The 60,948-nt window shown below is 34.6% G+C and overlaps 3 protein-coding genes across 5 annotated transcripts; 1 reads left to right on the top strand and 2 right to left on the bottom strand.

The window, feature by feature from the left end:
• Window positions 1-710: 710 nt before the first annotated feature.
• LOC132558652 (galactocerebrosidase-like) lies at window positions 711-18,556 on the bottom strand. 3 transcript variants are annotated; one of them, XM_060223249.1, is made up of 18 exons: window positions 18,360-18,556; window positions 17,214-17,282; window positions 16,756-16,819; window positions 15,849-15,937; window positions 15,415-15,579; window positions 14,986-15,024; window positions 14,752-14,879; window positions 13,987-14,104; window positions 13,033-13,070; window positions 12,622-12,746; window positions 10,968-11,107; window positions 10,609-10,698; window positions 10,062-10,154; window positions 9,497-9,638; window positions 8,572-8,737; window positions 5,110-5,279; window positions 4,738-4,814; window positions 711-4,035 (listed from the first exon to the last, which is right to left on the bottom strand). In XM_060223249.1, the coding sequence occupies exons 1-18, from the start codon at window positions 18,498-18,500 to the stop codon at window positions 3,865-3,867; spliced, it is 2,025 nt and encodes a 674-aa protein (XP_060079232.1). In that variant the 5' UTR covers window positions 18,501-18,556; the 3' UTR covers window positions 711-3,864. The 3 variants fall into 3 exon arrangements, 2 of the variants coding, with proteins under 2 accessions (XP_060079232.1, XP_060079231.1); XM_060223248.1 differs by lacking the exon at window positions 8,572-8,737 and adding an exon at window positions 7,392-7,566; XR_009554561.1 differs by lacking the exons at window positions 711-4,035; window positions 4,738-4,814 and having other exon boundaries at window positions 5,224-5,279; window positions 7,787-8,737.
• Window positions 18,557-18,693: 137 nt separating this feature from the next.
• Window positions 18,694-20,646, top strand: LOC132558654 (mediator of RNA polymerase II transcription subunit 28-like). The gene is made up of 4 exons (XM_060223251.1): window positions 18,694-18,968; window positions 19,381-19,447; window positions 19,741-19,853; window positions 20,180-20,646. The coding sequence occupies exons 1-4, from the start codon at window positions 18,891-18,893 to the stop codon at window positions 20,603-20,605; spliced, it is 684 nt and encodes a 227-aa protein (XP_060079234.1). The 5' UTR covers window positions 18,694-18,890; the 3' UTR covers window positions 20,606-20,646.
• Window positions 20,647-22,839: 2,193 nt separating this feature from the next.
• LOC132558653 (palmitoyltransferase ZDHHC16B-like) lies at window positions 22,840-28,303 on the bottom strand. The gene is made up of 9 exons (XM_060223250.1): window positions 28,236-28,303; window positions 27,314-27,646; window positions 26,470-26,661; window positions 26,011-26,122; window positions 25,643-25,782; window positions 25,438-25,509; window positions 24,832-25,050; window positions 24,484-24,560; window positions 22,840-23,536 (listed from the first exon to the last, which is right to left on the bottom strand). Exons 2-9 carry the CDS (start codon window positions 27,506-27,508, stop codon window positions 23,416-23,418), a joined length of 1,128 nt encoding a protein of 375 aa, XP_060079233.1. The 5' UTR covers window positions 27,509-27,646; window positions 28,236-28,303; the 3' UTR covers window positions 22,840-23,415.
• Between the last annotated feature and the right edge of the window lie 32,645 nt (window positions 28,304-60,948).

Below are 60,948 nucleotides of genomic sequence, written 5' to 3'. Positions count from 1 at the left end.
AAAGGGGAACCTATAAATGAAATGTAAGAAAGACCCATCCGTTACTTCTCAAGAAATAGCAATAACAAACTTCATTGAAAAAATCCAAGATGGCCGCCTGTCAGCCATTTGTTTTTCTGGTCAGTCCCAAAATCAAGCAGGCACAACTAGAGATCAAAGAGAACCTACATATTCTGAAATTTGAGGAAGATCCATCTACTACTTGTCAAGAAAGAGATATAACAAAAAATTGTCTATGGACAGACAGATGGAGGAACAGACGGACAGATGGCCATGGATGAAGGGCGATGTGAAAAGCCAACCATCTGATGATGGTAGGCTAAATTTGTTTATGGACAGATGGACTATGGATTAGAGACGTAGGACGATTTGAATAGCACACCATCGTCATAATAGCCCACCATCATCATAATCTACTTTATCATTTTCTGACATTTTTTTCACAGGTTAATTCTTATAGACTTATGATCATTAGCAGAAAACACAACTGCTAAATATTTCACTTTAATAACAAGTTTTTAACAACTTTAACAATGAGATTTGTACCTGAAGGTATTAAGAACATGGTCTGATATAGGAGAGTAAAACTCCTGCCTCATTCATGTGGCTGTATTGATAACATACTTTCATTACGTGATTAATGTACATGTATGTCAAGCATATTATTATTGGCACCACAAACAATTAGAAACAATGATAATAAACAAACATTTGAATTCAGCATTCATTTAATAGGAATGTAGAGTATTTAAAAAACAAACAGATAGAAATAATTTAGTACCTAGATAATCAATTACATCACACTCACACCAAATCAGATTTTATAACATTATCATTTAAGTACAAAAATATAGATACCATCAGAAATGACATCCACTCAGGAGAAATATTGCAAAAATTGCAAACCGACTTAAATTGAACAATGATTTTGTTTACACTTTACTATAGGTCGTGTTTAGCAACCAGTAAACTAAGTCATTCATCAGTTTTAATAAGTCTACAAATAATTAAGTTTTAACACATGTCTCATCCATCATAGAATGTACATTTCCAAAATTATGTAAATTTTACCAGATCCAGGTTGTTACGCAGAAGTATAAGTCAGGATCATAGATACATGTAGGATGGAAGATTTATATAAGTAACAGCTGTACAGTAGATCTATTTATCAGCTGTTGTTCATCATATATACATCAGCCATGTTATGTATTCAGTAGATCAGTTACCACTATCATTGATTATGTCTATCATACGTCTACCTGTAATCAGTGAATCATATGTACCAAGCTATTGTAGATAATATATATTTACTATACAGAATGTAAAACACTTGACTACCATTATACAATATATCAATCCTTCAGTTACATGTAGCAGCTCAGTGGATTGTCAAATGTTGAACCCTAAAATCTTGAAGTCAAGCCAACTGCAAAAATTAGGCCTGACCTAAAATATAATAGTGTCTTACATAAATAAATCTGCATTTGTTTACTTTTACAGAAAATATACCTGTTTTATTTTTTTTAGGATATTTAGGAGATCTTTAGTTATAACCGGAGAGTATCTAAGAGACTGACAAAGTATTGCTGATTGAAGTCTCAGATTCATACAGTAGCCACTTATACAAAATAGTAAAATAAAAAGAAAAACATCTTAATTAGTCAGACAAGAAATATCTCCAGCTGAAGAAATTTCTGAAGCACCAACATGCTGCTAAGTTGTGTGTTGAGGATCATTTTCTAGGCCTCAGGAGAGTACCTATTGGTATTCAGAGGTTTCTTAACAAGTAGATAACAACTAAAAGACAAAAAAAGGAGAGCACCAATTGCTTAAGTCCTGATGACAGCCTGCCTTTGAAGCTGAAACATGTCGGAAATCAGCTAGAGAAGAAAGTAGTATATACTATTGATCTATCTGGCTTCAGGACTTGGTGCTCTTCTTTTTTAGTTATTTTTCAAATGCATGTTAAGTAAAATCTATTAAAATACCTCTTTAAATCATCGTAAGATAAGAAAAAAAAAAAAAAAAAAGCTTTATCGTGTAAAATGTATCAGGTGTGTACTAGAATTGTTCACCCACTGGAGATTGAGATGAGAGTAATCTCAACCTGTAGGGTAAGATTTTTTAGTGGCCAAACATATCACATTGCTGTGTGTTTTCTCCCAAGTTTTTTTTATATATATAAGGCACACAACAAGTGGATCATTAACATGTTTAGCTATAAGACCTCTCAAATGAAGGCTGTATAGTCAGCATCAGGGAGATTATCACAGTCAATATGGAACATCATTGGTCAATCTTACACATATTTACATCCTAAATCATCTAGGCAGTCTATCTTATATAAATGAAATAACATATAGCACATACAAGTATCTATTGAAATATCAACATTATAAAGCAAGTATATATATTCCTAGCATCAGAACATCATACTGAAATGATATTAAACAGAACATTTTATAGATGACCGGAAATAGTTAAAGTTTTGTCACAGAAATTTCTGTAAGATAGTGATAAAAGACTGATAAAGTTAAAATAACAGTATCAGTCCAATAGAAATTTTTTGAGTTAGATCATTTCTTTGTAAAGTCCCTCTTTAACAGTTGATGTCCTGATGTTCAGTAGAAGTTTTACAAACTTGTCTTGAGATCTTGTCTGTGACCAAGCTCTTTAGAAAACATTATCAGATTTTTCCAGGTTTGTGCTATCACAAACTCACAAAAACTCATTAGTGATAGTTGTATACAAAATAAAAACAAATAGAAAAAAAGTTCAACTAGACGAAGACAATTGCTCTGAAATTGTAAACTTGACATGTAAAGAGAATAAGTACAGGGGAAATGAAATTTCAGATCTGGGCAATTTCAAAAGTACCATAAACACTATGATATCAGCTGTTTGGAAAATAAATAGTCCAATGTAAACATGGAAATAATGATACAAATATTGGAAAAATATCACTTTCATACAATTAAGAACATAGAGGATACAATTTTAAGATTGACTGAATAATCTGGTATAAAAAGCTATGAAAAAACGATGTTTCTTTTAAGTAAAACAAATACCAAGTAAAATAGGACATTTAGCAAAACTTAATTAAGGAAATTAAGAAATAAATACATGTTTATATTAAACATAACTGACATCAAGATCTATCAAATGTGTACTTAAGCACATACTCTTTATAGAGATGACTTTGTTTTAGTGAGAACTTCATTTTAGTGGTAACCTTATTTTCAAGGTGACATTATTTTGATAGTAACGCTATTTTGATGGTAATATCATTTTGAAGGTAATGGTAACCTTACTTTAATGGTAATGTTATTTCAATGGTAATGCTATTTTAGCACTTTACTCCTGATATAAATGAACTAAGTACAGCATTTCCTTTAGTTATTTGTATAATATAAAAAATATATACATACATCACAACATAACTGAAACACCGCATTTTGAGACCAGATAGAGAGAAATAAAGTATTTGTGGCAGTAGAAATCAACAATGATTAGCAGTACAAAAATAACATGTGACTCTTCCATAACAAAAATAACCGTTCCATTTACACAAGTACCAAAAAATAAATCAATGACTATTCCTGACATCAACAGGTGTCTAACTTGTAAAACAGCCGAAAAACTCCTTAAATGTGATGATATCTTGATTGTGTGAACACATGATAATTATACATTTTGCCAAAACAACTGATTGTGCTTAAAATAATTTCCTGTATATTCTACAGGTAAAATACCAAGGTATGTTAAAACTTTCAAAATTACATCTAAACCTTTTACAAATGTATATATATTAACATTGGCAATTCTGGTAACAATTCAGGATATTGAGACAGGATTCAGTTCCAGTCAATGTTTGATGTATGGTCCTTTCCTACTGGTACTTTTAATATGGACATTATCAAAATCTGCAATTCCAAATGAATCAGTTCCTATGGCAACAAATCCATGGGCTGGTGTACTAGGCACAGTGATATTAAACAGTGTCTGTTTATTAAGTCTGCCAAATGCACGATTCCCCTGCAATATAAGTATATAACAATGAACATCATATCAACAGCATTTAGCAACACATCTTGTGATAAGTTTATCAGTTTTTTTTCAAGTTCACAGAATTGAACATCTTAAACTACCCAGCTCTTTGTTAAATAAAGAAGGCTGGAACATCTGACTGTCTTCTTAAAACTCACTGTATGATCTGAAAATTGATTTATAAAAATGGGGCAAAGCCACAATTGGCCGAGTTGTGGGATGAGTGCAGTGTTATTTGGTATATATAGGACAGTTAAGGGTGTTTCATATATATAAACATCCTACAAACTTTCAAGCTTCTACGTCAAAAACTCTACTGGTACCCCTTTTCCCGGCCAAACTGCTGAAAACAACTAAGTTCCAAAGCCCGGAAAATCCAGAAAAATGTCCGGAATGAATCCGTAGTACATGGTGCATATATATAAACATCCTACAAAGTTTTAAGCTTCTACATCAAAAACTCTAGGAGGAGTTAATTCTACAAAACTGGTACCCCTTTTCCCTGCCCACTTTGTGCAACCCGGCCAAAAATGACCGAAACAAATTAATAGAAAATATTTTCATATGATTTCCTTAGTAGCAATAAGGGCTTCCTGGTGAGAAATGTGTATTTTTCATAAACCAAACTATTACTATTCTATTTCCTTTTCACTGGTCTACAGTTAAGTGACTGTTGTAACAAAAACATACCTCCAGAGCCAGTTCTAGAGTGTTCCAACCCAGTACAGCTTCAGTTGCCTCCCCTTCCTTCAACGGAATCGTTCTGGCTGCAACATCAATGTCATACACCATATAACATGTCCTGTTACACATGAATTCAGAGCAGTGAAGACCTAGGAGGCCTGACCAACAATGTGATTGATATAAATACCATAGACTATAATGCAGAATGCACACCAGAATCAGACAGCTAGTTATTTAACAACTGATGTACATTATTCTATCTATATAAAGAAGATGAAGTAATGAAATGAAGTTTTGAAGGCTAAATAATAAGGTTACTGTTGTATTCTGGGTTTTAGTTTAGTTTTAAACACCAGCTCCTGACACACAGATAATTACCTAAATCATTGGTCAGTATGAATTTCTTCTCACTAGGAAACAGAAAGAAAAAGATCCCCTTCGCATGCCACGACTGACATCCACCCTGATCCACACGGGCTGCCACAAATACTCCAGTCGTACCGTTAACAGGACCAATGGCCACATCTGTACTCACATACACGTCAGACCTGTGTCATGTAAATCAAGGGAGGTAATCATCACAGTTACACAGATAATTCTCTGACTTTCTACATGTTATGGCTAACTGTTACATATAGATTAGGAAGCTTGAAGGACAACAGAATTACACTGATTTAGGAATTACATACAATCTAGTGTATATTTTAACAAGGATACCCCAGGATCTGCCTCTATCTTTAACAATTCCTCTTAAAGAGATATGCTACACTAGAGAGACAAGCAAAAGAGTTCCATGCTATATTCTAAGAAATAGTATTTCGTAAATGCATTATGGGGTTAATGGTAGACGATAATTTGAAACCATGCAAATATGAACAAGATAACACCCATCTTTTTAATCTATAATATTTGACAACTCTTAGTAAAATCAGAGATATCAATATAAACATAACACAGTAAATCAGATCTAACCCAATGGTACTGTGAAGGAATCTAAATACAAATCAATCCTAAAAAGGACAGAACAATGGCTGAACTGTTGTATTGATTTGTTAATCAACATTTCATATGTAGGCAGTTTTTGCATATTGAAATTTATAACAAATTTATATGATAATATGAATAAGCAGAAATTTAAACACAGAAATTTGATTTTCAATTTTGTGCAATTTGTATGAAACAAGAATAATAGATAACTTGATATATACTAATATAAAATTATACTTCTACAGAAACAATGCATTTGTATATAGGAGAGAACATCATTAATGGTGGTGGAGATATGTTAACAGATCAATAGCAGGCTTTAAGCACACAAGATAAAGTTGACATTCAACATTATAAAGAAAACAAGGAACTTGAGGACACCACGTAGTAGGACAGGAGATTAGATGTTATTGATAACCAAAGTCATGGTTACCACACAGCAAGAATTGAAATCACTCCACACAAAAATATTTAATTTTTTTACTTTTTAACTAAAAATATTTAATCATGCGTCATGGTGCAATGGTGCTGTAAAGACAACACGTGTATTGTCTAGAGGCTGTGACTGGTGACATTTGTGGACAACATATCACTATCCCCAAAACATCTTAACAGAATATGACAATTTAAATATTTAAAATTCAAAAAATGTGTTCAAATGGAGAAACCCATCAACAATACGTTTTTAGATTTTTTTTATCAATTACAAAATATCATTGTATCATACACCAATAAAACACTAATCCACTTTGTAATCATGAATTCTGATATGTATTATTATCTGTTTGACTGATTAAAAGGCATGCAATGGATCTTAAAAGTGACAGAAAACCAAGAAAAATCTGTGACAGTAGGTAGGTTATCTATGAATACTACCTAACAACATATACAAAAAAGCATGATTCTGTTAAATGCTGCTCTTGATAAATTTATGCTGCCATGCTACCTTGCCACAATAACCTTTCTTTATTTTGAGAGAATAATAAGTGTATAAAAAGAATATAAAGGATAAATTTCCAACTTTTTAAAAATATTTCCCTAATTTTTTAATGATTTCAACAGATAAGTCTATCCTATTAATTACCTTACTGACTTTGTACTCACAACAGACCTTGTCAAAAGCGTTACCAGCAGTCTGTCTAAATAGGTACTGATCAGAGACATGATAAGAAAAGAGGCCATTTTGTACATCATAACTGATGCCATCTATATTTAGCAATTGTGCTTTCCTGAAGTAGAAAACTAAATACATCCGAGATATTGTCTATGTACCTTCTCTATCACAGTACATACTGGCATGAGTATCCTACAAACATTTTCCCTACCAAATTACCCATATATTGCCCAGGAAAGTGTTGTTTAAATAGCAGATACATATCTGTTTTCTTTATCAGGCTAGGATTAGCTCACAAAGAGAAATCAGCACAACAAAGACCATAGAAAATGGAGGTCAAAACAAGGATAAAACCTATTTCATTACCAATCAGGTAGATATCTTATTAAACTCTTAAACTATTACATCCTACAAACCCTCAACAAATAAACATTCTAATATTTCCCTGAAGAATTATTTTTTAAAGAGAAAATAAGTGTTTATTAAAATGAGGTTCTATACATGTACAGTGATTTTTCGGAGAAAGGAGAAACAAACATTTAAATGGTGAGCAACATACCATGGTCTACCTATGAGGTTTAGGGGCATGATGAGAGGGAAAGGACACCAGTGGATTGGAGGTTTCAGCACAACCTGTCGAAGCACCTGGCCGTGACTTGCGTCATTTGACCTTATAACCTCAAAAGAACCAACTTGCTGAGCAAAGTTGAAAGGCTCGGAAAAATCAGGAAAAGCTGTGAAAATAATAGACAATGTCTTGTGGAAAAACCTTTGATAAGTCAAATAAAGGATGGTTCTGTAATTTGATAGGGGCAGTAGTGTTGATATACTGATGGATGATATGAAATGTTATAGTTCACACTTGTCATATCAGTTACCAGGCAATCTTTATCAGACATGAAGGATCTAAGCTTATATACTGGGACTACATGAAGCTTGAACATGTATGCTTACCATTCTGCATAAATTCTTCTTTAAGGTCATGTTATAGATGTAAATAAAATGTTCAATAACAATAATCACGAGTCTGCATCACTAAAGTGCTTGCTTCTTATGATCACATATTGTTTAAGGGTAGAAACATTAAAATAACTCTGCAATGTAAAAAAATTATCTAGTAGAATCTGTAAAAGAATTTGAAGTAAGGACCAATTACAACAAATAACACTTTACTTTTCCAGTATAAAAACTTGTACAGAAGAATATCAATACAAGAGTTAGATAACCAAATGTGATCGTCAGACCCAAGATTAACTCTGCCTCAGCAAAACCATGGTAAGTGATTTAAAATGGATTTAAACTCAACACACCAAGACAGAGTTTACCATAAAGATAATGATATCAGAGTGCCACTCTACCAGACAAGAGATTACCAGGTAAATATACCCCATACTGTTATGGAAAAATAACAGGGAATAAATACCTAGTAGGCCTTGATCTATTGTCTGTGCAACTTCTGATTAAGACCATGATTGAAATAAACCATTAGGTTTCCGGCAAGCTCAGATCAGCTCAGATAAGCTCAGAGATTGTGATCTGATATTCATATCCTGACTTGTTCATTAAAGAAATGTATTGCTGTATATAACAACCTCTTATATTTCATGTGTGATTTGTTTCTACTTCAAAAGTCATATGAAAATTTTTTTAATAATTTGGAGCAATTTCAGTTGAATTTTGTGTCTGGGTAAATGTTGTCCACAATAATCGACCAATCAGATCCTCAGACAGATTCTGACCATTTGGAGTTGCCGATGAGGTTAAGTGACTTGTTGATGGTGTCAGCCTTGCACCAGATCACAGGAGTCTGAAGAACAACTTGACGGAGGACGTTGCCATGGGACTGATCTCCAGATACAATCTCATAAGACCCAGTTTGTTCAGTAAAATCCACGGGCTTGGATCCTGTTTATAGGGGTATGTACATACATTTACACCAATCAAGGCTGTGTATATGTAAACTGAAACCTCAGACATGTGGGGGGATAAGGAGAAAACTGACAACTTGGACATGTACCTGTAATGACATCTATTCCTTTATACAGTTTTTTCTTTATTCCAGAATTGAGGCTTCCAAAACATTTATCATACCTATTTCTCAGTCCAGACAAAAATAATATGTTATAAATCTTACAAAAATCAGAAAAACCTTCAAACAAATCTTATCAAATACTTCATATTAATTTTTTTTTTGTTTCATTAAAAAAATATTGAGATAAACAAATAATCAATTACGAATATTGAGTTAAACAAATAATCAATTACGAATATTGAGTTAAACAAATAATCAATTATGAATATTGAGTTAAACAAATAATCAATTACGAAAATTGAGTTAAACAAATAATCAATTACGAATATTGAGTTAAACAAATAATCAATTACGAATATTGAGTTAAACAAATAATCAATTATGAATATTGAGTTAAACAAATAATCAATTACGAATATTGAGTTAAACAAATAATCTACGAATATTGAGTTAAACAAATAATCAATTATGAATATTGAGTTAAACAAATAATCAATTACGAATATTGAGTTAAACAAATAATCAATTACAATGTTGAGTTAAACAATGTCCTAAATGACCATTGATTTTAAATGAAAAAATACAAAGTTTTGGTATATAATCTAATATTGTGTTGCTATGGTAATTTTTACCTTCAAAATCCTCTGAGTAGGTGTCTGGGAATGGCTGTCTAGCAGGTGGGTCTGGATATATGCCTTTTTTTCCCCTTAGGAGGGACGTTAATGTATACACTTCATCAACACCCACAGAAAGTGTCACTTTCCCATTCAGGACCTGTTGTTTCCGAAATATATGTTTTTACCACATTTGAGCTCAATATAGAATAAATTATATCTGAAGCCTGATATGGTATTAAGTTAAGTCTGCTTATATAACAGAAAGTAGTCTTACAGTAATCAAAGACATCTCGTTTACAGTAAACTTAAAGGTGACCAGAATTACTGATGGTCATTAAATAACAGATTAAGTGAGAATGGTTTATATCAATTAATCGTTGTTAGATTTCTACAGGTGATTTCAGAATATCACTTCCAAACTTTTGATTAGTTGCATTACTTAGAGATATAAAGGTCCTTTTGAGTGAATCCCACATGAAAACCATGAGTCCAGGACTGAAGCATCTGAGTCTAAAACATCAGTGATGTCTGAGATACAAATATATTCCTTATTTCTATTCTACATACACTGTATACTCACCTTTACAGGAGAGAGTCGTTTAAACAAAACAGAAGTCTCATTGTTCCCAAAGGCTAACTTACTGTACCACACATTCAGCTGCAGCAACTTTGCCTGAAAGTGATAAGTTTTGGCTATGTCAGAGGGTTTAAAACAAATGCTGTTCACTTAGCTACTATCAGTTATGATCCACATACATCAACATTAGAACTACGAGACATATTGGGTGCACAGCTACCAACAAATACATTTTTATTGCCATGTTGACTGGTATCATATTTAAAACAACTCAACATTATTATTCTATTTTTTTTTTTCAAATGACCTGTGACAATAATTGCCACACAATATATAACATGTAGTAGTATTTCTCTGACCAGTCATCTCTGACTAGATTTCATAAGCTTCTCTGTTCTTATCAACCAAACAAATCAATGTAGTTAGAGAACTACTTTACAAGCTTTATCATCACGATGCCTTATTCCCCCTCCCAAACGACTGATCTAACCTGATTTGTCATTGGTTTACCTCCTAAAGGATCATTTATGCATGACCCTATGTCACTTACCAAGTCCCCACTAAGTTGTAGGGAAACATTCTGTGGAATAACTTTGTAAGCAGGAAGTGCAGGTCGGATACAGAGGGAGTGGTCATGGCTCTGTCAGACACAAACACAAATATTAGATCTATATTAATGATGTGAAGCTATCATGATTTTTATGTCAATGTTTAAATTTCATTTGCAGTTTAGTATGGTTTCCAATCACAATGTTTAAATTTATGAAGTTACAATGGTTTCTATAATCATGTTTAAGTTTACACATTTACTATGGTTTCTACAATCATGTTAAATGTTGTAAAAGTTATGTAAGTTTCTATGATCATATTAAAATTACAATGGTTTCTATGACAACAATGGGATATTACCATAGTTTCTATAATGATGGTGAGGTCTTTGTTGTCTGGACTAACCAGTGACACATAACTACCACCATGAGTCAGCTTTCCAACTCCAGAGCCATGTGGAAGGTATTTCCATCCCGGGGAAGTAAACTGAGTTGTATGAGCTAGAAAATACAACAGTATACATGGTTACTGTTTCATAATGAAGCTTTTCATGATAAGTAAGGAAAATATAATAACTGAACCTACAAAACAAGCTTACATAAAATGCATGTTTCTATATCAACTTTGTTTATTTTACAACAAAACGAGATATCAGCTTTTATTTATCACTTTTCTTGGCCTGGATGGAAGAACAAGGGGAAAGGCAGGAAACCAGAGTACCAGGAGAAAACCCACTTGGTCAGGCAGGTGACCCCATACTTTTTCACATCCGTTCATGGAATCTAACCACAAAAAGCTAGGCGAAAGGTGACTGCAATATCACTGAGCCATCCAACCACATACAAATACACTGTGCCACCCAACCACATATAAAACCATATTTATAATGATACATTATCACTGAGCCACACAGCCACATATAAAAACATATTTATAATGATACATTATCACTGTGCCACCCAACCACATATAAAAACATATTTATAATGATACATTATCACTGAGCCACACAGCCACATATAAAAACATATTTATAATGATACATTATCACTGAGCCACACAGCCACATATAAAAACAAATTTATAATGATACATTATCACTGAGCCACATAGCCACATATAAATACACTGAACCACCGAACCACATCTAAATTCATATTCATAGTGATATGTTAACACTGAGCCACCGAACCACATATAAATACATATTTATAGTGATATGTTAACAACGAGCCACCGAACCACATATAAATACATAATCATAGTGATATGTTAACATTGAGCCACCGAACCACATATAAATACATATTTATAGTGATATGTTAACACTGAGCCACCCAACCACATCTAAACACACTGAGCCATCCAACCACATATAAATACATATTTATAGTGATATGTTAACATTGAGCCACCGAACCACATATAAATACATATTTATAGTGATATGTTAACACCGAGCCACCGAACCACATATAAATACATATTTATAGTGATATGTTAACATTGAGCCACCGAACCACATATAAATACATATTTATAGTGATATGTTAACATTGAGCCACCGAACCACATATAAATACATATTTATAGTGATATGTTAACACTGAGCCACCCAACCACATATAAACACACTGAGCCACCGAACCACATATAAATACATATTTATAGTGATATGTTAACACCGAGCTACCGAACCACATATAAATACATATTCATAGTGATATGTTAACATTGAGCCACCGAACCACATATAAATACATATTTATTGTGATATGTTAACACCGAGCCACCGAACCACATATAAATACATATTTATAGTGATATGTTAACACCGAGCCACCGAACCAAATATAAATACATATTCATTGTGATATGTTAATATTGAGCTACCAAACCACATATAAATACATATTCATTGTGATACATTTACTAGTAACTTCAAAATACTTTTCTCTAAAACCATTAAAAATTTCACTGAATCACTGATTATGCATTCAAACCTATTTTTCACCTGTCATCCATATAGGGTTGGAGACATCATAATGTCCACTCCAGGGGTTGTCAGCAGTCATCAGTCCACAGCCTGGGTAGGGTAGGGCATTGTAGTAGCTGGCTATAAGGTTCCATGATATTGTACTGTAACCATCCAAATTCAAACTCAAACTTAGCAGGTAATGAATGTTTCAACAACATCGTAAACTATTGTCAGTCAAATTGTTTGTATATTTATCAAACATGAAAAATCACCATAGGCTTCATTGTTTCCAAGATTTCTTTTGATATTTGAATAAAACAAATATCGATTTGTTATATTAAACCAGTCTCCTAACTTGAGGCAAGAGTGGGTGTTTTATATAAACAATATTTACCAGTACACCGAATTCATCGTATCAATCTTTGACTATGTATAATATATACCAACCTTGTCATGAAGCCATTTACAAAGTTTTGGTTCAGTATCTGAAATTAAAGAACATGTTTCAAACAGTATACAATAATGTATTATAATATCTCAGTATACATGTACATAGAATAAGAAAAAAATCCCTGTAACTCAACATTCCTGTGTTATGGTAGATTGTCCTTCTGACACTATACATATTGTATTAATAAACTACAAAGGAAAATCTATTACGAAATCCATGAGATATTTTGAACACAAGCTTTTTATTTCAAAAGTGTTCAAATGTGATCTTTGATCCTGAATTTTGACCGTGAATATCAAATCTAATCAGATACTGAACTAAATGATTTAAGGTTATGAAGTTCACATCTAATACAGATATACAGCAAAATGCACGCTGTACCCTTGCCCCGCAGCCTGCCCCTGTATTGATCTACATACCCTTGCCCAGCAGATTACCCCTGTATTGTTCTACATATCCTTGCCCAGCAGCCTGCCCCTGTATTGCTCTATGTACCCTTGCCCAGCAGCCTACCCCTGTATTGTTCTACATACCCTCTCCCAGCAGCCTGCCTCTGTATTGTTCTACGTACCCTTGCCCAGCAGCCTGCCCCTGTATTGTTCTACATACCCTTGCCCAGTAGCCTGCCTCTGTATTGTTCTATAACTCTTGCCCAGCAGCCTGCCCCTGTGTTGCTCTACATATCCTTGCCCAGCAGCCTGCCCCTGTATTGCTCTACGTACCCTTGCCCAGCAGCCTGCCCCTGTATTGTTCTACGTACCCTTGCCCAGCAGCCTGCCCATGTCTTGTTCTACGTACCCTTGTCCAGCAGCCTGCCCATGTCTTGTTCTACGTACCCTTGCCCAGCAGCCTGCCCCTGTATTGTTCTACGTACCCTTGCCCAGCAGCCTGCCCCTGTATTGTTCTACATACCCTTGCCCAGCAGCCTGCCCCTGTATTGTTCTACATACCCTTGCCCAGCAGCCTGCCCCTGTGTTGTCGTTGTAGGTACTGTAGTCCTCTGATGACCAAAGCTGCTTGCCTGTTTTTAATGCTTCTGAGGTTGTTGTTGTACCAGGATAGTGGACACTGGTAATTAAACCAAATAAACACTAATCATTATTCCTGACAAAAGAACAAATTCATTGCATCTGTCTCTCTATAAGCTTATCGTAGGTTATGCTCAAGCCTTATTGATGTATATCAGTAGACAAGCTAATAAATGATCCTGTTTTCTTCCACCTGTATCTTCTACCTTTGTGGGCTATTTATATCCCATGTGGAACACCAATGTGGAATAATAGATACATTATCTTGGGTATAGAATTTGGTCCATACCTTAACTTTATACCCTGGATTAGAACATCCATACCTCAGACAGTACTTACATATCATGGTTGACTCTTAATTGACTTATCATTCCTCATCTGTGTACCTACTTCTTGGAGTCAGAGATTACCAATTAACCCCTGGTAGCATTAGAATAATCTTAACTTTTATCCATTGCTCAGCTCTTTCTTTCAGAATGCACTTTTCATGTTAAGCCTCCCCTTTGTCATTTGAGATTACTCAAAAAAAGCATATATTTGAATATTTTCTGCTCTGCTTCAGAATGACCTTTAACCTTTAAATTATGTTTTGTTTTGGGCAAGGTATACCTGCAGTAAAATAACAGTGATATAAAATGATTTGTAAATACTAAAACAGTGACTGAAGACAGGTACTAGTAATCTCACCCAATAAAATCAACAGCAGCAGCAAGCTCTTTGTCCAGTTCTATGGTCTTTGCAATCTCCCATCCACCATCTGCTGCCACGATCTTCACATGGCCCAGCTGATGCGTGTCCAGGCTCTCTCTCAGCATCTAAGTAGAAAGAAATCTCAGTATCACATGTTTAGGTCTATCAGATTGTGTGATGACAAATAAACCCATGTGAATTCATGTAATAAAATCTTTATTTGATACTCACCTTGATATAAGAAACGTCAAATGGTTTCTCATTCCAAATCTACAACAGAAAAAAAATCATATAGATTGTCATACTGACAATGAATGCACTTTCAGTCACTGTGTTCTATCTCTTTCTCAAGGTCACTACTGAATCAATGTCTTCTTTCTAGGAGATAATCTTTCTATCACACAATTACTCCCCTAGTCTGGTGATACCCATCCATACAGCTATGTACTCAAAAATAAGTTCTGTAGAATGTTCAAAAACAAAGCACAATGAAAAAAACTACATACTTTCATGACGATATAAATAGAGTCCTGCGGTAAGTAAGCTGACAAACAACACACAATATACCAAAATTATAACATACCAGTTCGGGCCTGAATTGGTGATTTTAATACTATGATACATGAAGTGATACTTAACCAGAAATGTCTCAGTACCTACCCCTACATAGTCGATGGTGAGGTTGTAAAATTTCTTAGCCCCGACAAGCCACCGTGTCACATATTCCGCTGTGCGTGTCACATTAGTGTAGGGATTGTCATGACCATCACCAAGCCATCCAGGGAATGCCCAAGGCAGACCATACAGTAGAATGTCAGGATTTCTCTGGAAAATACATATGATAATATGTATATCATACACCACTGAAGGATTGCGTATCTGCACAAAACACATGATGTTCACATTTGTGTCATGAACACCCTAATGTGCACTCATGTTGTCAGAAATGTTTTTTTCAAGAGCATGTGTGTTCATTTTGTTAGTCAAACTTTTTTTAACTCAAGTGTATGGAACTACAATGTTAAAGTTATAGCTTACATCAACAATTCATACAGTAACTTTAGAGAAGTACATTTTACAGACTAGTTCCTCACCTTTTTAGCTTCAGTCATTAACCACCACTCATATCCACGCTGGTAGTTCTCATCCCATTCATTGTGCATGTGAGATGCCTCTGTTCCCTCTTAAATACAAAGTTACAAAATACATGTGTGTATATATATATATATATCAATGAAATAATAGCAACAGTATGGACAAGTGATATGTTATTACAATAAAAAGTAATTTGATAAAAAAACACCAGTTAAATGCACAAAAATAAAAATATTTCTTTGAACATGGTCAAATAGTCCCCAGATTCGTCAACTCGCTCAAAGAAGAGTTGCCCAATAAAACTGAAAATTTCTACTTCCTGACTAGAGTTAATTAGAAAGGAAAGCAATTCTCCTTTATATTATAACTATACATACATTTATTTTTTTTCACAATAAATTTTCTTATTTTTAATCAAACAATTCCTCATTTAGAATGTGGCCTAGATATACCGGTAGATTACTTTCCGGAGAGTGTGACGTGCAATTGTTATCATTGTGATCACATATAGACTCAGTGTCTAGAGTGCAAAACATACCAAGATTGATATAAATCATTTTTGATATTTTAATCACCATCTTCCATTCAACAAATTGGAATGGTTATAAAGGGCCTTTGGAATCCATCAGCTGAAGGGATTATCAAGAAACCTAAATATTTACATCACCGCTCTCGATTTAGATTGGTAACTTTGTATTTGTTTTATGTTCTATGTATGTGATGTAATTTATGTAATACTTGTGTCATGATAATGGGGCAGGTTGCCTTAAAAATTTGACAATTCACTTGTCTGTACTGTCGTTATTACTTCATTGATCATATATATATGTATGAATGTGGTATGTAATTATATAAATCAAAGACAGTTAAAGACTAAGATCTCAATATGCCAAAAGGTATAGTTACCTGTGCTTTGAGAGTCTCCTCCAATTTCTACTTTTAATATCTGTAAAGATGCTGCAAAGTTGGGCTGAAAGTAGGGAATAAACTCTTAAAATTGCAGAAAATAACTGATACAGAAATTGATCATTGAAAATGCTGAAATGAGATTGTGGTCGACATATCTAAAGATATATGTTTAGTCTCAGCATTATTTTTGGTGTCATATATGTCTTGTTTAACAGGAAATTACTCTTTAAAAATGATAACGTATGAAAATGGATCAAGGTTATTGAAATAACTTTATCATTACTCTTGTCTCTTAATCCCCTGATTCCTGAATCAATTACCCATTACCACAAAATTTGAGCCCTAGGAAAAGGTACAGGATTTTATAATAATACCAACCAAAATGTATGTACTAATATACCATGTGTAACAACAGATTACTAGAACATATAAAATCATTTTATTTACATATTTACCTTGAACAGATAATCCAGGATTTGATCTCTGTACTTTTTTGGGTAGTTTACTAACAACTTAGATGTAGCCTGAAATAAAGTAAAGTCAATTATATGATATTTGATGATAAAATTGATGTAATGATTAATACAATATTTGTCTCTGTATGCGACTGAAAAATCACACCAGGAATAGGGATGAATTCTGCATTCTTTATCTATTTATAGAACTCGAATTCAGGCACATTTTTTACAGAAAATCATTAACATTTTGTTATTTTTCATTTATTTTGCTACAATGAAACAACAGATGCCTTCAAAACATGTTGCCTTTTTTTGTTGTAAGTGTTTAAAAGAACTTTATGAGTTTCTATTTCAAATTATTCCCCATTTGCTCAAATAAGTAACATGCTGTTACAGAATGTAAGACTATATATATTTATATATATATCCATATGCAGGTACATGTATCTGACCTGTTAATTACAAGAAACAGTACCAATGTTGCAACCTCTCCATTCATTTTAACTGAACATTGAGATTGGATAGTATGATAGTATAGAAAGGAATATCAGAACTTAATGTTACAGTGGTGACATAGACGATTAATTTCATTTTATAGTTAAATGTGAACAATATGCAGATATGAAAATATGTAAGCTTATATCATGTCGGGCATTTTCGTACCGAAGAATTTTCATCTGAGGGGAACTTTCGTTCAAGGGAATTTTCGTCCAAGGTAGTATCGTACTAACTATTGTATAGCACTATGGTTCTATATAGATAGGGTGTCAACAACCAATTATAACACCCTCTGCTGTGCTGATAATCAAATTTGATGTTTTAGAAGTTTATACAATGATTTGACTGGTTTTTACCCAAGTACTAGTACGCGTCTGTTGTTAGTCGGTGAAACCTCCTCACAAACGCGTAATATAAACAAAACAACACATTGATCATGTTAACAATCTTTAATAATTAACTAAAACAACATCGTCTGCTGTAAGGTCTGAAAACCATATACACCTAATACACACAACATACACACCTTATACACACATAACCTATTCTATAGTACTAGTAGTACGAAAATTCTCAGGACGAAAATTCTTCGGTACGAAAATTCCCGGGACCGCTTATATCTATCCGGTGTCCATATAATCTTACCCCTCCACCACTGAGACCACCGATTCCGTCAAATCGCCTGCCTAACCCCGGAGAAGTATGCACTTTATATACATCACAAAACGTGACTGAGAAGAATGCACACAGAACAATGCACCTTCCTATTGTTACAATCATCATCATCACCAAAGTTGCGTTCGTTGGTCCATAAAGAGAAATAAGATCGAACAGTCGATCATGTGAGAGACGGAAGTAAACGAAGAACTTCTAAACACAAGTTGGAGTCCAAGAAATAATTCCGGATATTAAGTTTTGCCTATGAAAATGATCTTGTTATCAAGCAAAATTTGCATAGTTATAGAAATATTGATGTGATAAAGGCATTTCATAATTCAATGTCAATGTCTACAATATAAGATAAACATTGTTGTCATCTTAAAACATTATCCGGAATGGTAGTTAAATTCCCCACTTGAGATTAGACACCATTGTCTCCGTCATTTGAAAGCTTGAAACATCACACAACAAAGCAGACTTGGAGAAACTTGGCGGTGGAAACTGTTTTTAATTGGTATGGCCTCTGCTAACACGGAAAGGCCTCAGAGTGGCAGCAATGGAAACCTTGTAGACGATCTTGAGAGCGCATTTCAGGTGAATACATATGTCTTGTTGACAGACTGAAATGTAAACTACCTAGGATAAGTGAATACCATTTAGCTGTTCAGTTGTTGATGATCACTTTGACGTTTATATGAGGAAATTACCAATTAGCTGTTATCAGGGGACAGAATACGCATATATAACCCCAATGCATTCAGAACCCCCACTCCAATCATAGTCAAGAGTTGACTAACACATAAAAACGGAAATGATATATAATGCAACCCGGTTAAAATCGCATTTTATGTTAATTTTATCCATTATGTAAAAGACCGTTGTTTGTCACCTATGTGATATTTATAATTGATAAAAAATTATACATGTACCATTGAAAATCACTTTCTTTCAAATTGATCTGCTGTAAAATTGAAAGTATTGTTCTGTTTCCTTATTATCTTTCTAGGGTTGTGTGAGTTTATTAACTAGTCAAGAATATTTCAACGTTACTGATTCAGAAGAAACAAAAGCAGGTAATATTGATTATTCATTACAGCATCAAACATGTGCCTTCAGTCAGATATGTACATAAACCAACTAAATGAAATATGGATTCTAGAAATAGACTCTGGTGGAAGCTAACTGATGAGATGCTCAGTTACCAGCTGTCAACCCAGTCCTGTTGCACATGACCAACATATGTTCTTTACAATTACATGCATTGACATAGTTGAGACAATTATATATGGTTATCTGACCTGTAATGAATTTTCAGTGTTTACTTTCAAACTTATGTATGAGTTATTTTAATTTCTAAATTTTACAGGAGTTGAACAGTCACTACAGAAGTTTTTAGACCTTGCTAGACAAACAGAAGCATTTTTCCTTCACAAGAGATTAGTTCTTTCTAAGACACGGCCTGAACAAGACATTAAAGATGTGAGTTATCGTGGTTGGATCATGTTCTGATGTGTGTGTGTGGGTACATTCGTTCAGTAAATTGTAATATGTTTGTGCTTTGATAAAGATCACTTTTCAGTTTCATTCATTTTGATACCAATCATTGACACAATTGCTAATTCTGGGTATTTGATTAACATATTTGTAATGTACATTTACACATAGATCTATGCATCTTAAGGTAATTTAAAAGGCAGTGCAGATAGAAAGATAAAGTTTCTGGATTGTTGGTTTTATTTCTTTTATTTATATCAGATGCTTATATCTCTCTTTCTTTGATACAATATTTTGGTATTCATGATCAGAGTACAGATGAACTGAAAGCAGAACTTGAGAGGAAGGATCAGTTGGTGAAACGACACCAAGAGAGATTACAGAAATGGCAGAGTCTGTTAAACAGTGTAGCAAGGGGACCTGGAGGGGGCGTGCCGGCACATGGCTCACAGACAATGACCTTAGGGCCTCCAGGTCAGGTCCCTACTGCTATGCCACACCCCCATGGCCAAACTATGCCCAATCCAGCACAGATGAATATGCCAGGTCAGGGATATAATGTAAACCAACCCCAGGGGTCAACACAGATACAGGGGCAAAATCCACAGATGATGATGCAGCGTCCTGCTCCAGGGCACCAAGGCATGGCACATAACCCTCCACCAGCCTACCCTCAGGGCCCCCTGGCCTATCTCGAACAAACCATGTCTGCCATAGGTATGCCAGAGAGACGGTGATTTTTATTTCTCATGTTATTTGTAAATATACTCATTAAAAATGAAAGAAACAAGTGATTGTTGCTGTTTATTCTGGGTGTAAGATATATTTATACAAGGGAAGCAACAATTGGCCAAGAATGAGAATTACACAGGCCTAACCTCTGTAAATGTGCTCCGTCATCTAATACCAAAAACTAAGTGATTGAAAATTTTAGATTTTGGTAATGCTACATTATATTTACATGTATCATTAATACTTTTGATTTTTGTACATATTGTATATGTCTTTAGGCATTATTTTAGTAAAGTGGATTGCATTTAATCATGTTCTTTTCAGACATATCAATGGAATAGAAGAATTTATGAATAGCAAGAGATAAAATCTAAAGTGATTGGTTTCAAGGAGATCAATTCATGATGATAAAGACTCAATTTTAATTCCAAATTTTTCTCATTGCACCCATAGAACAAATAGTAGATGTAAAGGCTCTATATATTATGAATGAATGTGCTCCATTATGAATTGAGTGGTTTGTAAACCTAGGCATTGTAAAGACCTGTGATCTCTTTGTTCAAAGTAAAAGAAATCACTCGGCAACATAAAATATGGTCGAGCTTTGTTAAAGTCTTCAGAAGAAAGCTAACAACTTTAAAAAAAAATGAAACTTTTATGTTATAAACACAAACCAAATGTGGACAGATAACAAGATCTTTGATTTTGATATGACATACTTTTTTGGTGCTTTTTTTCACATTTTTGTGTGTAAAAGCAGAAATGACATTTTGAGTGAATTTTCATGATTTTGTTGATTTTGCAAATTGGACAGTTGCCAAATTTTTGAGTAATTTTCATAACAATGATAGGAGTTTTACAATTCCAAATTTCTGGAGTTCTAAATTAGACTATAAAATACATGTACCTGGTACTTATTTTGTGCATGTATGCTTTAAATAGATATTTTTCTTTATGTCTCATGATGCAACAGAGACTAGGTAAATGTATATATAGTATCAAAACCTATATATGAATTTAACAAAGCCTACAGTAACACAACCACAGATACTATAAATATAACATGAAGATTAAAGTGATTTTTTTACTTAGCTTTAATTTTCATAAAAGGAATCACCAATAACGTATCATTACACAGTTATGTATCAAATCACCAACAATTTTATGATCATATTAATTCTGGGACTGATATTATAAGTAAAACAGTTCACACCAAACCAAAAGTAATCTGGTAAATATATATCATTCTCAATAAAAAAATACTAATGTAATCCATGCTTATTGTAAATATATTGAGAGGGCAGGATATACATGGTCCCTAGCAACGTTATAGTGAAACATGGCAGTCAGAACAATATCACAAGGCTCATTGACTGCATTTCAAATGATTTGACAAAATAAATGTGTACGAGATTTTATATGACTGTTAAAGAATAGTTATTTGGAAGAGGAAGTTTGAAAGGACCAGGATTGTTTAAAATAAACACAGCTACATAGTATACTAGTTACCTGAAGGTATTTATTGTGAGCTTATGTGTAGTCTCATCTTTCTTCATCTCTGAAATTACATATCATTTGAGAATGCATAAACCTGTTGTCCTACACAAATGAAACTAAACCTGAGTATTTTCAGTCTGAGATTAAAAGAACTTCACCACAGACATCAAAGCTGCACTCAGAGAATTGTCTGGTTTTGTTCCAAAAGTATTACTTACACATGATTCTGTTCATTATACTTCTAAGTCACTCAAAGCTAACTGACAACTAACAAGAACTGATATTTCCATCTTACATTGTCTTGTAATTGAAAATGGAGTTCACTCAACATGTATTCATGTTATTTTGTCATGTATGGAAATATGGAATAAAATTTCAGTTGAAATAAAAAACATTTATGCAAACCATGTGCAACTGTAAAAATGTAGTACATTGTTCAGTTGGATCACATTGTGGTTGATACCGTAAAATTTCTTTTATTCTATTTTCTTTTGTTCATAATGAGTAATATATACATTTAATAAGAATTCAAAATAAATGAAAAAAAAAGAGAAAAAAAATTGATTTAAAAAGCCAACCCTGATAGAAACAAAAATGATCTGTGACTTTGTGAGCACTTAAAGTAATAACAAGGTATAATATGATAAATATATGTAGGAAATATGAAAACATGAGTTATCTGTTAACTTGTTCAATATAGTTCAAATATAGATATACAGTACTACTGATCAAATCAAGACTAGTAAGATAGACTATTCTACAAAAACACTTATTTCTTAACAGTTTTTTTTTTTTAAATAATCCTATAAATAAATATACAAATTTCTGACCAAAGAGCTGATCAAGGTAACACAAAGACTGCACGCAGTCTGAATGACAAGCAAACATATTTGTAAAATCTATGCAGATCTTTTTTTCTCTCTTTCAATACGTGTTCTTTAGCTCAAGTCTCATGTCATGTTTTTCCTTGATGTTTTAGTTTTAATTATTTTAAACAAATAATTGTTTTAACTTGTATCACCAGACAATTTAAAAAATAGTATGCCAAAAGTTGGCCATTATCCCTGGATACTTATCCTCTAAAACATCTTACATGTCGACAAAACTTGGCATGAAGCACAATTCTAAACTTCATACACTGTCATGTTTTTAACAAGTGGTTACAACAGCAATAAACATTAATTACTAAAGTTCAATTATTGATTGACAGAGTAAAGAAACACTGTCCTTCTGTCACTAGGTACATCCTAGTCTTTGATGATTTAGAAAACTCCTAGTACAAAATAATAGCTAATCAATGAAACTGAGAAACAAAGTTTTATAAAACTTGAAGGCCTTTTTCTGGATCAAAACGGTATTGGAAAGTCTTGGTTCTCCAGTACATGCCATCACCCTCTGGTTGATAGATGGATGGGAGCAGAATCTCTCTTACAATTCTCCTGTAATGAATACAATATTGTTCCCTGAGATTAACATAGTCTTTATCTGAAGAGAATATAACTTAATCTAGATATAAAGAGTGAGATGCTTGTACAGAATTTCAATTTTACATTGTATATTCAGGATTTACCTGTACATTTCATATACTCTGTAGATGTAGTTCTAGCTCATATAAGGTATTAATGAGTTTTATCTGTTTAAAAATGAACCTTCACATTTAATGTAGGTACCATACTCTTATTATGCAAATCAAGTCCCTAGGTAAGTCATTCTTATTAATTCTCTAAGATAGCCTTAATACTAGGTCTGCTAGTACCACTGACATAATACACAAGGTTTTCATAGGTCTGACAGTATCACTAGCAGGATACAGGTTAAAATTGGTCAAATAGTCCCTCTGACAGGATACAGGTTTTAACAGGTCCAATAGTACTACTGACAGGATACAGGTTTTAACAGGTTCAATAGTATTAATGATGGGTTATAGGTTTTAACAGGTCCAATAGTACTACTGACAGGATACAGGTTTTAACAGGTTCAAAAGTACTACTTGCAGGATACAGGTTTTAATGGGTCCATAAGTACTACTGACAGGATACAGGTTTTAACAGATCCAATAGTATTACTGACTGGATACAGGTTTTAACAGGTCCAATAGTACTACTGACAAAATACAGGTTTTAACAGGTTCAATAGTACTACTGACCGGATGCAGGTTAAAATTGGTCAAATAGTACCACTCTCAGGATACTCTAGGTTTTCATAGGTCTGCAAGTACCAATGAGATGTACAGGTTTATATGGCATGATAACCACCATGGACAGGATATATGCTTTAATAGGGCTGATAGTATCAATGACTGGATTGGACTGGATACAGGTTTTGGTTGGACCAATTGGTTTTCAAAGAGTTGGAATTTGTAGCATCATTTATGAAGACTACTCACCATACAGTTATATCATGTAATCCCAGATACAACTTCCAGTTGGTTATAAACCCTAGATCATACTGATTCTTGAATTCCTGAAATTGAAAATTACAAAATTCAACACACATTTAAAAAGAAGACAGTATATCATCATTTAGTAGATACACAGATTTTGAGACAATTATTTTGCAAAAAAAAAAGTAGTCATTTCAAGGGAATTCCAGCAGTACAGTCAACAGAATTAACAACAAAGTACAAAACAGTTCAGCTTTTTTCTCACATAAATGTACATATAGAGAGTACTGTATTTTCTTTAAGAAAGTTTGGCTTTATCCATGACTGCCTGTATTTTGAATGGAAAATTACCATTTTTTTCTCTCTTAACTTCTTCTTCTGAGTTAGATTGATTTGGTATTCTATAGTTGTCTCCCCATAGCTGATGAGTTTGGCAGTGGCCACTATGAGGAAAGTAAGAGCTATTGCCAATCCAGAGCTTAGGATATAGAGGAAGATGACTAGCTTCTGTTCCATCGTCTCTGATATCCCAAGGCGGTCATAATTACTGGACTGTTGTAACAATGCTGTCTATAACACACATACAATAGATATTACACTCACAAAGATACAGGATTTAATTTCATATCTGGTCCTCTACTATTGTTTTAAGGATGCTTGACTGTTAAAAATATTAAATTTAGAGGTGATAGCCTATTACCAGTTAGCCCTAGAAAACTAACTATCATATATGTATTACAGCATGTTGCATTGCATTTCTGTTTCATTTCAACGATACTGCCAAAAATCCACAGGTTTGTGTACAACAATTAAGTTACCAATAAGCTTTAAACATTACTAATTCCATGGCCATTTAAGGCACAATAGATGCTGGGAGCAATCATAAATACATTCTATAACTTAATCCCACCAGCCAAGTGTCAGACTCCTACATATTTATCTGACTGACAAACTTACCTTGCCTGAGGGTCCTTGGAAAGAGGCGTACAGAAGATTGAGAGGAAACATGGCCCCAGGGAAAGGATACCCCTATAATTAATTTACATGTAAAACTAAGATTTTGAATCAGACAAGCAGACAAAATGGATAAATAATCACTAAGTATGTAGGCTATAGAGAGCTGAACATACTACAGTATCTGTTACATTAAATGAACACTTGCCTTTAAGGATTCTCCATAAAAGTAATCCACAAACAGATCATTGGTTGAGATGGTCACCAGCAAAGCACCACCGTATGTGAAACAGCAAAACAGAAAGAAATATCGCTGATTGTAAAACCCTACACAAGTATTTAACCATGCTGTATTTGATAAGGAAACAAGAAAGTCAGAATTGATGCTTTTTCAAAGAAGGCTGGTCACAGAACAAGACTGAAACAGGGACAGAATGATTACTGATACGATTGTAACAAGATTGGTGAGAATACATTGTCTCACTGAGTAAAAGTATCGGCCATCAGTACACCTATCAGACATACATTGAAACAAACATTGATTTAGGTATAAAAACAATAACTGGAAAAGGATACGACAATGATGGTCCATTTTCAGAACACACTTTCCACATGTCTTGCAGTGATGTGTTCGAGCTGGTTTCTTAGAGAAACATTTACGACATAGGGATACTGGGTTCACAACATCCTGAAAATAAATACCAAAGTAATATGCTTAACTAGATACAGATTTTCTTTCCTGTATTCAATGAACGTTAGAGGAAATGAAAAGATTTATCAGTGACCACAGGCATGATATTCTTATAGCTGGTTATTTATGCAAGATTGACATTTTTGCTATTTCACTGTCCAGTAATGAGATCACAAAAACTTCATTCATGAAATAATGAGACACAACCGTATGAGATATCCTGTTACATCTAGATTACAGAAATTTAATTCATTAAAAATATAATTTGTTTTATGGAAAAACAGAAAATTTTGACCACAGCCATGATCTAGTTGTCCCCCTAGACTAAATGTTATTATACAGACCTGTGGAGGATATCCTGGTCCAGTGACCACAGCCATGATGTAGTTGTAAGTAGTGTTAGCCAGCAGCCATGATCCCAACAAGAAAATTATTACAGCAGATGAAAGACTGGAGTTGTACAGATGAGGAAGTACGTACACAACGTATATCAGGTTCACAACGGCCATCAAGCCCACCACTAATACCATGCATGCCTATAGAGATTTCATTATCAACATGTATCACATTCACACCCATGTCAATGCAGAATATTGTAAAAATTGGGGGAGAGGTTCGGGACTAAATACAACCACATAAATCACGAAAATTTGAACCACAGTAAAATAATAACTTTTACAGCATAATGTTTTACATTTCTTCCACTTTCAATTTATTATCATGTTAAGAGTTTCATCTGCTTATGTGTTAATTTACATTATCCAGCTGATAATGACACTACCAAAATTGTATTTGAGATCATAATGAATAGCTAGAAAACTATATGTTTTAGTAAAGATAAATTTCTTTCCTGTTGTATCAACACTAAACTGTAAGAAATGTTGTTATGTATGTTTTCAAACTGTTATGGTTGTTTCAACCACTCTTGTAACATCATGACCTGATCACTAAGTCAGAAATTAAGATGCTAAGTTTTGTGACAGGACTGGAAAATTGAAACATGTTGTAATACCGTTGATTCCAAAAGGGACCTTACCTATGGAATACTCATCACAAACCCTGACATTTGACTTTTATTGCTAACCTTAGACTTAATTCTCAAAATGGACATAGTTCAGATCATTTATTCATAATACCTGTAAGAAGAATTTATATTGAATGAAATTTGAAGTTAATAAGCTTACTTACTCTTCCAAATTGTTGATTGATAAAATCATTAATACCATTTAAAGGTTTTGTGATGATCTCCATGAGGGAGAGAGATGAGGTAACATGATTGTAACAGAGTGTCAATCTGAGCAGCTGGAAAAACTTCAAAATATTGCCCCATCTTCTTTTCAAGCGCCATGGAAACTTGTGTAATTTCCACTTGACTAAAGCCATTGTCAGCTAAAGCTCATCATCTGGTTTGTCACCAATGGTTTTTCAGTTCTGAGTCTTAAAAGTCGACAATGTGGGTCATATGTCTACTGCATAGCCCTTCTTATGCTGACATCTCCATTTTTAGGTAAAATGACTGACCTGCAAAACATGAACAACATTTATATTCAATAGCAAGACTTTAATCAGAACTCGAAATGTTTGAAAGAAAATATGAGTGCCGAAGACAATTATTCACAATTCTATAGAAGATAGGTTTATGCTTTCATTGCACAAAGCAAGCCATTGCTACGATGAATACTCTACAATGCTCGGTCTATTTGACAGTTGAATTATGGAGTTGCGAGAGTATATACACGTACAATAGCGACTGGTTTGCAAGTACCAACACATCTCCGAATCCTACATCTCCATTCACTGCCAAATTAGTGAAGTCAGAGAAGGAGTTAGATTGAGGACATGACCGTGAAAATTATTACTTGGAAGCAGTAGCATAAATGTCTTCTTTTATGTGACAATATTATAACTTTGCATTCAGCATTTCCGGTATATGAAAAATTGATAGCAGTCACTGCTCTCTTCGATACGTAGCGAGTTTGTTTCACTAAAAAAATGTGTTTTCAATTTACACAGCCTTCATATTAACTTCCTTGAAGAGTGATGTAACTTCGAGGTAGTATAAAATCTTTGTTATTAAAACATCTTATTGCAATCATTTACCTACACGTACTTTATAAAATATGTATGCTCACTATTCAGCCTACTTTCGTTTCTCAATCTTGAAAACATTTTCTTGATCACGATGAATGGCAACTCTAACTCTCAGTGTGAAAAGGACGGAAAATCCGGACTACATTTTTTCGTTACAGGCCAGATTGTTAAAAAACGCACATGATAATCAATATTACCAACGATGTCATTTGAATATTAAATAGATAAATAAATGATATTTTCATTTCCCGATGACATGCACCAAAACCATAATGTCAATTACACACTGTAATTTGCAGCAGTTTCAAGCCTAGACTGCCAGAGCAGATTATATACCCGGCTATTCACAGGTAACTTGTACACCGCCACTTAGCGAACAGCTCCAATTCATTTCATTCAACCGCATGAAACAAAACATATGCATTGTTTTAAAAAGAACATGAGTTCCGACCTTGCAAACTTATCTATCTTTTTATTCGCATATGAAACCCAGCTGACTAATTAAGGGCTGACTGGCTGATACAAATCCAGGAATGATGACTCTTTATAGTGCTAACACACTGAAATGCCTTGAAATGTACGAGATAACACGACATACAGGCTGGTCACATCAAAATAACAACAGTCTATCCAGGTTAATCCAAGAGTACTTTATCAGAAATAAAGAAATAAAGACCTAAAATATGGATCCGGCTCTTTCCATCTAGCTGTTGCCTCTCTTAGACCATCATAAAGGAGAGGGTAATCGTGAGTATTTTGTGCTCTACTATAAAAAAGACCATTATATCAACTTGCGGAAATCCAAGTTCCGAATTATTCCGACATTGCATCGACTTTTTTTTTTATATCGATCTAGTTTCAATGAACACAAACTATGACGTCATCATAACAATCCCAGTGTCACGTGGTCAGTGAATAAAAACAATTGTTCTATAGTTACGTCAAAATCGAGTGTTCTATACAACACGAACAAGGAATCATTGCTTCCAAGCTTCCGTGGAGATCTTTGTAAGTAATCACCCAGTGACCAGTCTATCAGATTTCAGTTACAGTTGCAAAACTCTTATATATAGTTCTCGGGTCTATAATATACAACTGAATTTAAGTTTCCTTATCAAAATACAACAGTTGTACGAACTTGATACATATATTTAAAATACACGGGTTTCTTTTCATTCGCGAATCACGAGAGTATAAGTTCATTATTTTGTTTTATTCAATTAACACAACTCTTCCTCCTATCAAATGTTCCATAGTGTAGTCTTGAGCATGCACTCGTTTACAGTACAGAACCTGCGGTATGTATACTACAACTTGTCGTAAGTAGTGTCAGCTCTTATTGTTAAATTAAAACCTTTCTTGTAATCTTTTATCAGTTGTATTCTGGTTTGTCCACTTTTTAAAAATAAGATGGACAGAGAAATATTGTTAGAAAGACTATTATAGTCTATTTCAGATTAATTTACATGTATTTAGCTGTGTTTTTAGCATATGTCTATTTCAGATGAATTTACCTGTGTTTTTAGCATATATCTATTTCAGATGAATTTACCTGTGTTTTTAGCATATGTCTATTTCAGACGAATTTACCTGTATTCACCTGTGTTTTTAGCATATGTCTATTTCAGATGAATTTAACTGTGTTTTTAGCATATGTCTATTTCAGACGAATTTACCTGTATTCACCTGTGTTTTTAGCATATGTCTATTTCAGATGAATTTACCTGTGTTTTTAGCATATGTCTATTTCAGATGAATTTACCTGTATTCACCTGTGTTCTTAGCATATGTCTATTTCAGATGAATTTACCTGTATTTACCTGTGTTTTTAGCATATGTCTATTTCACATGAATTTACCTGTAATTACCTGTGTTTTTAGCATATGTCTATTTCAGATGAATTGACCTGTGTTTTTAGTATATGTCGGCAGTTAATATGATATCAGATGAACATATAGATGATGGTAGAACTAATACGTTTTACGACTTTTATTGTTCCTCTATGTTAACACAGTAAAAATTAATGAAGGAAAAAGAGAAAAAAATATATGATATGTAATTTGTAGGTGTTGAAAATTAATTCAAATTTTACATTTTCTCTTATACAAGATAGTTAAATAATGGTGTTGAAATAATTAAAAATCATATGTAACTTAATTTTATGAAAACAAGACATTCTTCTTTTATTCAGTTTTATTAAGTCTAAATTACCCAGTAATGGTATATTTGTGTAAAAAATAATCTGACCTATTAATCATTATAAAACTGTTCATTTCCTCCTCAAACGCCCCTACATTACTGTATTTTAAACCACTGTTTCCTTGTTTTGAAGATTCGATGCCAGGCCTTGCGGGTTATGCACAAGTAGGTCCCCGGTCGCGGGGAGTGTTTGACCCGGCCCTCGGGCGTTTTGTGGACTCTGTTACCAAGGTACCAACCCTCGAGATCGACTACGGTGAGGAACAAAACCACAAGTAACAGTATAAAAGATTGTGATAAAGAAACAAGTACTCAAATCGCCACTGTGGTGTACGCGGTCCGGAAGGAACATTCAAGATGGCGACCTGTAAAGAACCAATAGATTATGTTCAATGTACTGAATTTCTATGCATTTATCTCGTGCTTTTTGGGACCATTTTTACCACACATAAAATTGTTTGTATAGGAAAGTATTCAAACTAAAAAAAGTTAAGTGTTATTAATTTGAAACCGAGCTTCCACGGAAATCCCACCCTGGAAGTGGAAATGTTGATACAATTATGTATTAAATCATATCCTAGTCCGGACCGGTCAACTTACTTTACTTCTACAAGCAAAACCCTCCCTTAACCGACCAAATATCCACGTCCCATGCACGGTCGGTTTGGAGAAGTTCCATTGTACCTGTAAGGGACGATATGAAACGGTGACACCCTTATATTCCGAAGGGCTAAAAGTCCGAAGGCCCAATTGTCCGAAGGCCCATTAGTCCGAAGGCCCGATAGTCCGAAAATGGAATAATGGTTACGTTTTTTTGTTTCTTATTTAACTGTAAATGAAATAATGACGAAATTTAGAGAGAAAAATAGTTAAGTAATAATAACAGAAATCTTCCCTTACATTAATTACAGGTTTACAGGCCCTATTCTTTTATCTTTTACTATAACAGTTAAGTGAAAGGCGACTTATATTTGTAAGCGACGGGAACATTAACAGAAATGGCGCGAAAAAAATGTAGAAGAAAGCATGCACGGTAAACAGTACGGGGAATCCGACTTACATGAGCGGCGAAGATGGCGCGAAAAAAAACCTGAGAAAATTCGGACTATTGGACCTTCGGACTATCGGGCCTTCGGACTAATGAGCCTTTGGAATATAAGGCGGTCACCTATGAGACATTAGGCTACGTACTTAGACCTGTATATGTTGAAAGAGGTCATATTTCTTTCAACTATCTAAGCCAATAATTATCTTATTATTTGTGCTAAGTTGAAATAATGTGTCAACAGAGTTGACATACATGTACAAAGTTGCCAATATATTGGAACATGAATTTCGAAACGCGTTTACTCCTTTCTCTTATAGGTAACGTTGTTCAACATTTCTGACATTAGGTATCAAACTGCAGAATATTGCACAGTAATTCATAGGGGATGTAAGGATATGAGCGAAAGTGTCAGTACTGCGTATAGCGTTACCGCCATCTTGAAATGTCCCCTCCAGACCACACACATTGTACTTGAAGTGATCATAACACAGACAAGAACTGCCTATTTTTGACAAATAAGTTAGGTTTTAACCATGCTGCAGAAATTCTTCTGTCATCTTTTTAGTGTAATTCTTGTATTTGATGTATACATAGAGGCATATCTAGAAAGGTTACGAATGATACATCAACCCTTCGAGACAGATCAAGACACACGGGAAACCTCCTATTCCATTAATGAAAACCAAGGTAAGTTTTATTTGTTGTCTGTATCCTTCAGCATCCTTAAACACCTTATTCTGTACGGTTATTTTTGAACTCGTTTTCATGTTCTTCACAAAGTCCGAAAGCCGCATTTGAGGCAAGACACGTCCACCGTCCTCCCTTTGGTGTTTTTCTAATATGGTATCACAAAGTCGTCTGTGTTGGTGTATAATCATTTGCATACATAGTGCCTTTTTCACGTAAAATTCAATGTAACTAATAAAACCGACCTATTGAGGGGTATTCATGTTTAAAATAAACTACGTCGAAAAAGCTGAAATATGGCGATATTTTGAAGCTAGTGGGTTCTGGTGTGGCGTATCTGTTTTACATACGTTCAATATACGTTACCTATCACGTGATACACAATGGTATTATGTATTCATAATTAAATAAAACAAATTAAACTGTGTTGAAGTTGAACTAGTAGTCAAGTGTGATTTCAATACAAGCCTGGGTTGTCACGTGAACAAAGCTCAATTTCTATTTGCTTGTATGACTATGGACGAGGTATGCCCGTTACGGCATACTGAGTTTTTTTTTTTTGCGTTTGTTGTTGTTTAACACAACCTTGGGATCCTTTTGGACGGATGTTGACCGTGTCCTTATCTTTTGGTATGTTCATGAGTGAATTTCCACCTTTTTTTCTGTGCATGAGGTTAAACTATATGAGATGAGCAATTCCAACAGGGTCCCTCTTTCAATACGTCTATCTAACTTTTATTAACTGCATTCTGTCGATATGCTGTATGACTTCGAGCTTGAGATTTGATGTAATCCCAAGAAACTGGCGATCATGACAGGTATTTGCTTTGGACTAAGTAGATTTCTCGGACAGTGGAAGAAAGTCAGTAAAGATCCAGTTTCGAGCAAAATGTTATAACGGACTTAAAACACTCGTTTGGTTTAAACATATTTTTATTGCAAATAAATATTTACAAAATAAGTGGACATCACTTATCGCAGTAAATTTCTTCAAAATGCATTAAAACAAGCAATAAATCGATGTCAATTTACACAATTTATAGAAAATGATACCTTAGGTGGACCGGAAGTAATTATAATTACAACTTTATGAATTCTGCTGTATTTTATCATTACATACTGTAGGTAATATATATAACTATTTATATAAATAGGATGCATTGTTCTGTTATCTTTTTACCGATTTTCATCCAATTTCTTCCATTCGTACACAATTTTAGTACGGACTTAGATCTATGTTTAAGTCCGTGGTAGAACGGAGCGAGTAAAGTTCGTGCTCTTCGATATCATAATTTTGTTAACACCACTAAGATGATTCTATTAGACATTGTAATTCAGAAAATCAGTGTAAATGTTGATTTTTCTCTCATAAATTTGTCATAAGAAATTCCTAGTAATGTCACCAATATGGCATAACCCGCCTTCATTTCCACGCGAAAGCTTAAAAAGCTAATTTGTTGGTACAAATAGTCTTTAATCCGATCAACAGATTGACTGCTCTCATTGCGTGCTGCGGTAAGTGTATTGTGGGTAATGAAGTTCCAGTCACACTTCCGTTTAAAGTTGCTTAAGCTTGTTGGTTTTGAATTACCACACCCAATTCCATGTAGCACTCGCTATTAGAAATTATCAAAAGTACATAAGTGATCGAATACGATTTGTACGTTGGGTTATCGTTGTAATTTCAAACTGGTTGATCATCAAACACACACTGAACATGTACCTATAAAGACAGGTTAGCATATATTCTTGACCAATATTTGCAAATGAGTGAAAAAACTTATAATTCACCAAAATCTTACTATTTATCAATTTTACCATTATGCCTCGTCTGTCACAAATGATCGGAGAGTCTCGGTGACGAATGGCTCATCACGTGCATTTTGATTACAGTGTTAGGACTATTTACAAGTTAACTCGTTTAAATTGGTGGACCCCGCGAAACGACCACCAGCGATGACCGTTGTATACGATTACTGCTGTAGAGACGACATGGACATTGTCGGGCCTCGTGTGTAAAGGGAACCAAGTTCGCCGTCGCTGGTCATTACGGCAACAGAACAATATTCTGTTTTCGGATTAGTGACGACGGCGGACGTGTTGTGGTTTGGGCGGTATTTGTGCGGAAATGGTATCAGACTTGTTGTGGTAAATGATAATCTAACCAGTATTTGATATTGGGACGAAATTTCAAGACCAGAATTTCTACTATTCCTAAGACGCCATGGCGTTAGTGCCATTTTCCATCAGGGTATCGCTCCAGAGCACAGCAGTCGCGTCAGCAGAACTTTTTTTAACAGAATAACGTGCAGACGATGAATTTATCATATCACCGAAATCACTTGATTTAACACCATCTAATTAGGCATAGTTACGAATTATCGTTCAGCACGTAAGAGCACGTTTAAATCAGCCGCCACTTGTATTCGCCGTCCGAAGCATTGAACGATAGATATTATCCGACGACGATTTCCATAAAACGACGTAGCAGTGCTATAGACCTCACAAACAGTAGATTTGAATGTAACCTCAATATCTTTTCCATGATGAATCAAACTAGCTGTAAGCATTGCTTTGCATTTTGAACCACGCCAGCAGTTTTATCCAAACAAATCAATTACGTTATATACGTACATGATCGATAAGAGTTGAGGAAGTCAGCATCTTACTGTAACATGAAGTCCGTTATTTATTTATTTTTTAGTTTAGTAAATAAGCAGTGTTTTGTATCTGAATTTATGAATCTGTTGAGAAGATAAATAAGTTATTTTTTACCAACCCATCCGTATTCTATATCTCCTGTGAGAATGCCTTGTTCTTTATAAATAGTATCCTTTCATACATGTTGCTCAAAAACGGATGACTTCAGATTGACACGGTTGGATAGCCATTGTTTTTGCAGCATACACTACGTCGTGAAACATGCTGACATGTTTTTTGTCTTTTCTATATTATATGTACAGAGTTTTCAGATGATAGGTTACGAGTTCCCTCATTCGCTTCTAGATTCCAACGATTTAAGCCGTTAAGGTCATTGTCGAGTCCTAGAAGGACGAAACAGTATATGTTGCAGCTTGAATCTTAAATGTGTGTTGTACAATTCTGGTATATTCCTATAACACGAATGATTACATACATATTGTACTAACCAAAAGTGCATGTACACCCCTGTTGTTGCCAGTAATATAAGAATTGAACACTTTACCAGTCATATACTGTAATGGGCTGTATTTGGATAGGTAACGAGGTGAGGCATGCAAGCGGTGGTAGCATCACAACGAGATGGGGAAGCTATCTACCATATTCAAGTCCGGGAGGTAAATTAATGATGTAATTCAGCACGTGCTATTTGAAGGCGTGGTTACTCATTACCAAAAAATATCGCTTCCAAAGACGCACGGTTTTGTTGTATAGTTAGCGGAAGCTGACATATATCTATAATATTGATTGTTTGAAAACGGATATTAAGAAGAAAAACTGTCTGTCAGTACAATATGATTGTGTAATTATCTTCATCCTAACAAATACTTCGTATAAAATTAAATCCTGTTCATACAGACTCGTGGTACATATCATCAAACTGCTTATATATTCGCATAGTGTTTAGGTCAAAACATCGGGTACATTGTATTTTATTCTGGATCTAGAGTGAAACAATCCTCGCAATATCCCAAGGTAATTTCAAAACGACCTTCTATTGCAAACCAGAATAACTTCATGAAAAAGAACGCTTTGTGTCACAGACAGACACCAAGGTAACCTGGTTCTGTAATGTCGGATATCACCCATCTGTGACAGTTATGATTCTATAAATAGATTCAGAAATTGGTGTCTAAATCTCCTGATCAAAGCTTAATGTACACGTGTTATTCTTAGTATTTAATAAATTATCTATTAGTAATATTCCCTCGGATGTGTGTTTCCTACTTTCTAGAGTCAAGGATGGATAGCGCACAAGAGTCTAAAAGGAAGGAAGACACGGCCAATAATAATCCTTGGTACAACGTAATCTTCAGGAAAGATGGAGAAAACGGTAGATAATCTTACAACTGGATAAACATTGAATTGTCCTGTTATGGTACGTATGGTTATTATAAATGACAAGTTTCCAGACAACGTAATACCGCGCACTAGCAGGATATGAACAGTTATATGTTTGTATACAGAACTCTGTCATTAATAACGACCATAAATGTCACAACTGTTCAATGTTTACACATTTATTTGCATGTCAAAATACTTTATTTAAACTAACTAACTCTACATTTTCGACAGCGTCATCTGTTCAGTTGAACAGGTGTTTTCATGGTAAAAAATGGTTGTTTCTCTGTCCTCACAATTCTAACGTCACAGTGGTCTTGGTTTTATTTATGGTCTTTCATTACATATTTTTAAAATGTAGATGTATCAAAATATACTTCAATCGAATCTAAAACTAAACAAAGAAAGAAAAAAACAACTGTCATCTACACCAATGTATTATTCTACCAATAGGTAAATACCTACAAATAGGTAAAATCCTACAAATAGGTAAAATCCTACAAATAGGTATAATTTTACAAATAGGTCAAATTCTACAAGAAGGTATAATTCTACAAGTAGGTATAATTCTACAAGTAGGTATAATTCTACAAGTAGGTAAAATTCTACAAGTAGGTATAATTCTACAAGTTGGTATAATTCTACAAGTAGGTATAATTCTACAAGTAGGTATAATTCTACAAGAAGGTATAATTCTACAAGTAGGTATAATTCTACAAGTAGGTATAATTCTACAAGTAGGTATATATTTCTACAAGTAGGTAAAATTCTACAGGAAGGTATAATTCTACAAGAAGGTTTCTACAAGTAGGTATAATTCTACAAGTAGGTATAATTCTACAAGTAGGTATATATTTCTACAAGTAGGTAAAATTCTACAAGAAGGTATAATTCTAAAAATAGGTATAATTCTAAAAGAAGATAAAATCCTACAAGTGGGTAAAATCCTACAAATCGGTATAATTTTGCAAGTAGGTAAAATTCTACAAGTAGGTAAAATTCTACAAGTAGGTAAAATTCTACAAGTAGGTAAATTTTACAAATAGGTCAAATTCTACAAGAAGGTATAATTCTACAAGTAGGTAAAATTCTACAAGTAGGTATAATTCTACAAGAAGGTATAATTCTACAAGTAGGTATAATTCTACAAGTAGGTATATATTTCTACAAGTAGGTAAAATTCTACAGGAAGGTATAATTCTACAAGAAGGTTTCTACAAGTAGGTATAATTCTACAAGTAGGTATAATTCTACAAGTAGGTATAATTCTGCAAGTAGGTACATATTTCTACAAGTAGGTAAAATTCTACAAGAAGGTATAATTCTAAAAATAGGTATAATTCTAAAAGAAGATAAAATCCTGCAAGTGGGTAAAATCCTACAAATCGGTATAATTTTGCAAGTAGGTAAAATTCTACAAGTAGGTAAAATTCTACAGGAAGGTATAATTCTACTAGAAGGTTTCTACAAGTAGGTATATATTTCTACCAGTATGTAAAATTCTACAAATAGGTAAAATTCTACAAGAAGGTAAAATTCTATAAGAATGTATAATTCTACAAGAAGGTTTATGATCAGTAGACGATGGTCGTTTTGTTATGGGTCATACATAATAAGATAGATATCTTATTTGTACACAATAGATTAATTTGATATTACAACAAATATTTTTGTCATTGTTGTTTTAGAACAATCCTGGCACAAATATAAACCATCGAAATCATTGTGGGATGGCATGAGTTCAGTAAGTAAAAGTTATCTATCTTTGCACACGACTCGAATAGCGTCTGTTTACGACAGGGTTAAACACGACTCTGTATCGTCTGTTAACGTTAGTGTTATCACGACTCGAATAGCGTCTGTTAACGGCAAGGCTAACACGACTCGAATAGCGTCTGTTTACGGCAATGTTAACACGACTCGAAAAGCGTCTGTTTACGGCAGGATTAACACGACTCGAATAGCGTCTGTTTACGGCAGGATTAACACGACTCGAAAAGCGTCTGTTTACGGCAGGATTAACACGACTCGAATAGCGTCTGTTTACGGCCAGGTTAACACGACTCGAATAGCGTCTGTTTACGGCCAGGTTAACACGACTCGAAAAGCGTCTGTTTACGGCATGATTAACACGACTCGAATAGCGTCTGTTTACGGCCAGGTTAACACGACTCGAATAGCGTCTGTTTACGGCCAGGTTAACACGACTCGAAAAGCGTCTGTTTACGGCAGGATTAACACGACTCGAATAGCGTCTGTTTACGGCCAGGTTAACACGACTCGAATAGCGTCTGTTTACGGCCAGGTTAACACGACTCGAATAGCGTCTGTTAACGGCAGGGTTAACACGACTCGGATAGCGTCTGTTTACGACAGGGTTAATACGACTCGAATAGCGTCTGTTAACGGCAGGGTTAACACGACTCGGATAGCGTCTGTTTACGACAGGGTTAACACGACTCGGATAGCGTCTGTTAACGGCAGTGTTAACAGACATATACATACGATTTTATTTAACTTTCCATACGGATTTGGTCTCTACATGATAAACATTAGATGTACTTATACACAGAAGAGAGGTCTTTCTCACTATATATGTGATTATTCTATATATATAAGGGATCCCATATGAGTGCAGGTGTGATATGGAATGTATTCAGCGAGTTCAATAATTTGATATATGGCGAGTGACATAACAAATTAATTTCCGTTTTTAATCAATTGCATATTTCATTGACTCAAGTGTAATATTCTATTTATCATAAAACTCATATATCTGAAAATTAAGCGAAAACTTTCAAATTCAAATTGATTTCCCTATAAGACAGATTTGTTTTGACAGGGGCAATATATGTTTTTTTATTACCGAGATAATGATATGACATTCACAAAAAAGTGACCTACTCATGACGTCACAATAATTTTATAACTCGTGTATTAAAAAAAAATATAACATGGTTGGCTATTTGATAAACAATATTATAAAACAGACAAAGTTTCGTCAGTTGATCGTTTACATACTAGCAAGGAATCCTCGTTGTTTCAGAGCACGCCTATCCTGTCCAACAGCCACTCTCCCTCTACAAATAACACGCCCTTCACACCAGCGTCGATATCGCTTATGGCAATGACATCACGATCTCGAGAGACATGCAAGAACGAACCCAAACAAGATTTGCCGGAAAAAGCAAAAGAAGGCGATATAAAGCGCATATGGCAAAGTCTTCTGTGCTGCTGTAGACAGCAAGAATTTGATTAATAAAGAAAAAACATAACTTTCAAATTTTTATATCAAGAAAACAACTATTCATAATGCATTTGATGAAATGTAACTATTAAATGAAATTCGAGGTAGAAATATGACGTTAAATAAATAGTTGTCACGAATTGTCACGAAAATATCTTTCTTTCTGTATATCCATCCATGATGTATTAAACGATACCATTCACGGTGATTTAGTGAATTATGTCATTCTGTGACTTACTGAAACAAAATATTGAATAATTTTCTGTAGACTGATAATGACAAACAATGCCACGAATTTACTCAGTTATCTTTAGTGTCACAGACGAAATGCGATTTATTGCTTATGGTTTATTCACTTCAGTTTTAGTTCCCTGGTCCGAAATCCGGTGAGCTTATATCATATCACGTCGTGTTGGGTCCCTCGTCCGTCTCAGGAGGACACTTGATATATATTGATATATATATTCATTGAGGCGTCCGTAGTCCGTGGACATTTTCCCCTTATTATGGTACTAGTCACAAACGACTAAGCGGTTATTGGCCAAATTTGGTCAGAAACATCCTTGATGTGCTGTCAAACTACAGCGCATTGTCTTTATAAACGGATGTGCTGTCAAACTACAGCGCACTGTCTTTACAAACGGATGCACTGTCGAACTGCAGCGCAGTCTGTACAAACGGATGTGCTGTCAAACTACAGCGCAGTGTCTTTACAAACGGATGCACTGTCAAAATACAACGCAGTCTATATACAAACGGATGTGCTGTCAAACTACAGCGCAGTGTCTTTACAAACGGATGCACTGTCAAACTACAGCGCAGTGTCTTTACAAACGGATGCACTGTCAAAATACAACGCAGTCTATATACAAACGGATGTGCTGTCAAACTACAGCGCAGTCTATATACACACGGATGTGCTGTCAAACTGCAACACAGTCTCTATACAGACGGATGCGCTGTTCAACTACAGCGCAGTCTATATACAAACGGATGTGCTGTCAAACTACAGCGCAGTCTCTATACAAACGGATATGCTGTCAAACTGCAACGCAGTCTCTATACAGACGGATGCGCTGTTCAACTACAGCGCTGTCTCTATACAAACGGATGCGCTGTTCAACTATAGCGCAGTCTATATACAAACGGATGCGCCGTTCAACTACAGCTCACTGTCAAAGGGAATACGATCTCGATGAAGTACAGTGTGCTGTGCTGTCTGTAAATTTCAGACAGTTCAAACATGTACTTTGCCAATACGAAGGAAAAAAACTTTTAATATTTTAATACCCCACGCCTGTTTACTGGTACACCATTCATATAACAATAAATTCATTTTTACAAAACTGGTAAGAAAGAACCAGTTAATATCAGTGTAACAGCTGATATATATTACCTGATGTTACATCACACAGAAAACGTTTAAATGGGCATTAAGATGCTTGCTGGTAAAGTACAGTCTGCGCAAGGTTGCTAATGTATTAAAGAGGAAAAAACCTGTAACGGTCGGATTAGCTGATGTATGTACGTAAGTTAACATTTGGAAACTATTGCTATTGTTTGCATCACATTTTGGAGATGTTTACATCTGTTTTATATTCGTTTTAAGATTTTAGTCGCCAGGATTTTCACAATATCATTCTTATTATTTAATAGCTGACTTTGGTACCTACTTAACGGGGAATTCTATATATATATCACGGGAATCTACACTGGCCTGGCTGCTGCTCATAGACTGTTTTCACATTTGTTGGAGACACGTGCTTCAATGGTATCAAAACCGCGAAGCGTCCTCGTTTTTTCTCGTTATTTTTAATACTTTCGTATTTTTCACTTGCTGAAGAGTTCCGTTAAAACCACTTGGGTTAAGGAAACGGATTAAGGAAATTTCCTTACCTAAGGAACTCCTTATTTAAGATAAGGAGCGTTCATGTCAATATATATAAGAAAATCTTAAGTAAGGAAATCAATATGGATCTTTATTTAAGAAAACATTTAAGTTAATGAACGTTCGTGAAACCGGGGCATGGATGAATTACAACGATGACTGTATGGTACACAGTCTAAAGTGTTGTATAGACAACTTTAATTATCCGTCCAATATTATCCCTCTCCTTACCTGCCATTTAACTCTCTCGTGATGTTGTAAGATCACCCGTTCCACTCTTCTCTCCTCCAGTTTGTGATGTTTTCTTCGTTTCGTTCTCCCCAGGGCTTCCTTTATGTTGACTTAGATACCACGTGATCATATGCCGCAATCAACTATGTTGACTGAGATACCACGTGATCACATGCCGTGGTCATCTATGTTGACTGAGATATCACGTGATCACATGCCGCAATCATCTATGATGACTAAGATATCACGTGATCACATGCCGTGGTCATCTATGTTATAAATATAAAATATAAATATAAACTTTATTTGTTTTACAACAATTGCGAAACAAGTTATTTAAACTTATACTAATCACTCTTGTTGGCCCGGATGTAAGCGCGCGAGGGGCCTTATTGTGGGAGGAAACCGGAGTACCCGGGGAAAACCCACGCGGTCGGACAGGTGACCCCTTACCTTTTCACGTCCGTTCCGGGAATCGAACCCCGGTCGGCTAGGTGAAAGGCGAGTGCGTTAACACTGCGCCACCCGACCACTTCATCTATGTTGACTAAGATATCACGTAATAACATGTCTTAATCATCTATGTTGACTAAGATATCACGTGATCACATGCCTTAATCATCTATGTTGACTAAGATATCACGTGATCACATACCTTAATCATCTATGTTGACTGAGATATCATGTGATCACATGCCGCAATCATCTATATTGACTGAGATATCACGTGATCACATGCCTTAATCATCTATGTTGACTGAGATATCACGTGATCACACGCCTTAATCATCTATATTGACTAAGATATCACGTGATCACATGCCTTAATCATCTATGTTGACTGAGATATCACGTGATCACACGCCTTAATCATCTATATTGACTAAGATATCACGTGATCACGTGCCGCAATCATCTATGTTGACTAAGATATCACGTGATCACATGCCTTAATCATCTATGTTGACTAAGATATCACGTGATCACATACCTTAATCATCTATGTTGACTAAGATATCACGTGATCACATAACTTAATCATCTATGTTGATTAAGATATCACGTGATCACATGCCTTAATCATCTATGTTGACTAAGATATCACGTGATCACATGCCTTAATCATCTATGTTGACTAAGATATCACGTGATCACATGCCTTAATCATCTATGTTGACTAAGATATCACGTGATCACATGCCTTAATCATCTATGTTGACTAAGATATCACGTGATCACATGCCTTAATCATCTATGTTGACTAAGATATCACGTGATCACATACCTTAATCATCTATGTTGACTAAGATATCACGTGATCACATGCCTTAATCATCTATGTTGACTAAGATATCACGTGATCACATACCTTAATCATCTATGTTGACTAAGATATCACGTGATCACATGCCTTAATCATCTATGTTGACTAAGATATCACGTGATCACATGCCTTAATCATCTATGTTGACTAAGATATCACGTGATGACATGCCGTAATCATCTATGTTGACTAAGATATCACGTGATGACATGCCTTAATCATCTATGTTGACTAAGATATCACGTGATGACATGCCTTAATCATCTTTGTTGCCATTGTTTGATGTCTTTATCTATTGTATCAGAACCTCCTTCCACTGGTCAGTCCTTTGTAATCTACAGCATCAACTTTCAACATTTCTACGTGAATGATCATCTACCCATGATGCGTTCATGTTAATGAGTATGCAATGATATCAATGTTTACCTTTTACCATTTATACTCCATTAAAATCAATGAATATCAATTACCATCAACACATACCTATTAAAGTCAATGAATAGCAATTATTGTCAACACAAACCCATTAAAATTAATGAATTCCAGTTACCATCAATACTTATTCATTAAAACAATGCATACCAATTACCATTCACAAATATCCATTACTAATAAAACATACCCATGATATCATTAAATACTTATAACCATAACCAGTATGTAACGGGTAAGTGTCAGTACTAATAGATATATAATAATAGAAATGGGTATATCTTTATTTTAATGAATATGCATTAATTGTTTCATTAATTTTCAAATAGGAATACAAAGTCACCTGATATATCCATTTCAAGTGTTGTCATACTGGAGCAAAGCAAGCTACCCAGCATTTGCCAGGAATTATGTTACAGCTGTACTCATTAACATGTTACGATACATATCCTAACAGTCTGTTTGATGTCGGCCTGATATAAGTTTTAAGCCGTTACTTACCATAATAGTGTGATAATGAACATAACACCGAGGTAAAATGGTAAATATTTAAGTATGTGGTATTTAAAATGGAAGGTAGCATGATGCCATACTTAAATAAAAATGTCAGGATTTCATGATAAAAAGAAATATTTATGAAAGTGACGTTAGAAATGTAAGCACGCTGACTAGAAATATTGCATTGTAATACGTCTATCTGTTTACAGAGCGTGTTTATAGCTTGACGTAGATAGGACAACGCCAAACTTTATGATTTCAAGGTGTGTTTGTTTATCTCTCAATATTCCTTGTGGCTTCTGCCCGCTGTGTCGAATATAGAAATACCCCAATAGAATAATTTTCTAATTAACAGGTAATTTATGAGGTCATGTTCCTCAAAATCGTTTACGTTTTCCTTATATCAGAATTTTATCGCTGTCTACTGCAACCCAGTCTCTTCAGCATGTGATTAAATTACATCTTGCAAAGGTCTAGCTGAGACTAAATGGTGGTTATTGTTAATTATAAACGCTTGTTAAACAACCGTTTTCACACCACGCATGCCAACGTTTCAATACTCACCAGATTGAGGATATTTGTTCCACATTTCGATCAATAATTTTTATGATCTAAGTCGAACAGTTATTCATGTCTCATCTAGCTTTGTAATGCGATTACTACACGACAAAGGTACACAACGATCACCACAGTAAGTCTCTTAGTTAACGCATCATATTTTCCCTTCTATATTTTAACAATTGTGAATCATGTTTTTCCAACTAAAATGACTCACATTTGTTTAACTATGCTAATAAAGTTTGTTTTTAACGCCATCCTACCTTTCTCTCCTACTCATCACATTCTTACTTTATTTGCTTTTTACGACGTGATGTTAAAAGATATTTGATGTTATCGTTTAACCTTAAACAATGAAGATTGCGTGTTGTTATTTAGTTGTAGTAAACCTCCGACGCCGATGATACAGAGGACCCTACCTTTTTAAGAACACATGGGCTCACTTTTCTTGTATTTTCTTCAGGAGTCTCCATGTAAATTTGTCTTTTGTTCATATTTTGCCCTAGTTTCATTTCATTTGAGTTTGGATTATATTGATATGTTGGTTTTTTAAACAACAACTTTATTCACTGTTGATCCTATCTTATGTTTTCGCTTTCGTGCAATTTCTAATAAGACATTCTAACACGCAGTTTTCTGTCAGGTGCATTGTTACGTAAACAAGCCACAGCTTTCTCGTACAAATATGATATCACATGCAGGATAACGTTCGGTTGTGCTGAAACTGACATATTTGGTAATCTGTTCTTTCACACCAACATTTTCAAATTCTCATTAGGTATGCTCGACATTTTCTTTAGGAGATTTCTCATGTTTCAAACATAGATCCTCAGCTATTTCTACACTCTTACACGATTGTTTTACTCTGAAGTTCCATTTTCAATTTCAAGATTAAATGTCACAATACATATTAGTAAACCAAAATTAAGCTTCAGTAAGGGGCCAAGCATATCTGACGTATAACCAATCATTTACGTGTAAATTCTTACTGTCACAAGCAATAGATAAATCTGGGAAAGATGCACTTTGTACAACACGAATTCGTTTCCTTTTTCGACATTCTAAGGTAAACATAGACTGAATAATTGATGAGTATTATGACAGGCATATATACGCCTAAGAAAATGTCACGGTCCATGATTCGTCCTTCACAATAGTAAAAGGCGCATGTCAAAGAGTCTGACACGATTTATACTCTCTGTGGCATCAGTTCAGAGTATGTTTTAATTTTATATTTTAATGAATGTTTGGACCTCCTTATCTTACCTTTTCTCAAAACTCTATCTATCTAAGGTAGGATTAAGATTTGTCAACATTCATGATAACATTGGGTATCTATCTAAGGTAGGATTAAGATTTGTCAACATTCATGATAACATTGGGTATCTATCTAAGGTAGGATTAAGATTTTTCAACATTCATGATAACATTGAGTATCTGATCAAAAGTGTTTTACAATCGGCCACAAAAGCAGGCCCGTTTGATTTGATTTTAATTTTGTTTCATAAACATGGTGGACTAGGGTATTAACGGGATTCACTCAAAGTTAAGATCATTAATCCGAGGTTTAACGTCCTTGCAACAGCTAAGGTAAAGACATGCTTCAACTTCAACTTCATAGTATTAGACATGGTTTACTTGAGAGAAGACTGGAGACAGCACAATGTAGATTGTTCTTGTTACGACACCGACAGTGTAGGTTTATCTTTATATCTTATCTGATAGAATTCCATTTGTTCTTTACTGAGGAGTAATAAGATTTCTATGTATCTCGTGACCTCAAGAAACCTTAAAACTTTATTTTTAACATGTAGATACGTTTTGATCGCATCACTTAAGTGCCATATCAAAGCAGTTGTGGAGATTTTAATTTCACAATATTGAACTTCCTTTAACCCGAAGTAATGAAGTTGACTTTCCTGTATTAAGAGTTTTTTGATTACCGAAGGTATACTTAATTTCTTTTACACTAATAAACTGACAGTCAGGGAGGCATTTATATCCAAGGAGACCTCTATCATTAAACCTTAAAAACTTAGTCTCAACACACAAGACATTTCAATGTTCGACAAATTTACACATGTACAAATGTATTTCTATACTGATGTGGATTAGCTGACCCGCATTGGCACGTGAAGCATTTTAAGTTAATGCAGATCCTCATGTGGTCGATATTGATTACGACTAATATTGATTTGGATCTTCATAACCTTCACGTGCATAACACCTGTAATCGTCTGATGCGTTCTCTAAAGGAATGATTGTCAATTTTTATAGGGAAATGGCCATTTTAAAATTGATTGTTTTTTCTTTAATTTAAGAAGTTATTAAGTTCCAAGCTCGTCTCATTTTCTGCTTGTTAAATATTTACATGCCAATAGTTTCAATGATTTTACAATTACCGTCGTATTGATTTCTTCGCGAACGAATTCATTGCATCAATTTATAATCGTGCAACATTTTGTAATAATTGACCAATACAAGACATTAAATGTTATCCATGGCCTGGCTGAAACAACAGAATGTTGAACAACTGACTGTGTCAGAATATGCTACTACCGAAGTCAATTCCCAACCATGCATGGCAGTCTTCTTGTTGTTTGATTAGTACATAAGTTCTCGGCTTTTACAGATGTATCTGCAACAGTAATCCTAGTAATAAGTAAAATACCTCCTTAATTGAATAAGGCTGTAAATTTGCAAAACATCGGCGCCGAAAGTACCAAATTATAGTTATGTTAGAAATAGATATGAATTTACAATGAGGGAACTGCATTATCGTTGAAACCAAGAGCAAAATATCTGTAAAAGGATGAAGCGCTAATATATATATATATATATATATGATGACAAATTTACCTTGAAATCGCATGGAAAGAAACTATTGATCACGGCACACAGCAACAATGGCCAGAGCATTTTATGTTGATGTCAGAAGAAACAGAGGAAATGTACCCAACAAAAAGCAACTGTAAACGTTCGCGGCGTTTACTTTTCGCAAACCAGTCAATGCCTCACATTATACCGTAATTAAAATCATCTCCGTTTTATTTCGCGTTTTTTTCGCGAAACAGTCTGCACAATAATTACACTGCCTTTTCATATTTTAACATCCCTTCCAACCTTCGAGTCGATTAATTTTAGCAAACTTGCTTTGATCGCGAATGAAATTGCTTCTGTAAGAAAGTGAAATTACAGCAGTATTTGTGGAGAGCATTAAGAGCGTAATCATTGCTATTAGAACGTAACGATATCAAGGGATAGCGTATCCGTATTGGTGCTGTTGTCGTATACATTTTTCTCATCTTAGAACGTGATTACTTGGATTGATCATCGTCGATGAAGTAGATGACGCTATCTCTTCCAGAACAACTGGTCTTATTTTCTTTCTTTTTTTCCCTTTCAGGTGTAGTGTTTCTGTTCATGACTTGCCCTAGTTTGGATAATGATTATTTTATTTTCTTGTTGTGATTTTTAAACACCTATACTCTTTTCCTAAATAATCAATGATTATGATATCATGTCTTGGTAGTTCTTTATTTTCGAAGTAATCACAATATAATAATAGGTATATTTACATCAGGTCTGGTAAGTGAAATCAACATTTCAGCGGATTACAAAGAACACGCGACATGTATATGGTACGTTCATGTTACCATAGTTGTGCACTAATCATTGATGCACTGTGTTTTTGAGAACTGTTTTCCAGAACCCAGCATGATCTGAAAGATTGATTCCTACTGTATGCCAGAACAGTTCGCTTAGAAATATTATTTTTATGAGTTTTTAGAACATTTATTTCTGTTAAAGATATGCGCATTTAACACTGTAATTTAGCTATGTGAAACAGACTTTCTAGAATTTCTAATGCAGCCGTACATGTTATCTGCTCATTCATCATCATTTCTCCAGTACAGACCAAGTCAGTGATTTGAAATACGTCTATATGAACTATCTATCCCAGTCTGAGCACTGTGTTAACTCAAAATGTCTTGTTTAACCAGGAGATGTCACATCATTCAAAGGACATTAATTGGAGGAAGTGAAACAACACATTGGATAATCATTGCGGTTTTTGTTCGTTAATACCGGCAGCGTGTACCTCTACATCTGACACTTCAGGTTTAACGGCGTAAAGTACGCAATTCAGCCTTATGAAAAGTACGAATGTTAAAGATACGTCGGAGAACATTTATTGGTTTAAATCAAAAGACGTTATCAGCTTCGTAATAATTCAATTTGATGCATCTTATATAACGGTTTTTGATTTTCCAAACTGACCTATTAAGATAATTATCTTTTAAGCACAACATGCTTAAATCATAAAGGTTGTTTGTTTAATGTTGTGCAGTGCACAACCCCCTTTCCACTACGTCATCACTTAATCATATACAGTTGGGGGTACTTGTGAAAACGTTTATATGATATTCATGGATAACATTGAACAAAAAAAAAAAAAAAAAACTTTAAGGAGGCTCCTTCTATTTCTTGACGATAATCGTGATAATGGGAACAAGTCCTCGAATATCGAATCAACCGTGACATGTAAATACTATATGTTGGAGATGTAGGGATATAGACATCCAGATATGGTCATTTCATGGTTAAAAAAGACTTCACTTCATATGCCACGGAACAATGAATTTTAATGAAGTGAATAACAAGCACCGTTCTGATTGGTCAAATGTTCAAAAATATATCATGACAATCGCTTTAAATATCATACAAGTACAATCGTAAATTAGTAAATTATGTTGCTGTATTGATCATACGATCATGTATTGAAACATCACATTTGACTTCCAAGTAAATATTAATGTGTGAACAGATTTAAAAGATTGCAAATATCAGGAAAAGATAGCAACATTTAATGTATAGCTGGAAATTTGATTGAATTATTATCGTCATATATTGGTATCGCCACAAGGTGGTGCGTGTGAGAAATTAATGTGTAATTAAATGAACCAAATTATACACGCTTTTGAGATGATAGTTAAAAGAATTGAAAAGGCGTTTTATTTATTCCCGATGGGGAATTGTGGAGGTAAGAGACTATTGTTTTGCGTTATGTCCGCCAGTCCGTCTGTCTTTCCGTCTTTCTACCATTCTATCCTTCCCTCTGCCCTTCCACTGTCTTCTCCGGGCTCTATCTCATACACTACTTGTCGCTGGAAATTCATGCTTAAAAGGATTGGGTTCACCTTGTTGAGGCGGTGTCATGTATCAAAAGTAGGTTACTCTAACCCATATTATGAGCTGTGACCTACATCAAAGACTAATTGGCAGGGGATCTATCTCCTACACTACTTGTCAGTTGATCTTCATACTTGATGTATCTGTTTACCTTGTCCAGACGGTTTGTCTATTGAGATTGTAATTAGTTGTCTTGTTCTATCAAGCCCTGACCATGCTCTTTTTTGACCTATTTTGCTTTCGATTGACATTTTATTCTCGTCTGACTAGCATGGTTTTAAAAGAATGTTTAGCCAATGAAAGAAAGAGAATTTTAATGTATGCATACTTGTCTTCATGCTGTAATAAATTTAGTAGTTAATCGTCTTCATACTTATCATTAATTTGATCTTAAAATATGATTTATTACTTACTCAAGAACAGAAAAAGTACTTTGGGCATAATGCTTTCTCTTCCGTAACAACTTTCTTAATGATTTCTGAATACTGTTTGAAGCCTCATTGAATGTAATTAAAACTCGTTAAATACGCATAAAGTAAAATATAAATAGATACACCATTATCGGATTTATTAGCACTACATGTGGCAGACAGAGGTTTGAATGTCGACCGCTATCGGTGTGAATCATCCTGTTAGTGATATCTATGATAATGATATACACTGTAATCATCCATATACCTTGTAGGCCTGTGATGACATCTAATCTCATGGTGTTATTTATTGACAAAAGACAGACATTTCTAAAATTCAGTTATGATATCTTTAACGCCCAAAAGAACAGAAAGCTACGAATTCCCAAGGTTTAGAAATATTACCCTTTTTTGTCCGGAGGAAAGCAAACAAATCATAAATATCAAACTTTCATGGTAACGCCATTGACTATCGTAGTTATGTGTCCCCATTTCCGCCGTCGCAGATTACATGCTCGTTACTTTAGTTCTTTGCACTCATTCGTGCAGGATCGTATACTTTCGAGTCCTTTGAACCCACTTTTCGTTATTTTTCACGATTAATTCAGACAAAAACGTGAAAGTGGTTGAATTTGATCCCGACATCATCCAGTTGGACTATACATTGTCACTTACAAATTGATGGATCGATATTACACCTGTTTGTGTCACATGATTATTCTGCCACTTGGCTCCCATTTGAACTTTGTCCTAGGGAAGAAGACCGTAATCAAGGCGTATGGAATTTTTTAGAATTCCATTGTTTTGTACTTCTCGTGTTATAAATCGATCAGCCACGATAGCGGTATCTACTCTCTGCCGAACGTTATATCAGGAACGGGGGAGAATAGCACGTGCTGCACGTGATACAAAAACAACGTTATCTTGGGTATTGGTAGCACTCCAAAACATTTCTGAATCAAACTTTAATAGGTTTTCGACTAAATTTACGATTTAATATATATATAAAGTATTTGCTTTATGTTACAAATCCTGGGTCTCCCTCTTGAGAACACATGGTGGGACAGGGTTGCCTGCACTTCTATCTGTTCTATTAACAGGCCATGGGAGACATAACCTATCACTCAAATCGAGTGTTTCATCGTATCAAAGTATCAAAACAGTTTTTTAACGTCGTTACGATTCATTTTGTAATATCAATAATATTCCTACGCGTCAAAATAACAAGTAAATGGTCTTCATATTACACACGTTGTAGGCTCGTTACAAAGATATTAAACTTTACATCAGCTTCGAAATTTTATTATTCACTGTCATTATTTGTTTATTAAGATTGCTTATGGGCGTGCTCCTTCAGCGTGCACCTGTTAGGTAATAACATCGCTGTTATGTCAGCGTACAGCTGGAGCAAAACTGGAATATTCTTCATTGCTTTCCATTCAACATAATAAATATCTAAGTTTGATGGGAATGAATCTAATGAACTCATACAAAATGGCAGTCAATTTCTCGTATTTTGGTTGATAATCAGATTTCTAGTTTTTCGTCAAACTGATTACAAATTCAGATTTCATGTGCACATTTAATACAACATGACGTAAAATACTTATTACTGAAAGTTAGTGAATTTCATTACATAATCAGATGGTTGTGACTACTTCTGACTCAGCAGTGGTAAATATTAAAATAATGGAGGCAATGCGCTGGCATTGTAAGATTATCAATGTAAAACAGTCAGTTTTCAACTAGTGTTAATATTTGTAAATTGAACATCTTCAGAATCTTCCGTATTCCGTAGATTTTTTTCTGAAATATCACACCAGCAGGCAATAGTTTCATCTCACACATTCAACTATTTGTGAAGTGGAGGACATCGTTGATCTTTTAATCCAATGGTCATGATCGACAAATACAATCCCTTGCAATGCACAGAATAGCAACAAGGAACATTATAAGGCTCCTTGAAGTGTTTCAATAACCTGATGAAAAAAACTATAAACCATTAACAAAGCAATTATTCTTTGGACACGTGCACCATTGTACAAAGAAATTTACATGCATCATAAGTCATTCTTCCATGTTGTCTCGCTGAAGATGCATGAATGTCTGCACAAATAAAATAACGACTGCGACTAAACATCTACCCTCATCACGAACAGTTATCGTAATGACCATCGAAAACCCCAAAATGAACTCAATTCTGCGTAAACAATGTGTAAAGGAAGAGTACACTGACACACGAGTGAATATAAATACATTATGGCTAAATAATTACTTTAACTGTATCATATAGCTGTTTTGTCCTTCTAGGATTCTTCAGAGATGATAAGGGCCTAACTTGTGGAACCTGGAAGATGATTGATGGAAATAAAGAAAGAAATATCTTAAGTCAAAATTCATCATCAATTTCTTTTATTTTCGAAAACGTGCTTATTTATCTGCATTTTGATACAAACAATCTTAATCTAATCCTGCATTCAGTAAATTTATAACAAGAGGGAAAACATGTCGCAAAATCTGAAATTGGTTTGACCAATATCAATGTTTAAATGCCAATCCATTCAAGGTAAATCAGGAAATCATGTACACATTAATACGAGATGAACAGGACTCAAGGTGAAGGCTGAGTGTAATGTTATTGACTATGAGATAACACATTAAGAGAAAGACAAAAAGATATCACATCAATGTTATATTTAGTATATTTACTACCATTTGCCATCACATTGTACAAAATATAGGCTTCATATGTTTTAAATGATCTTTTTGTACACTGATATATTTGCAACATAACATCACCTCAGCAAAAGAATCTCACTTTGTCATATACTATAAGCCGATACTTTATCCTTCAATAAAAATTCAAAACAAACAGCCAATTATTTTCACATCTTTCGAGTAAATATCACTGTAAGGTAAACTAATTATCCGTTGGAATATGTTAAGAAGGAAAGGACTCATATACAATGGATATGACTTTATAAAGACATAAGCTTTATTTTGGGACAATATGATGCATCTCAGTTACCGTCTATTACCTGCAATAAGTGACACTAAATTATTGTATTCATTAAGTTATACATGTATAATTCTAGAATAGAACGTTTATCAATTTAACTATTAAGAATTTCGGCATTCTTGGAGAATCACACTAGACAAAGAGTAACAACGAACATCTTCAATAAATCAAGGCGTTGTGTAATCAGTATTACTGCCGTATTTTCCTGGGGATCATTTACAATTCAATATGCATAATTACATTTTTGTCTGTTAATTAATCTCTAATTACGTTTTAATTAATTGTCCCTTGTGTGTCGTTAATGGGTGTCCAACAGACTAATCAGCATTTATGGAAGCCCATTGGAAATACCATCTATTTCTGTTTTAGGTTTTATGTATGTCCCCCGAGTGATTACACTATATTGCAATTTGTTGCAAGTCTGATTCTTATACGTGTTTTTACTCACACGAGCGCCATCTGCGCATGTCTAACAGACAAAAGGACAACTTTGGAATTAACCTGTGACGTCTTCAGGTTCATAAATCATGAACACCTACTCATGATGTGCTAAACGTGGCTGCAGCCTTGCTGTTTGTGACGTTCACGCTTTAATCGTCATTTTTCGGGGAACAGGAAATGAGAACAGGCCAGGAAAAACCTGGGTTTCTCTCTCCCTCTAAAAATCCGGCTTTTATGTCCTTAGCTGTTGACAAGAAGTCAATGATTATCTGTGTCTAGACACCCCCAGCATTTTAAAAACTTAATCCTAAACTGATTTTGTATACCCTTTATAAATGGTACATTGTATGGAATGAAGAGAACATTGATATAGGCTGTAGTAATAACTATAAGTGTCTTTATTGTTTACAAGACATAACGGCTTGTTATAACATAAATATTGTACACACATGCTTATTTGCATATGAGAAATATGGTTTTTGGGGCTTGTGCCACCATAGTAAATCTTGACACAGGCAGAACAAATTTTCACGGTTTACGTTAATAATATATCAACATATTCAAGTTGAAGTAAACAAATATGCCTTAAGCTTGGTGAAAATGACGAAGTGTCAAATATCAACTGATATGTAATGTGTTTGTTTATAAATACCCCAGTGATATAAATAACATGAACATGGCAATATTGAGTATTTATGTTAAAATCACTATATATCATTGACACAAGTCATCGAAAAGTGTTGTTGTTACAATGCGTTAGTGTAAACAAAAGGGAAATTAGGTTTTAAGAAAGCTCGGTATTGTATGCCAAGCTGTTATAAATATAAACATGTTTCTTAATGTAATATTGTATAAGATATTTATCATATGATCTAATATAGTTTCTCAAGATGAAAATATAGTTGATAAGTAATAATTTGTTATGTTAATATAAGTACACAATAGTTAATGAAAGGCAACTTCTGTACTCGACGGCAAGATATCATGGAAGTTCTGCATGATGTTTACCGTCGAAAACCTCACCGATTTTCTTTTACTGTAGGAAAGCACAGTTTCAAAAAGTGAAACATTCGAACAAATTAAATGTGAAACTGGACCAAATCCATAAGAAACTACTGTGTGGTATTGCCAAGCTGGAAATTAACATCAATTAAACATGGAATACACAAGGATTGTAGTAAAATGAGTATATTTAAACAAATATATACTATTGGAACTGAGAGGATAATGGTCACACATCCATATAATTTTACTAGGAGGAGACTGGCTAAAATCAAACGGTAATTAAAAAGTTATCCCTAATGATACATTAAACCAGTTTTTTGCTAAATACGGGGATTAGGAAAACGAGAATGTTATTTTCATCGCAATTTTTGTATTGACCTGTTTTTTATTTTATTAATGTTGTCCGGTAATGGTCTTTGGCCAGCTTCTGATTTAGGCTTCTGTTTTTAATACAGAGGCCATATTAGGCAAGTATTGCCAGGAGCATTTATGTCATGTCTAAAAGTATGTCTGGTATGTGTTCAGTGTGGACAGAGTCGGACGTTGTCACGTGAGTTACAGGTCGTTTATTAACAGCGATATAAGGGTTAGACGATAATGTACGATTATATAATATCCCATGGAGAATTGTTTTACTAGACCAAGGTACCTTGTTGTCTGGTGTAATTGTAACCGATCTCGGTCAAACTAAAATGATGGAATATACATAGGATACCAGGTGACAACAAATTGAAATCCAACATTTGAGCAGAATCATAATTCAAACAAGGATTCAATGAATTTATTGCAAGATATATATATATATATAAAGATAAATTTACACTGCTTCTGAAAAACTACAAGATCAAAACCAAGTGTTCCGGAAGAGTACGCGTCCTCTGTTTCAGAATGAAGCCTAGTTACCAATTGTTAACAAATTATTCTCTAAAATAAATTAAATCATAAAGTTGTACACAACAGAAATTCCCGTCGGTCTTCATACTTAGTGGAATTTATGATCACTAAAACTGGGAAAAAAGAAAAAATATATATATTTGAAAAAGAAGGCACACAACTTTATTCAAATCGCCCTTCGTCGTCTGTGGTCCGTCCGTCTGTCCCTAAACAATATTTGTCACAACCATTTTCTGAAAAAAGTATTAGATGGATATTTCTCAAATTACACGGAAATTGCCGACAGGCAGCCATCTCGGATCTTGAAATAAGAAGGTGGGTTTTTTTTCGAAGTACTGAATGGATCTTTCTCATATTTCATATGTAGGTTCCCCTTAGTCGTCATTTTGTCTGTTCTATTCTTGAAACTGATTCGAAAATCAATATGCCCGAGAGGGGGCATCTTGAATTTTACAATTAAAGTTTGCTATCGCTAAGTAATGGATGGATCTTTTCTCAAATTTCATATGGAATTCCTCCCCTTGGTGCCTAGCTGTGCCAGTTTGATTTCCTAATGACCAGAAAAAAATGTCTGACAAGCACCCATCTTGGATTCCAGCAATGAAAGTTGAAACGTGTGATCTTACACAGTCAAATCAATGTCGATAAGACGTTTGTGCTTGACGACATGCGAGAGTAGGATAGTTCAACGTGCTGTTGACAGTCCATCTAAATTGTTAACCATTTAATGCTTCTGCTTCATGTTAACAAGACGTTATACGACAAAACAACTCTACAGCTTTCTGAATCGTCGATACTTATTGAAGGAATAAACCTGTGTTTTATGTACAGGTATTAAGCAACAAAATGAATAAAAAACATGTCATGGTACACGATGTACAAAGACTACACAAAAGACACACACGTGAATATCAAATTTTAATAATTTAGATAAAATAAAATAGATACAGTAGAGCCAAATAATGAATCGAATTGAATCATACAGCTGTTCCGTCTTTTTATGACTCGTTAGTGATGCTAACAGTCTAATGTTGAAGCCGAGGAGTTGTAAGCATAGTTGTAAATTGATATCTGTGTACAAATTCACATTTCTGTTGGCGTCATTATCATTAATTATATATTAATATTCATCAATTACGTCGTATTTACCCAAATAATGTTCCAGTAATGAATTCTTCAATGTCTGCATACGTTCGTTCTTTCCGTGCAATTCTATTCACTGTAGATATTTCCTATCACTGAAAGAAGTCAAAGATTATCAAAATTAACTGATTTACGCCAATTTTCTTCTTTAAAATAAAAATCTGATGGTTGGTACCATCCATAGTCATTGATGTGAAGCTGCGCGGCACAAACTTTCAAAACTATTTTCACAAGAGTCAAACCTAACGTAACCTTTCTTACGTACTTATCACAGCACCACCATGTTTGGAAGAAGCTGCTATTGTGGATTTTTGGAACTTCCAGTACTTTGATTTATACCGCTGATATGTTGACACGTGTGAAATTAGTTCCGGCTGTTGCCACGTCTATGAAATAGCACGCCCACGCGAGGAACTATCCATTCACGTAGTTAGAACTTTCTACATTTATTGCGTTAATCAACTACTTACTGATACCTTTCTATATATAGAAACATTATTGTCGTTAATGTCTCTATCCTATTAGTAAGCTTTTTCATCTCGATTAAGCAGCATTTTTGCAATGTGTGTATTCACATTTTCGGCGCACTTGTTGTAACCTTAATCGACAAGGTTTGTATGTGAACCACTTTACACTGCAGGTAATGTGTATATAATGACTAGGAACCAAAGTAATAGTCTAGATACTGCACATATAATGGTATATACAGCTATCTCTCTTGTCCTGCAGATAAAAACGAAGCTTAAAAGGATTATTAAAAATATGAAAGCATTGGTGACCACTGTTTTTAAACAGATACTTTCTATCTGATTTATTTATTAAAACAACGTTATCTTAACGAGGTCAACATAAGCCAGTGATTAACGTCGTTTAACAGTTTTGTTGAAAACGCATTTTAATTTCACTTTCAGACAAATTGATGACGTCTTGTCTTTAAACAACAATTAATTTATTGACTACGTCCATGGCACATTTCCACCAGAACTGGAAATCAAAAACTATTTTAAATCGGCTGCTAATCTCGATCTTTTCTTACAACGAAACAAACATGGACAGCTATCCACCAAGCTGTATGATAAACGTGATGATTTCAATTTCCCCATTGTGAATTTTTCATTTCTTGATAGCAATTTCCCTGCATCCCCAACCTATGGTTGTTACATGTTACAGTTGATTCAAGGGCTTGTTCACATTATCACAATTTTCGTGCAAGAAGTCGTCAACTAAATGACAAACTCGTAAAACAGGGTTTCAAAAAATGCTGGTTGATGAAAATTATGGTCGCAATTGAGAATACTTCTATTTCTTTATATACTACGAGTTTACTTGTTGGTTTCGTTACTGTATACCTAGTTCTCATTTGAGAACGTTACATTACTTACTTGTATTGACCAAGGTCATTTGAGTTTGGATTATGATAATGATGACATCTTGGTGTTTTTTCTAAATAATCTAAAAAAAAGTGGTTATAAATAACATATACAAATTTAAATATGCGATAATAAGGATGAAGTAGCCGATTTTATGTTTGCACATCAAGAAAATACCAACATGTCATCTCAATCATTATCCAACCTCAAATTCAATAAAACTAGACGAAAATATGAACCAAAGAAAGATTTACACGGGGACCCTTTAAAATGTACAAGAAGTATAAGAACAGGTGTTCTGGAAGAGTTAGCGTCTTCTGTTTTATCGATGCCACCCGCCAACAAAAGTGATTTCGGGATTGTTGTAAAATATATAAAGTTTATATCTGTTAATGACACCCGCCATGTAAGCTTTGATCGATCCACGTATCAATAAGTAATATTCCGTTCTCACACGAGATCAAAGTTTACAACCAACAGGCACAGGAACGAGCAGAAAAACGTGTATAGAATAGAAAGTTTGTATTTGTAGTACAAAATGTAACATACGACTTCATCATCCCATGATAGGTATGGTTGCTCGAGTTTTATAGGTTGATATGAACAACAATATTAAAAAAACCCGCAGTTACAACAATTTCAGATTTTGTAAAGAATCTTATTTTTGTTTTGTTTTTTGATAACGTTTCTAAAAACACAATCGATATTTCCAATAACTACAATTTGTAATGCATCTACTTCCATGATAAGTATACTTTCGATGATTTTGTACATTAACTTTCAGCATAAGTTCTCCTTGTTCTTCTCTGATACTCAGACAATAGTTAGAATCCAGCTACAGCGTTATAGTCCACGCGACACAAACATCTTCTCGTCAATTTCTTGCTAAACATATGGAAACTTTACTGAAATAGCATCAACACAAGTTAAAGAAGATTGCTAAAAGTGCCCGTTCTAAAAACTATGGCACTAAAACTTATCGTATTAAGAAATAACCTTTAAGACGTGATCCCGTCTGTAGATCGTTACGTGTAACGGTACATGAGGTTTTTACATAGAAATTAACATAAAGTGCATATTTTGTAGTCATGAAATTAGAATCACGTTAAAACTTGTTTTTTTACAACACTATAAAGCCGCAAAGTCGATTTCTCCACGGTAAGATACATTACATCTCACTCAGTGGTCCAGATAGACCTAATTAAGGCTTTACCATACTTTTTGACTTTGTGCCAGTAATATTGAACGCTGACAGAGAAAATGTTCATGAAACTACATTACGTGATGAACTGCGTGTAAAAAAAACCCCAGTTTTCATGTTTTTTTGAACGATATTTCAGTTATCAGTATATATGATAACATGACGCGTTTTTTCTAATTCGAATTGTAGGTTCTTTGAGTTAAATTCCGGATACAAGTTGCAGGCAGTTTCAAAGCAATCGGTATGACATGCTAGTAACCAAACCGTAACGAAGATCATTAATCACATCATTCCTTTACTCTCGTGATTTTGCTTGGTATATGGTGCGTGCAGCTACCTCTCAAGACAGATGCACCGAGCTGGTACGATACACAATATATCAAATGTCAAATGTCAACGTCATTTCTAGGTTAAAGAAGAACTATCTACTGTAATAATACAGCCATAAAAAGAAAACAGTTTTCTCTCTGTTGTTAAATTCTGATGTTAATGTAATATCTGTGTATATCAGATGTGGCAGCGATTTCCTCACTTAAAAAGCTGCAGTTTTCAGTGTTATTTCGCTTCTTGGAGTTTGGGAATAGCACTATATTTTGGTACTTTCGCCGTATATCATGGCGTTCATCAAAGTGTGTTATTTCTATCGTAGGAAGATGAAGAAAACACACTCCAGCACGTGTTCAGTGCATGCTCTTTCAAATTACGTGTATTTTGGGTTTCTTGTTGGCTTTTGTTTCTGCTGTAGATCACAATTAGATCTGTACGTTAGGGACTCATGTTTGTGACGTAGAGGGGAGCGGATGGCTCAAGTATCACTTTGGAATAACAACATTTGAGAAAGTCAACTGTAAATTCAGTTAAAACTTGCGTACTTGGAAACTTCGTACAGTTAAAAAGACATATCACCGACTACATTATGTGCCTGTTAATACATTATCCAGGTAAATTGTAATGGTTTGCTGTTAAATTTTATGTTATTGTTAGGCATTTACCACTGTCAGGTAACTAATTCATGTGAAGATTGTGGGAGGAGAGCTAGTTATGCACAGTCGAATTAATGACCATCATTACCGGAGGTGGATTTATTTATTTAAAGAGAAGAGTTTCCACTTGGCAGGAGAATAGGTTTTCAAAACTACTGAGCGAACCTGATTTTACAATCAAACACGGCACTATGGGGCGCGACCTTTCTCTGCCTCTGTGAACTAGTTTCTGCCGTTATGTTTACTACTCCTCGGTATGGGGCCACATCAGCTGATTGCTGACCCACGTATAGATAGACAGTGCAACATTATTACGTACATCTTGTTCGGTATTTGAAGACCAGGCGCAGCGTTGGCGACTGCACGTGCGCTGAGCACTATCCTTATTACATAACATCTTTTGTAAACACAGCACAGTGGAACATTATCTAATTTACAATCTGCATAATTTCGTAATATTCCATTAGGGGATGCAAATTGTCTGAAAAACTGCGTCTGCAGGTACTAATGACATACAAACAGTTAATTACGGACCGTTTACCAGCACCGGGTGTTACACACTTTTTGGGATGAGGCTCGCTTAGAGTTATAGGTCTTTTGATCATTTTCTCTCTGGTGCTTCAATCTGATTCAACTCGAAACCTCCCGTATCCCAACGGAATTATCTCAGTCATTTTCTCTGATTTAAAAGCAACGTTGTTCCTTTCCTCATTCCTGTCATTTTAAAGATGACAGCGGACCCAGGGCCTCGAAGTTGAGAGCTCACATTCGAGTCTCCGGATCAGCTGCAGTCTTTAAAATTGCTGCAATGTTTTTGCCGTACAGACTACAGTATGGTGTAGCCTATCGCTGTCTGTCAGGTACGACAGAGCATGAAAACAATGAAAACTGAATTATCTCTTTATTATAATGTTGTTCAT

This window comes from Ylistrum balloti, unplaced genomic scaffold (assembly GCF_031769215.1).
Source record: "Ylistrum balloti isolate Yb309-2 unplaced genomic scaffold, AGI_CSIRO_Ybal_v1 Utg370806, whole genome shotgun sequence".
Lineage (NCBI taxonomy): Eukaryota > Metazoa > Mollusca > Bivalvia > Pectinida > Pectinidae > Ylistrum > Ylistrum balloti.
Note: the sequence above shows the minus strand (reverse complement) of the source record. Positions and strands in the feature narration are given on the sequence as shown.

Excerpts from the sequence above, each read along its gene's own strand:
- LOC132558652 (XM_060223248.1), bottom strand. The coding sequence starts at position 18,500 with ATGATGATGATTGTAACAATAGGAAGGTGCATTGTTCTGTGTGCATTC. Across the intron at positions 14,880-14,985 it reads TTGACGTTTCTTATATCAAG|ATGCTGAGAGAGAGCCTGGA; the intron begins GTGAGTATCAAA and ends CTTTCTACTTAG. Across the intron at positions 11,108-12,621 it reads CAACCCTATATGGATGACAG|CTCATACAACTCAGTTTACT; the intron begins GTGAAAAATAGG and ends TGTATTTTCTAG.
- LOC132558654 (XM_060223251.1), top strand. The coding sequence starts at position 18,891 with ATGGCCTCTGCTAACACGGAAAGGCCTCAGAGTGGCAGCAATGGAAAC. Across the intron at positions 18,969-19,380 it reads ATCTTGAGAGCGCATTTCAG|GGTTGTGTGAGTTTATTAAC; the intron begins GTGAATACATAT and ends TTATCTTTCTAG. Across the intron at positions 19,448-19,740 it reads TTCAGAAGAAACAAAAGCAG|GAGTTGAACAGTCACTACAG; the intron begins GTAATATTGATT and ends TAAATTTTACAG.
- LOC132558653 (XM_060223250.1), bottom strand. The coding sequence starts at position 27,508 with ATGGCTTTAGTCAAGTGGAAATTACACAAGTTTCCATGGCGCTTGAAA. Across the intron at positions 25,051-25,437 it reads TCCAAGGACCCTCAGGCAAG|ACAGCATTGTTACAACAGTC; the intron begins GTAAGTTTGTCA and ends TGTGTGTTATAG. Across the intron at positions 24,561-24,831 it reads AGTTAAGAGAGAAAAAAATG|GAATTCAAGAATCAGTATGA; the intron begins GTAATTTTCCAT and ends TTTCAATTTCAG.